The sequence below is a fragment of the Erpetoichthys calabaricus genome, chromosome 6 (genome assembly GCF_900747795.2).
Source record: "Erpetoichthys calabaricus chromosome 6, fErpCal1.3, whole genome shotgun sequence".
In the NCBI taxonomy this organism is placed as follows: Eukaryota; Metazoa; Chordata; class Cladistia; order Polypteriformes; family Polypteridae; genus Erpetoichthys; species Erpetoichthys calabaricus.
Window position 1 is genome coordinate 6,327,402 of NC_041399.2, and position 72,089 is coordinate 6,399,490.

Sequence of the window (72,089 nt, forward strand, 5' to 3'; positions counted from 1 at the left end):
CCGCAGACAGAATGAGACTGGATTCAGGACTTCCACAATCAGGTTGGTTTGCTCTATAACGAATACACGGTACGGTAGAGAAAGTTGCTATAGAAAACAAAGATGATATTGATCGAGGAGCTCTATGATTTTTAAAACTGCACGGGGTGTCTGCATTTCTCGAAATAACAATAAGTGCAAACCCTCAAGTAAGGGCAACCGAGGCGACAATACAAACAGACTTCTTGCTTTCTTTGGCAAATACCAATCGCCGCTTGATACGCGGCTCTGCACCTTGACCTTATCCCGGAGTAACCTGCGTAGCAGCTCAGGCTCTGCAGCAGAAGCCCAAACTTTTCTTTGCGGCAGAGACAGACGCCCAACTCAGCGACGCCGCTTCGCTATGGGCAACCTGACCCGGCGTTTCCCAGCGCCGATGCCGCCCCACGGAGCTCCGGCTCCAGTAACAGCAGCTCTCCCACTAACCGCATAGACACTTCAGCACTGCTGACAAGACAAGCCGGGTGCTAAAAGTTCACTCGTGCGCAGATAAACAAAAGCCCAGCCGTAAGTGACCCCGACCTCCCCCCACCAACCACCGGCGCCCGAACAACTCGCTAGCCGGACACCCGTCCGTACGCTCGAACACAAAGGCATGGGGCTCCCGCCCGAGAGCAATGCGGAAAGCCCAGGAAATTGCCACGACTCCGGTCCCGTGGACTCCGGACTTGTCAGCACGGAGCAGAGTAGAGTAGCGCTAAATAGCCGCCATCTTTACCACATCGAAACTGTGCGTGACACCCCCCCCACTGTCCGGCAGCCTAAACCCCGCTGGCCGCCTGCCTGGCAGCTGCGAGTCGACGACAACGAACGGCAGCACCGGCACGATGCTTTCCCGACTCAGCTTCCTACCGTGCCGTACGGCCGCAGCTCCCAGCCAGTCCTCGCCTGCTTCTCTGCAGTAATCCGCTCGCTCCTACTTAAGATGGGCCTCCAGCTCCCTCTGCCATCTCACTCTCCGCCAGCAGCAGCAGCAGCGGCGGCACAAGCTCTCCTGTGCGGCGGTCGAGGCGCGCCGTCCAGTCCGGGAGACGTCATCACGCACGCAAAACCAGCGAGCGAACCAGCCTGCAGCTCTGAGGCAAAGCGCGCTCAAGTCAGAAGAGATGAGAGGCGCTCGTGCAGAGCATTCTGCGGAGCGGCTCTTCGCAAGGGAAAGACAACTTCAAGCCAATCGAAAAGGTTGGGGACAATGCAGCGGGTTACTTACACGAGCATCGAGGGTCCAGGAGGTCGCGCGTGACTTCAAGGGTGCAAACCGCAGTCAGACTTCTCCATAAGCCTAAGCTTAGTCTTTCTCTGTTGATTGCAGCTAATGCAGTGTGAGCACCCGGGACAAAGCTGGCATCACAGTCACGGTCACGGTCTTTGACTTTTGCATTTTTTTTCAGTGCCTTTAACACTATTCTGCCTCATTGACTGGGGAACAAGATCAAGGCTTTGCATGTTGATCCCCCCCCCCACCGCCCAGATCATGGACTACCTGACCTACTGTTTGTGAGGCCAATGGACTACCAAGCCTCCAAGACATTTACACCTCCCACTCCCTATGTAAAGTCACCAGCATCGTGGCCGACCCCTACCACCAATCCCACAAACTGTTTACCCCCCCCCCCCCAACCCCATCTGGAAGAAGATTGTGCAGCATCAGGAGCAGGTCTGCTAGACTGTGCAATAGCTTCTTCCCCCAAGCAGTCCAGCTCCTGAACACCATGCTACCAGAGCCGTCTTAACGCATGGGCACCCTGGGGGCCCCATACTAATGTAGTGTATGTACAGTGCATCCGGAAAGTATTCGCAGCGCATCACTTTTTCCACATTTTGTTATGTTACAGCCTTATTCCAAAATGGATTAAATTCACAAGCTTGGCACACCTATCCTTGGCCAGTTTCGCCCATTCCTCTTTGCAGCACCTCTCAAGCTCCATCAGGTTGGATGGGAAGCGTCGGTGCACAGCCATTTTAAGATCTCTCCAGAGATGTTCAATCGGATTCAAGTCTGGGCTCTGGCTGGGCCACTCAAGGACATTCACAGAGTTGTCCTCAAGCCACTCCTTTGATATCTTGGCTGTGTGCTTAGGGTCGTTGTCCTGCTGAAAGATGAACCGTTGCCCCAGTCTGAGGTCAAGAGCGCTCTGGAGCAGGTTTTCATCCAGGATGTCTCTGTACATTGCTGCAGTCATCTTTCCCTTCATCCTGACTAGTCTCCCAGTTCCTGCCACTGAAAAACATCCCCACAGCATGATGCTGCCACCACCATGCTTCACTGTAGGGATGGTGCCAGGTTTCCTCCAAACGTGACGCCTGGCATTCACGCCAAAGAGTTCAATCTTTGTCTCATCAGACCAGAGAATTTTCTTTCTCATGGTCTGAGAGTCCTTAAGGTGTTTTTTGGCAAACTCCAGGCGGGCTGCCATGTGCCTTTTACTAAGGAGTGGCTTCCGTCTGGCCACTCTACCATACAGGCCTGATTGGTGGATTGCTGCAGAGATGGTTGTCCTTCTGGAAGGTTCCCCTCTCTCCACAGAGGACCTCTGGAGCTCTGACAGAGTGACCATCGGGTTCTTGGTCACCTCCCTGACTAAGGCCCTTCTCCCCCGATCGCTCAGTTTAGATGGCCAGCCAGCTCTAGGAAGAGTCCTGGTGGTTTCAAACTTCTTCCACTTACGGATGATGGAGGCCACTGTGCTCATTGGGATCTTCAAAGCAGCAGAAATTTTTCTGTAACCTTCCCCAGATTTGTGCCTCGAGACAATCCTGTCTCGGAGGTCTACAGACAATTCCTTTGACTTCATGCTTGGTTTGTGCTCTAAAATGAACGGTCAACTGTGGGACCTTCTATAGACAGGTGTGTGCCTTTCCAAATCATGTCCAGTCAACTGAATTTACCACAGGTGGACTCCAATGAAGCTGCAGAAACATCTCAAGGATGATCAGGGGAAACAGGATGCACCTGAGCTCAATTTTGAGCTTCATGGCAAAGGCTGTGAATACCGTAAATACCCGCATATAGGACGCACTTTTTTCTTAAGAAGTAGGCCTAAAAACCCAGGTCCGTCTTATACATGGATACTTTTATTACAAAAATTATAAATCTATATATATAATTCACAGAGCCCCGCCCAGCAACAATTCACTACGCACGACACGACAGAGCCCTGCCCGCCAAATCTAACCCTCCTCCTGCCACAATCACAAACTGTTTTACACGCTGCACACAGCAATTCTCAAACGTGTTCTTTCGTGTACGTGATCACTTCCTGTTTAAACTTTGCAGTATAGCTCTGTCGCGTTGTCTTCGCCATGTTGACTGAGTAATAATGAACAGCTACCTCTTTAAAACTACATAATGTGATATTGGACTTTATGATCATGTACGCATGTGTCAGTGCCTCTCCTTCGCCTTCAATGGCTGTGTGACGGGGACAGAGAGGAGTGGTTTGAATCCAATTTGAATTGCAAGGTTTGTTTTCAAGCGACAGTCGGTTAGCAGTGCTGCAATTGTAGCTAGCGGGGTATGCCTTAGTCCGCGCGTGATTAGCCGTTGCCCCCGCACTAGCATTTCACACCATTTCAAATTAAAGTATTTTTCAGGTGTAGCGTCGCTAATACTGTATCGATTTTAGAGAATGACACAGCGTTTGAAAGCTCATTTTACTATACATCCACCTGTATGCCTTATTGTAACATTTGGAAATTGTTTTATTTTGAATATTCACGTCACCAATATGTCATTTTCGCCGTCTAGTACCGGTATGTTTCTCGCTCTTTCTTGTTGTTCAGAGATACTCCAGCCTAACACAAACACATGGATACAATCACTGGCGCTAGCGGCAGTAGCTTTTAATTAGTACCCCAGTAACTCAAAATCAGAATGCGTCCTATAAACAGGTACACAGGTTTTTCCATGGTTTTTAGGGTCAAAAATCCACTGCGTCCTATACATGGTATCGTCCTATATGCGGGTATTTACGGTACTTATGTACATGTGCTTTCTCAATTTTTTTTATTTTTAATAAATTTACAAAAACCTCAAGTAAACTTTTTTCACATTGTCATTATGGGGTGTTGTGTGTAGAATTCTGTGGAAAAAAATGAATTTAATCCATTTTGGAATAAGGCTGTAACATAACAAAATCTGGAAAAAGTGATGCGCTGTGAATACCTTCCGGATGCACTGTACATGTAATCGATTGCATTACATGCGATGCTGGAAGTGGTTTCCGTTTTCTGCCACACACATTTCGACGTGGCGCTCCATTTTTCATGAACGTATCGGCAAGCATCTCATGGGGAGTAGTGGCAATTTCGTGTTGGATGTTTTCCTTCAAATCATCCACAGTGAGAAGCTTGTTCTGATAGACTTTTCCTTTGAGCAGACCCTAAAGGAAGAAGTCTGGTGACTGTGGTGGTCAAAGCCCCTTTGAAATGACCCTGTTGCCGAAGAAGAACTCAATTTCTGCCAGGCTCCTTGCCGATCTGTGAAACGTTGCTCCATCATGCTGGAAGTAACCTTCCATTAACACCCGATCATCCAGTTTGATTCTGACATCGCTTAAACGAATTGGTGACTCAGTAGGTTTGCACCATGAAGACACGCAGCTCAATACCGTACACCACCATCCTGACGAGAAGTCGAGTGACTGAGTGAAGTGGTATGGGGGGTACGCACCCAGAAGTTGAAAATGGAGGTTATATGTCACGACAGCTGTCTGGCACCTACCTCATCGCTCTGACGCAAGGGCATCGCGGCTTGTTCGAAGCTCCATATGCTGAGGAGCACATTGCACGTTCTTTCGTTCAGATTGTTTCGTCCTAACGAGAGTTATTACAGAATATCCGGGGCCTCTTTCGAGTGAATCCCCCTGTATTATATTGTTTATTCCTCCCATTCATCCTCGTGTGATCTGTCTGAAGTGCTGTCTGATTGTCCTGTTGTGTTGTACGTTGCACCTTTGTAATACTGGAGCACCTCAAGGAACTGTGCTATTCACCCTCTACACAACAGACTTCCAGCACAATACCAACGCTTGCCACCTACAAAAATGCTCAGATGACTCCTCCATTGTGGGCTGCATTGATAATGGAAAGTAGTCAGAGTAGAGGAAGGTTGTGGAGGACTTTGTTTTGTGGTGCGGGAAGAGCTACTTGCAACTCAACATCAGCAAGTTATAAGGGCTTCAGGTGTGCCAAGGAGACAAGCTAACATTCAGGTGAAGACATGGAAGTGGTGCAGAGCCACAAGTACCAGCCAACTGGACTGACAGTGCCACTGTACAAGAAGGACCAGAGCACACTGGACTTCCTAAGGAGACTCGGGTCTTTTGATGTCCAGTCGTGGCCAAAAGTTTTGAGAATTATGCAAGTGTTGGTTATCACAAAGTCTGCTGCTTCAGTGTTTTTAGATCTTTCTGTCAGATGTTTCTATGGTCTACTGAAGTAGAATTACAAGCATTTCAGAAGTTTCAAAGGCTTTTATTGACAATTCCATGAAGTTTATGCTGTGCTGGTCCTTCTTTCTTTTTAAATTCACCCTGGCAGGCTGTCTGTCCATCAACTTCTGGGCCAAATCCTGACTGATGGCAGCCCATTCTTGCATCATCAATGCTTGGAGTTTGTCCAAATTGGTGGGTTTTTCTTTGCCCACCTGCCTTTTGAGGATTGACCACAAGTTCTCAATGGGGAGTTTCCTGGCCATGGACCCCAAAATTTCGATGTTTTGTTCCCTGAGCCACTTAGTTCTCACTTTTGCCTTATAGCCCGGTGCTCCATCATGTTGGTCACCAAACTGTTGTTGGATGGTAGGGAGAAGTTGCTCTCAGAGGAGGTTTTGGTCCCATTCTTTATTCATGGCTAAGTTCTCAGGCCAAATTGTGAGTGAGCCCACTCCTAAGCTCATTTTGAAATATCTGCACCATGCACATTTATTTATTTACCAATTGATTGATTGGCCCTATCATTTGTCCTCTTGAGTCTGTATCCTTGTTTTTTATGTTTCTATTGCTGTATGCATGTAAATTTGCCCTTTGGATTAATAAAGGTTTATCTGTTCTAATCTAAGCATCATTCTGGGACTGCAAGTACTATATTCAAGGAGACTAGAAAGAAGGTTGAGAACTGCAATGGAGAATAAATTAAAAGAAAAGCAAATGGAACAAGAAGGCAAACACATATTTTCACCATAAGAACAATAACTGAGAAAAGTTTCGATAAAAATAAATAAGCATACCTGGTGTTTCTTGATTTAAAAGCAGCATTTGACAGAATGCCATGAAGATATGCATACGAGAGGCAAAATTTGAAAATATCATTAAAAGTATTACATCAGAAATGGTGTAGGAATGCTACAATTAAATGGAGAAACATCAGAGCAATGGAATATGGAAAAGTGTATTTAAACAGGGAGACAGCCGTAACCTTTTATTATTTGTAAAGTACAGTGTATAGTGGCCTACAGGGGGGCGCACCAGCTTCCCAAACCCGACACAGACAGAGACAAGGCACAAGTCCAGCGACACACAGTCCTTTTATTTTGCTGTGGGAAACGCTTCCCAATACTTTCCCTGACAGTAAACACGGTATGAAGCATAAATAAGCACAATTAAGCACATAACACTCCGTCTCTCCTTCTGCTTCCATTCCTCTTCCTCCAGCAAACATTGTCCTCTTCCTCCTGACTCTGGTTCTAGGAGTACTGGCAGTCATCTCCTTGAAAGTAATCCCTGGAAGTACTTCTGGTGTCCTGAAGGCTTGACCCAGCAGCACTTCCGGGTAAGGCTGGAGCCTCACAAAGCAGGGCTCCCCAGTACCCTCAGCACTCCCTGGCTGCACCTACAGCACCCAACCGTGCCCTGTGGGAAACTGTGACAGCATTGTAACCCAGGGTGGCTGCCATTTGGTATACTGGGGGAGGCTGTGCCCTAAAGAAGCCGCCTTGCCTCATTCTTCCAACTCATGGCCGTCCCTTCCAGTATACTGTGTGATTGATGGCCGGCAGCTCATCCCGGCAGACACATCCAGGACGCTAGATGGTGCCTTCCCTGCAGCCTAGAGGTGCCCCGGATTCGCACAGGGCATCATGGAAGATGGATTTTGGCTTCACAACCCTGGTGGGTACCCTGGGGGCCACCGTGTGATGCTGCAGGGAGATGAGGGGATTGTAGTTTCCCGTACAGCCCGGAAGTACTCCCAAGTCATGGGGATGGAGGAACAGAAGTACTTCCGGGCTGACGAAAAATGTAATTCTCTGACCCGGAAGTGCTGACAAGTCACGTGAACAGAAGAGGAGAAGCACTTCCGGGTCAAGGAATATATAAAGGACTATGGGAGACCCAGCAAGTGAGCCGGAGTTGGGAGGGAGTTTGACGGAGCCGCTGGGAGGAGAGGAGAGGAGAATTATTGTGTTTGATGGAGTGCATTTATTATTAGTGATTACTTGTTTATGGTGGTAGAGGTGCTTTGGGGCACTTTGAAGAAGAAAATAAAAATACTTCTGGGTGCTATTAAACTAGTGTCTGCATCTGTCTGTTGGGTTTCACGGGGCAACAGCACCCTCAAGCATCCACTTATTGACAACATATATATATATATATATATATATATATATACACACACACACATTATGACAGTCGAAGGTGCTATACCAGCGCTTAACCCGACACAGACAGACGCAGGAGGTACACTTATAAAAGCACAAGCTTTTTATTTTCTTCGCCTGTGGGCAAAGCTTTCCCTGTTTCCCACAGGTACAACACAGTCCCAATTAGCACAAGCACAATCCTCTTCTTCTCTTTTATCTCCTCCACTGCTCCTGGCAAGCTTCATCTCCCTCCTTCCAACCCTGGCTCCCGGACTGGTGACTGCTGGCTCCTTTTATAAGACCCTCAAAAGTGCTCCAGGTGCTCGTTGACCTACTTCTGGCAGCACTTCCAGGGTGTGGCAGAAAAACCCGCCAAAGAGGGCTCAGCAGCTGTTACAGTATCCCCTGACTTCACCCACGGGATCCCATCAGGGCTGAAGATAACTCCAACTCCCCTGAAGCCCTGCGGGAATCAGAGGCACCACTGCAGCCCATGGGGGCTGCCATCTAACATCTCACAGGAGATACTGTTCTGCCCAGTCTCCTGGTCCTCTACGTGAAGAGTCACAGCCATCTATGACAAAATATATACTGTATATATATATATATACTATGGGGGTCCCCCTGGCGCCTTCAGTGCCCAACCCCCAATTGCAGCTAGTCTGCCAGTCACGTTGTGAAGAGGGGGGCTGAACGCACCCCAAGGAGGTTGGTCGCTCCACCGAAACCCCCTCTTAAACGGTGATACAATGGGAAACAAATACAGTTTTTTTGTTACCTCCTCTTTGCTCGATCAGCTGCTGGCTTACTGCTGCTGCTGTGCCACATGATCTGCATCTCACGTGGTGCTTTTAACATTTAAAAGCCTGTACAGCAGCTCTCCTACTCTTTGTCTTTTATTTCCGGCCCCGGGCATGCTTAAATCTCTTGGCACTCTAGGTAAAGTCTCCTCTCGCGGGACAAGAGTTCTTGATATTTTTTAGTTTATAATTTAAAAATGGAATAAGAATCTGAAAATCTAACAATATCACATTAAAGTTCGATAAATTCTGAAAAGAATGATACCAAACATATATATGTAGGCTGCGGTGGGCTGGCACCCTGCCCGGGGTTTGTTTCCTGCCTTGCGCCCTGTGTTGGCTGGGATTGGCTCCAGCAGACCCCCATGACCCTGTAGTTAGGATATAGCGGGTTGGAAAATGGATAGATGGATGGATATATATGTAGGTTTTAAAATAAGCCCAATTTAAAGCGTGACAAAAAATGTGACATAAAATTGTTGCATAAAATTGTTATGCTTTTAGGATTTTATATATCTTGTAACAGATAGCCCCGCCACAGACAGACACCACACCACAATGTCCACCACACACGCGTTTATTTACAACTCACTATATATAATATTTACACTTTGCTCAGTCCTTGTTCCTTCGGCCGCCTCCACTACTTTCTCACAAGCTCTATCCTCTTCCACCCGGCTCTGGCTCCCCAAATGGAGTGAGGCGGACCCTTTAATAACGTCTTGGATGTGCTCCAGGTGCACGATGACGAATTTCCAACAGCACTCCCCATATATACATACTAGCCATCCCTTGCTGCTTCACCCGTGAAAAAACAGGACAGTGAGGAGGGCCCTGCCCAGCTCCCTACTCCTGAGGTCCCACCTCCACCCCCATCAGCCTGCAGCCTCCTTCTTGGATTACATACATACATACATACATATACAGTATATACATATCTATTATATTAAAAAATCTTGGGTCGAGAAGTGATCATCTTGGAGAGACACTTCGAAGTAACTTACAAACAATTTCTCATAGACACTTTAATGTCCCACAAGACAAGGAAGAGAGACAAAAGGACAGCTGCTGTACAAGCTTTTAAATGATCATCGCGCAGCGCAACACACAGATCACACGAGCAAGCCAGCTTCTGATCCGTTCGCATCTCCTATGTGTTTAGTGACGTGAAGTGGTGAGCGTGAGGCATGCCCACCAGGGGGGGGTGGCAAGCAAAGCAATTAGGGGGTAAAGCCCCCTAGTACAGTATATACATCCATCCATCCACTATCCAACCCTCTGAATCCGAACTGGGGGTCTGCTGGAGCCAATCCCAGCCAACACACCGCAGGACACACACACCCACACACCAAGTACAAACTAGGGCCAATTTAGAATCACCAATACACCTAACCTGCATGTCTTTGGACTGTGGGAGGAAACCCACGCAGACACGGGGAGAACATGCAAACTCCACGCAGGGAGGACCCGGGAAGCGAACCCAGGTCCCCAGGTCTCCCAACTGCGATGCAGCAGCGCTACCCACTGCGCCACCGTGCCGCCCCTAGTATATACATATATATACATATATATATATCCATCCATCTATTTTCCAACCTGCTGAATCCGAACACAGGGTCACGGGAGTCTGCTGGAGCCAATCCCAGCCAACATAGGGCACAAGGCAGGAAGCAATCCCGGGCAGGGTGCCAACCCACCACAGGACACACACAAACACACCCACACACCAAGCACACACTAGGGCCAATTTAGAATCACCAATGCACCCAACCTGCATGTCTTTGGACTGTGGGAGGAAACTGGAGTGCCCGGAGGAAACCCACACAGACACGGGGAGAACATGCAAACTCCACGCAGGGAGGACCCAGGAAGTGAACCTAGGTCCCCAGGTCTCCCAACTGCGAGGCAGCAGCGCTACCCACTGCGCCACCGTGCCGCCCCTAGTATATACATATATATACATATTATACATATATATATATTTATACATTTGTATTTGATATACTATGCAGACAATATAACATTAACTGCAATAGGTGAGCAACAGTGTCAATGGAAATTACATGGAAAAGCAAGCTAGTTGCTAATGATAATCAATGTAGAGCAAAGTAAAGCAATGAAAAGTAACAGGGGAAGATCAAGAAGAGAAATGACAAATGTGGATACAGTTGGAAATGACTACAAAACATAATAATAATTCATTACATTTATATAGCGCTTTTCTCAATACTCAAAGCGCTATCCACACAGGGAGGAACCGGGAAGCGAACCCACAATCTTCCACAGTCTCCTTACTGCAAAGCAGTAGCACTACCACTGCGCCACCTGTGAGGATAACATGTCCATAGGTGCATACCTGGGAGTAATAATACATGAAGATGGAAGGACAGATGATGAAATTAGAAACAAAATAAACAAGGCAAATGAAAGATATTATCAACACCCTAACATGGAGGAAATAGGTAATGTGGATAACAAATGCAAAGATGTACCTACATGAAACCATATATGTACCACCAATCATATACACTGTAGAATCTTGGAGAAGATGGCATAAACAAAGACCCAAAATCATAGCAGTTGACATGAAATATTTACAAGAAGCGATAGTACTAGGGTGTTGTATCCTGTTAGCCATTATGAATGTAGTGAGAAATCAAGCAAAATGACCCCTTTTATTGGCTAACTGAACTGATTACAATACGCCAGCTTTCGAGGCAACTCAGACCCCTTCTGTATTACATCTTCCCTGAAGAAGGGGCCTGAGTTGCCTCGAAAGCTTGCGTAATGTAATCAGTTCAGTTAGCCAATAAAAGATGTCGTTTTGCTGGACTTCTCACAAAAAGCAATAGGTAAAACAGAAAGAGACTGAATAAAAAAATAAATAAAAGAATCCGTGAAGAACTGGTAATACAACCACTTGTGGGCCACAGTGGCATGGATATATAATGTGGAGGAGTGAAACAAGGTATCTCAGGGAGAATAAAAAAATAACAGAGGAGAAGACCTAGAAGGTGTCACGCATGAGTGCCTGGCGACCACCTTCCTGGCTTTGATCAGGTAAGTCATACCACCCTGGCCACCAATGTCTTCTCTTTTATCAAAATCCAGATGCAAAGTTCAAAGAGGTGAGAAGCATCCTCCTTCAGAGCCACAGCACCATACGTCACTGCTGGTCTAGGCTAGCAGTTGTAGACCAGCAGTTTCAGGAGAGAAGTTATGTCACTGTATTTCTAAGGACACAAAGCAAATTTAATGATGGTTGCCGATATTTGAAAGAGGTCGCCTAGCGCTCCCCATGCTCCGTCCTGTATGACCACCCCCTTCCTGTCTAGCCAGCATAAAGACAGGTGATTCCCGGATATACTGTATATTGTCACTAGTGGACCCAGAGCTCCAGACAAAGCGTTACTTTTGTTTTTTTTAAAACAGTGGGACGTCAAGAGCCTTTTCCTTTTGTGCCCTGGGCTCTGTCCTTACGTTAATTTATGACCTTATAAAAAAAGGGATAACCTGGCTGGTGCCCCAGCATTCCTTATTTTTTCCCTCACTGTGGGTCTCTATTGCAGCCATAAAGGGTATGGGAAGAAAACATCAAAGAAGCAGCAAGAAATAAACTTAAGAAATTTGACAAAGGAGAGGAGATCATTCAGTCTTTCAAGCCCATTTGTTTTGCTAACAGCTAAGCTGTTCCCATATCTCATCCAGAATATTCTAAAAAGTTGTCAAGGGTTCTGCTTCAACTCCATTTCTTTGTTCCAGAGTTCCACAACTCTCTGTGTAAAAAAGTGCTTCCTGGCTTCAGTCTTAAGTCCACTTCCCCTTCATTTCCACTCGTGTCCTCAAGTATGTGATTCACCCTTTAAGCTGAGAGAATATTGCTGGATCTTCTTCATCAATGCCTTTGAGGATTCTGAAGATCTGGATTAGGTCATCACGTAGTCTTTCATGCACAGACTTCTTCTTCTTTTGGCTGCTCCCATGAGGGGTTATCACAGCGGATCATCTTGCTTTGTCACACCCATCACCTGCATGTCTTCTCTCACCACATTCATAAACCTTCTCTTAGGCCTTCCTCTTCTCCTCTTGCCTAGTACCCTAGTACCCTTTTCCCAATATACTCAGCATCTCTCTTCTGCATATGTCCAATGTCGCCAATCTCGCCTCTCTGACTTTGGCTCCCAACCGTCCAATCTGAGCCGACCCTGTAATGTCCTCATTTCTAATCCTGTCCATCCTCGTCACACCCAATGCGAATCTTAACATCTTTAACTCTATCTCCTCAAGCTCTGCCTCCTGTACCACCATCTCCAGCCCATATGACTACCGTCCTGTAGACCTTCCCTTTCACTCTTGCTGATACCCGTCTGTCTCAAATCACTCCTGAAACTCTTCTCCACCCACTCCACCCTGCTTGCACTCTCTTCTTCACTTCTCTTCCACAATCCCCATTACTCTGTACTGTTGATCCCAAGTATTTAATCTCATCCACCTTCGCCAACTCTACTCCCTGCATCCTCACCATTCCACTGACCTCCCTGTCATTCACACACATGTATTCTGTCTTGGTGGTCCTACTGACCTTCATTCCTCTCCTCCTCATATCTCCACCTCTCCAGAGTCTCCTCAACCTGCTCCCTACTCTTGCTACAGATCACAATGTGATCAGCAAACATCACAGTCCATGGGGACTCCTGTCTAATCTCATCTGTTAATTCTCAGAGTCTGTCATGTCCTCAAGTGCCATGATGCACATGTTTGCTATCCTCTGCACAACCTCAAGTGTTGTGGTGATCAAAACTGCACACAACACTCCAGATGTTGTCTCGCTAGTGCTATATAGTCTGAGCATAACGTCCCTTGACTTAACTTCAACAGTTTTTATGATATAACCAAACATTTCATTTGTCATTTTAATTTAGATGATAAAAATGTGTCAACATAAACTCCTAAATCCTTTTCAGAGGTCTCTTCCTGTACCTCAGTGTCTCCCATCTTCATTTATAATCAGTGTTCCTGTTGCCCACATGTAGCATTTTTTTGCATTCTCCAAATCCTGAAGCTTGTCCAAGTCTTTCTGAATTCTTTTTGCTACCTCCTCAGTGTCTGCAATCCCTCCAATTTTAGTGTCATCTGCAAATTTACAGTACCAGAATCAACATCATTAATATAAATCAGAAAACATAACAGTCCAAGAACAGACCCCAGAGGAGCTCCACTAATGACAAAGCCGACTCAAACAGGAGAAAACAGAAGGACCCACAGCGATCCCTCGAGTACAATACATTTATTAGTATCGGTTTATGATTTATGGCTTTAACAGACTGAATGTGCTCTCTTGAAATGAGCAACAAACAACATTATAATATGATTAATGGCTACCTTCACCAGACACAGTTACAGTTTAAAACATTTCTAAAAATCGGGCAGGTGTGCTCAGGTAATCAAACAAAGACAAACACAAAATGTTAGGCAATGATCTCTAATCCTCACTTTACAAAATTGGAATGTAATTGTCTATCTTCGTTCTGTGCCTTTGGGAGATGCACTCTGCAATCCACACAATGTTCCGACATTCCTGCTCCTTCAGCTTAATGTAGGCGTAGAAGACTCCATAATGAAACTGGTTAAGAAAAGCCAGGACGTTCATCTTCACCTAGAGAGAAAGAGCCGAAAGTGAGGAAAGTTTACACAATTTGCATGTCGTTACCGAAGCTTTTGTTTGATTTGTGTTAACAAGACAAATATAAGAGCACGACAGACGTTTTGAGAAGAAGTGACTATTTTGACCGACCAGGCCCATCAGCAACACGCTGAAATCCTTCAAAAACTTTCAAGTTGAGACTGGAAGGTCTCCAAAGTACTCCTATACAATACAATACAATACAATACAATACAATACAATACAATACAATACAATTTATTGTTGTATAGCCCAAAATCACACAAGAAGTGCCGCAAATGGGCTTTAACAGGCCCTCCCTCTTGACAGCCACCCAGCCTTGACTCTCTAAGAAGACAAAAAAAAACCTTGTAGGGAAAAAAATTGGAAAAACCTTGGGAAAGGTAGTTCAAAGAGAAAACCCTTTCCAGGTAGGTTGGGCGTGTAGTGGGTGTCAAAAAGAAGGGGGTCCAATACAATACAATACACAGAACAGAACACGTCATCCTCAATACAGTATAAAAATAGAAATATTACAAGTATGGAGCAGAATTTAACAGTAGATGATATCACATAATAGGATTTGGATTTGTTTAGAGCCCTGGAGACCTCAGCCATCAAGGTGCCTCCCCCAATTGGCTATTCCACAGCTGAGGCAGCCAATCCCAGCCTATCTATTACGCTGTTTGGTAATCTAATACACTGTACTGTCCAAGACACGTGAGTAAGGGGCAACTACAAAGGTTTCAGTATCACTCCAGAGCATGTGAGGACGCTCTCGGTAATGCCTTCTCCTCTTCTACATTCATGACAGACCACCCAACTGACTACTGACACCATAACCTCTTCTATCAGACCAGAAGACCTTCCACCTAATGAAGTTTGACACCAGAGGTCGATGTTCATTTCTGGAACCCGTGGGTGAGTGTACAGCTCATCACACCAGCACCTCCATTTTCTTTGATCAATAATGACCTATATCTTCTTCCTCCTCTTCATCTTTTCCCACTTCTATGTTGGGTCAATGAGCTTGATCAACCTTCTCAATATATCACCCTGACTAGAGCTGCTGATTAACTGTACAGACTGCATTTCTATTGTTGGTCATTAGCACTAAAACATAAGTAATATGATAGTTAGAATTTCTTACTAACCCTCACCTGTTCTGTTTCTCTTTTCGGTAGTCAAATGTGGCACTTGGTGCCACTGCCCACCTGCCAAGATGTTCTGCCTGCCTAAGGTTAAGTCATCTCTGATGGAGGATCCCAGAATTTGTCGGGTAGAGGATTGGCTGGCCCAGCACTGACTCAGCTGTGAAATGACCAATAGGGTAGGCAGCTTGATGGCCGAGGCCTCCAGGATTCTGAACAAATCCAAATCATATTATGGGATATCATCTACTGTTGAATTCTGCTCTGTACTTGTAATATTTCTATTGTACTATTGTATTGTATTGAGGATTACTTGTGTTCTGTTCTGTGTATTGTATTGTATTGGCCCCCTTCTCTTTGGCACCCACTACACACCCAACCTACCTGGAAAGGGGTCTCTCTTTGAACTGCCTTTCCCAAGGTTTCTTCCATTTTTTTCCCCTACTAGGGTTTTTTTTTGGGGGGAGTTTTCCTCGTCTTCTTAGAGAGTCAAGGCTGGGGGGCTGTCAAGAGGGAGGGCCTGTTAAAGCCCATTGCGGCACTCCTTGTGTGATTTTGGGCAATACAAAAATAAATTGTGTTGAATTGTATAGTATAGCTTGGTCCTGCACCTCCTCCCCAGTCAGACCCTATCCCTTCAGATCTTCTTTTACCCCATCCATCCACCTCCGCTTTGGCCTCCCTCAGTTTCTCTCCCATTGCACTTCCATTCCCATTCACTCTTCAGCCCACATTGTCTCTCATCACATATCCATGCTACTTCAACCTACTGTCCTGTACTTTCTTGTAGGCATCTTTTGCTGGACGATCATGTAAATAATTCACTTCCTCTGCTTTGAAATTGTTAGCTATGCAGCATTGTCCAAACACTGCCACCTTCTGACTAGGAGAGTATCAATGTGGTGATCAAACAGGCCATAAAGGCTTTTGGGTCACTGACCAGATTAATGTGGTTAAGTATAAAAAGGGCCTAGTGTGGTAAGTGTGAGTAGAGCTTTATTCCCCTCATAGCTTTGAACATTTGAGTCACGTAACCTCTTCATCTCCATTTACTCACACTGACAAGGTTCATTCAGCTCTTTCATTCTTCTGCCAAAGCTCGTATTTCGCAGCCAAGCCGCTCTTTCTCTGGACTTTCTCCAGCTCTGCTATGTCTTTTTCTGTAATACGCAGCCCAAAACTGAACACAGTTCTCCAGATGAGTCCTGACGTGTGTGTTTGTTACACAGCTTTGCTGTGACCTTCTTTGACTTGGTACTTCACCTTCCTCTTTGCCCAATTACGTTCGTGTCACATTACACGACCTTTCAAGCGATTTTCACTGGCACACCCCATTTCCATCATCTTAGCAAATTGTAAGTTTTATGCTAAACCAAGTCAAGATTGTTTTTGAAACGTATCCATTCAGTGTGATGCTCTGAGTCACTTCAGTGCCGTCCATCGTCTCGGACATTTCTCTTTGCTCTGGACCTTTCTCCTGCACCCCAAGGTGGCCAATAACCTCTACGCTTGCAGGACTGGCCGGTCAGCAATGGATATAAATATTGAAAGTTGGATGAGTGAATTGGGTAAGGAGACATGAACGATGTGCAGGGTATTATTTTGATGTTTGTACAGGGATATTCAATCGTAAGAGGCCCCAGATATTATGTAATAACTCTCGCTAGGACAAAGCAATCTGAACGAAACAACGTGCAATGTGCTCCTCGGTATATGGAGCTTTGAACAAGCCATGATGCCCTTGCGTAGAAGCGATGAGGTAGACGAGACAGCAGTCGTGACGTTTTACCTCCGTTTACAACTTCTGGGTGTGTACCACCCGTACCCCTTCACTCAGTCACTCGACTTCTCGTCAGGATGGTGGTGTACAATATTGAGCTGCGTGTCTTCATGGTGCAAACCTATTGGATCACCAATTTGTTTAAGCGATGTCAGAATCAACTGGATGATTGTGAGTTAACGGAAGGTTACTTCCAGCATGATGGAGCAATGTGTCACACATCGGCAAGGAGCCTGGCAGAAATGGAATCCTTCTTCGGCAACAGATTCATTTCAAAGGGGCTTTGGCCACCACGGTCGCCATATTTGACACCACCAGACTTCTTCCTTTGGAGTTTGCTCAACAGAAAAGTCTATCAGAACAAACCTTGCACTGAGGAAGATTTGAAGGAAATTATCCAACGTGAAATTGCTGCTCTTCCCCCCGAGACGTTTACCGATACATTCAGGAACATGGAGCGCCGCGTCGAAATGTGTCTGGCAGAAAACGGAAACCACCTCCAGCATCGCATGTAATGCAATTGATTACACAAACGTCAGGGTATAAAGTGGATTTTATTTGGTTCAGATTGCATCATCCTAACACAGTGGTTCTCAACCTGAGGGGCGGGCCCCCTAGGGGGGGTGCGAAGTAACAAAAAGGGGGGCGTGAAGATGTGAAAAAAAGAAAACAAGAATTGAAAATATGAAAAATACATCTATTGAAACCAAAACAAATTAACTTAAAGTACATTCTGATACTAGAAAAATAAATATAGAGTTAGATAAATGTCGATAAAAGTTAAGTAGGTATAATAAAATATGCATCTATGATATATCATTAATTACAAAACAACAAATTGGTATTAGTGGGCTCCTTTCCAAAAAACGTTAAGGGGGGGGGGGGGGGAGGCGCGATAAAACTGTTATGAAAACTCGGGTTGCAAATACTTAAAGGCTGAGAAACGCTGGCCTAACAGGAGTTACAATTCGTGTGAATCTCCCTGTATCTTTTGTATACATTCTGTCATATTCTAATAATCCATCCATCCATCCATTTTCCAACCCGCTGAATCCGAACACAGGGTCACGGGGGTCTGCTGGAGCCAATCCCAGCCAACACAGGGCACAAGGCAGGAAACAATCCTGGGCAGGGTGCCAACCCACCGCAGGACACACACAAACACACCCACACACCAAGCACACACTAGGGCCAATTTAGAATCGCCAATCCACCTAACCTGCATGTCTTTGGACTGTGGGAGGAAACCGGAGCGCCTGGAGGAAACCCACGCAGGACCCGGGAATCGAACCCAGGTCCCCAGATCACCCAACTGCGAGGCAGCAGCGCTACCCACTGCGCCACCGTGCCGCCCTATTCTAATAATAATAATAATAATAATAAAATACCAAAAGGGACACTTCTGAGATCAAAGTCAACACTCAAAACTTAAAAAAAGAAATAAACAGCAGCTTACCTCATGTTCAAAAAATTTGTCCTCTAGCGTCTTATCAGAACCCTGACCAGAACTTTCAAACAGATATTTGTACTCCTGAGATAAAGAAAAAAAAAGAAAAAGAAACAGCAATAAAGCAAATCAGCAAATCCTTAAGAGTGTAGAAACATGTAGCTTACTGAGCGACTCAGTTTGACTCTCATTTTTAACTTTGCTTCCATGTACATTTACTTTTTTGCGCTCTCCCATTAAATCCTCTCGTCGTTTCTTTTGCTTTCATGGGATTTTTTTTTTGGTGAGCGGCTTTGCCATTGTCAGGTAAAGTCAAACAGAAGTGTAGAGCAAAGGGTTCTCAACGTCGGCACTGGGGGCACACTGTGCCGCAGTTTTTTGTTCCAACCAGCTTCTGTTTTTAATTGGAATCCTGGGCTAATTAAGTGAACAATTATTGCCCAGATTCTGTGCTTTGGGAGCAATATAGAAATTAGAAAACTAGGTTTATATATATATATTTATATTAAAATGCAGTTATATGGGAATCATGTATTATTTTCTTCTTTTTAACATACTTTCATCTTGATGTTCATTCTATTTTTCCGGGTGTTTAATTGTTTAATTAATCCATTATTTATTAATTAGTGGGTCTGACGCTAAAGTAGCTGCAGCCTTTGATTATTCCGTGTTGTTTGCCAGCCTGTCTGCTCTGCTCGTTTTTAATTGTCATTAATAAGATACAACAAAGGGGAAAAACTGCACAGAGAAAGGACAAAATATAATGAAAGCAACAAAAGTGAGTTAAGCATTTAAATCTATAGCAAAAGCAGAAATTTTTCTAAATGTCTTATACATGTAAAAATCATGCTGCTGTGCTTTTTTAATGTAGAATAAGAGAAGAGAAAAAATATGCCAGCTAATTAATTGAGATCAGTGCTAGCAGTTGTCACTGATTATTAGAACATTAGAACACTCGAGACGAAAACAGGCCATTCAGCCCAACAAAGCTCGCCAGTCCTGTCCACTTATTTCTTCTAAAAAAACATCAAGTCGAGTTTTGAAAGTCCCCAATGTCTTACTGTCTACCACACGACTTGGTCGCTTATTCCAAATGTCTATTGTTCTTTGTGTAAAGAAAAACTTCCTAATGTTTGTGCGAAATTTACCCTTCACAAGTTTCCAACTGTGCCCCCGTGTTCCTGATGAACACATTTTAAAGTCACCGTCTCGATCCACTGGACTAATTCACTTCAGAATTTTAAACACTTCAGTCAGGTCTCCTCTTAATCTTCTTTTGCTTAAACTGTAAAGGCTCAGCTCTTTTTATCTTTCCTCATAACTCATCCCCTGTAGCCCTTAATCAGCATAGTCGCTCTTCTCTGGACCTTCTCTAGTGCTATTATGTCCTTTTTGTAGCCTGGAGACCAAAACTGCAGCCAGTACTCCAGATGAGGCCTCACCAGTGTGTTATAAAGCTTGAGCAGAACCTCCTGTGACTTGTACTCCACACATCAAGGCACTATATAACCTGACATTCTGTTAGCCTTCTTGATGGCTGCTAAACACTGACTGGAAGTCGATAGCTTAGAGTCCACTATGACTCCTAAATCCTTCTCATCTGGTGTGCTCTCGATTTTCAGACCTCCATTGTGTATTCAAACCACACATTTTTACTTCCTATGTGTAATACTTTACATTTACTGACATTAAATTTCATCGTCCACAAATCTGCCCAAGCCTGTATGCTATCCAAGTCCTTCTGTGATGATACAACGTATTCCAAATAATCTGCTAATCCACTTATCTTGGTATCATCTGCAAACTTAACCAGTTGTTACTTATATCCATCCATCCATCCATCCATCCATCCATCCATCCATTATCCAACCCGCTATATCCTAACACAGGGTCACGAGGTTCTGCTGGAGCCAATCCCAACCAACACAGGGTGCAAGGCAGGAACAAACCATGGGCAGTGCGCCTGCCCACCACAGGGCATACACACACACACCAAGCACACACTAGGGACAATTTAGGATCTCCAATGCACCTAACCCACGCAGACACTTGGAGAACATGCAAACTCCACGCAGAGAGGATCCAGGAAGCAAACCCAGACGGGTCTCCTAACTGCGAAGCAGCTGCGCTACCACTGCATCACCGTGCTGCCCTTGTTACTTATATTCCAATCTAAATCATTTATATCTATTAAAAACAGTAGCGGCCCCTGCACTGACCCCTGCTGGTCACCACTCTTAACATCGGCCAGTTCTGATGAGATTCCTCACACCCTCATCACCCTCTGCTTCCTGTGTCTGAGCCAATTCTGCACCCATCTAAAAACATCACCCTGAACTGCCACTTGTTTTAATTTGATGCCCACCCTCTCATGTGGCACCTTATCAAATGCTTTCTGAAAGTCCACATCAATGATATCATCTGTTTCACTTTGATCGTATCCTTTTGTTGCCTCCTCATAAAATTCCAGCATGTTAATAAAACACGACCTCCCTCTTTTGAGCCCATGCTGACTGTTCCTAATATCTCCTGTCCTTGCCAGGTGTTGCTCAATCTTATCCTTAATAATTCCTTCCATTAATTTTCCTGAGATGTTTCACATTAAGCTTACTGGCCTATAGTTGCTAGGATCTGCCCTGTCACCCTTTTTATTTAATGGGATGATATTTGCCATTTTCCAGTCCTTCAGAATCTCCCCAGTTCACAGTAACTTCCTAAAAATATGAGTCAAGGGTTTATATCTGTACTCGCTAGCCTCCTTAAGAACTTGAGGGTAAACATTATCTGGTCCTGGTGATTTGTTTGATTTCAGCCTATTTAATCCACACAGCTCTTCTCCCTGAATCTGGTTGAAGCAAAAACCTAAAGCCACAGTGGGCCTCCAGGACCAACTTTGAGAACCGCTGGTGTAGAGCATGACATCCCTATGTTTAAAGGTAAATCCCCATAGATTTCCTCCATTTCTTTGAAGATCTTCACGCTTTTTAATGTCACATTTCAAGTGCTTTGCCAGGTGTTTTTGAAACTCCTCTTCGCCGGCGCTGGAGCGCATTCCCGTAAAGCCTACTTCTCAGTCTCTCTCATTGTTTTCAAGGCTCCTTATGGCCTGCTGTCCAGTTTTACACTCTCAGTCTTTGAAGGTGACGCTCTCAGAGTGCTTTTAGCAGTTGTAAAAAAAAAAAAAAAAAAACAATAAAACAATAAAACGTTAACCGGCTTTGTGTGTGCGACCTGAAAGCCATGTGTGGCTTTGAGAAAAGACAGAGTGGTTTGGAGTCCATTGTTTCAGTTTGCCGGACCAGTCGGATGTTTGTGAATACATTGTGGAGATTTGGTTTTGTGTTTCGAGTTTTGAGAGAAGGGTGACATGTTTTAGGAAATTGAGAAATGAGGTGATTTTAGGGCCAAACATCTCAAGTAAACATAAAGCTCTTTATTTGCTGTCTGTATGGAAAAAACTAAGCAAGACTTGAATAGATGGTCAACCCATCATCTCACTTTAGCTGGAAGAATCAGCACTGTCAAGATGAATATCCTTCCTAAGCTTCTCTTTGTCTTTCAAAGCATTCCAATATACAGTCATATGAAAAAGTTTGGGACCCCCTCTCAGCCTGCATAATAATTGACTCTCCTTTCAACAACAAAGAAAACAGTGGTCTGTCTTTCATTTCCTAGGAGTACTGCGGTGTTTTCCGAACAGATTTTTAGTGATGCAGTATTTAGTTGTGTGAAATTAAAACAAATATGAAAAACTGGCTGTGCACAAATGTGGGTCCCCCTGTCATTGCGCTGATTTGAATGCCTGTCACTGCTCAATGCTGATTGGTTGATGAGCTCGTTACGCCTTGAACTTCATAGACCGGTGTGTCCAATCATGAGATATAAAGGTATTTAAGGTGGTCAATTACAAGTTGTGCTTCCTTCCCTTTGACTCTCCTCTGAAGAGTGACAGCATGGGATCCTCAAAGCAGCTCTCCAAAGATCTGAAAACAAAGATTGTTGAGTCTCCTGGTTTAGGGGAAGGCTACAAAAAGCCGTCTCAGAGGTTTAAACTGTCAGTTTCTGTAACTGTAAGGAATGGAATCAGCAAATGGAAGGCCACAGGCACAGTTGCTGTTAAACCAGCAGGTCTGGCAGGCCAAGAAAAATACAGGAGCGGCATATGAACAGGATTGTGAGAATGGTGACAGACAACCCACAGATCACCTCCAAAGACCTGCAAGAACATTTCGCTGCAGATGGTGTATCTGTACATCGTTCTACAATTCAGCGCAATTTGCACAAAGAACATCTGTATGGCAGGGTGATGAGAAAAAAGCCCTTTCTGCACTCACGCCACAAACAGAGTCGCTTGTTGTATGCCAATGCTCATTTAAACAAGCCAGATTAATTTGGGAACAAAGTGTTTTGGACTGATGACAAAAATGGAGTTATTTGGTCAGAACAAAAAGCGCTTTGCATGGCGGAAGAAGAACATCCGCAGTCCAAGTAAAACACCTGCTACCTACTGTCAAATTTGGTGGAGGTTCCATCATGCTGTGGGGCTGTGTGGCCAGTTCAGGGACTGGGGCCCTTGTTAAAGTCGAGGGTCCGATGAATTCAACCCAATATCAACAAATTCTTCAGGATAATGTTCAAGCATCAGTCACAAAGTTGAAGTTACGCAGACATTGGATATTCCAACAAGACAATGACCCAAAACACAGTTGGAAATCTACAAAGGCATTCATGCAGAGGGAGAAGTACAATGTTCTAGAATGGCCGTCACAGTCCCCTGACTTGAATATCATTGAAAATCTATGGGATGATTTGAAGCAGGCTGTCCATCAAATTGAACTGAACTGGAGAGATTTTGTATGAAGAATGGTGAACAATACCTCCATCCTGAATCAGACACTCATCAGAGGCTATAGGAGGACAGCGTCTAGAGGCCAAAAGGAGGCTCAGCTAAGTATTGATGTCATATCTCTGTTGTGGTGCCCACATTTATGCACCTGTCTAATTTTTTTATGATGCATATTGCATATTTTCTGTTAATCCAATAAACTTAATGTCACTGCTGAAATCCTACTGTGTCCATAAGGCATGTCAGATATTAAAAGGAAGGTGCTACTTTGAAAGCTCAGCCAATGTGAAACAAAACTCCAAAGAATTAAAATCCAAATCCAAACTTTTAATCCAAACTTTTTCATATGACTGTAAAATCAATAGATCATCTTTTTAAGAAATTAGATTCAATCATAACCTCATTTATTTTGAATTCAAAACATCCACATATCCAAAGGGCAACCCTACAAAAATCTAAAGCAGAAGGTGGCATGGCTGTACCTAACTTTCAGTTTTATTACTGGGCAGCAAGCATACAAGCTATAAAAACCTGGACATGGACACAAACAGATGAACATACACAGGTTTGGTCCACAATAGATATAAAATCCTGTAGCACTTCTTTATATTCCTTGCTCTGTACCCCAATAAGTAGAAGTCACCGCCAATATACTAACAATCCAATTGTGCTTCACTCACTCAGAATATGGAGCCAATGTAGGAAGTATTTTAAGATAGGGAAGCTTTTATGTGCTTTTATAAGCTTTTATCCTCACAGGTGGCGCAGTGGTAGTGCTACTGCTTTGCAGTAAGGAGACTGTGGAAGATTGTGGGTTCACTTCCCGGTTCCTCCCTGTGTGGATAGCGCTTTGAGTACTGAGAAAAGCGCTATATAAATGTAATGAATTATTATTATTATTTATGTGTGGCACCTTTGCACGAGAACACCTTTTTCCAAACTCTCAAACATATGCAGTTTTTAATGTCAGTAAAACAGTTGGGATTAAATCACTTAGAGATCTGTACATAGACAACATCTTTGCATCCTATTAACAATTACACTCCAAATGTAACTTTCCAGCAACACATTTCTTTCACTATCTTCAAATTAGAAACTTTGATAAACAGTACCTGCCCAATTTCCCTTACCTCTCACCTACCTCAATCCCAGGAAAAATATCGCTCAGTTTCGAGGACTCAGACAGCACTTCTCTAACATATAAAACCATTTTACAGTCCTTCCCGTTCAAAGATCCCAGAGTACAGTGGGAAAAGGATCTCTCACTCAACATCTCAGAAAAGGAGTGGAAAGTAGCAATGCAAAGAATTCACTTGAGCTCCATATGTGCAAAACATACAATTATTCAACTCAAAATTATATATTGAACATATCTGTCTCGTTTAAAATTATCCAAAATGTTTCTAGGGCGAGAGCCAACCTGTGAACGTTGCAATCAAGTCCCAGCCTCAGTGGACCACATGTTTTGGGCCTGCTCCAAATTAACATCATTCTGGACCAAAATCTTTAAATGCCTTTCAGACAGCCTTGAGGTCCCAATCCCTCCTAACCCACTAACAGTGTGTTTGGTGGGCTCACAGGTGGGCTTAAAGTGGAGAAAGACAAACAAACAGTAATGGCCTTTACTACACTATTGGCACATAGACTTATTTCACTGAACTGGAATAATCCTAACTCTCCTGTTCTAAGTCAGTGGGTAACTGATGTTATATATGATTTGAAACTGGAGAAAATCAAATTCGCACTTACAGGGTCTGTGCAGAACTTTTTCGAAACCTGGCAGGATCTGATCAATAACATTTTAGAATAAGCTTTTAAACTGAAGAAGCGGATTCTCTCCCCTCTTTTTTATTCTGTTTATTTTTATTCATTTATTAATTTATCTATTTACTTATTTTTACTATTGTTAAAGTTTTAGGCTGGAGTTATACTTCACGTGACGCAACGCATGCTGCAGCGGACGCTCCTGCTACGCAAGTGTTGAAGTGTTTATACTTGCGCGCGTACTTCACGTAAATCTGGAGGAATCCGCCAGGTGGCAGTGTGAGATATCATCACGGTAAGAACAGGTTCGGCTTCTCTGTGTTGTGAATTGCCTAGAACACCCATTAAATTCCGATGACACCTTACCGCAATATCTCTGAAAAGGACGTTTATTGATTAAATCCAGGGATGTGTCCATTCCAGCAAGCACTGGGTGAGTGAGAACCAATCCCTGGACGATGCCTCGGCTCATCGCAAGGTGAATACAAGTACACAAATACACTGGCGTCATTTTAGCGGCACCAAATCCCCAAATCTGCATATCTTTGGAAGGAAACTGGAGCACACTGAGGAAACCCAGCAGGAAAACGTGTAAACTCCAGGCAGGGAATATCAGCGACATGACTCCCTGCAAGACAGCAGCGTTAACGCTCCGCCACTGTGTCACCCCATGTGTGTAATTATTAACAGTATTCATTATTTAAACGACATTACCGATTTATCTGTAAAATGTAATATACATACTTTAATGCTTTTCATCATGAAAGTGATATCAAGTATAAATCTAAGGATTCTAAATGTGCAGAGAGTTGGAATATCATACATTTAATGTGCTCAGTGTGGCGATCTATTGCTGGCGATTTGCTGCTGTCAGGAGCAGAGGAATCCCTAGAAAAAAAGACGGCACAGAAGACGGTATGTAAGAATGTTAAAACGTATCATGTCATTACGATCGGGAATATGCGACACTTGAATATAAAAGCACCACGAATACATCTGTATGTCGGCATTTTGCTTCACCACATCGAACCATTTATCAAATATCGAAGTGCGCACACTGATCTCATAGGATCCGCAAAGCGGCTTTCTGTCACATGTAGATAGTAAACAGAGACTCTGATGTCACATTCCGACTTTTAGCACACTGTGCCTCCTGACTTTTTGCTGGTACTGCAACTCGCGCATGCGTTGCGTTAATTTCTGAGGATCTGCTCAGGGGACGCGTCAAATGAACGCTCAGAACGTGTGGCGGCCATAATGCGGGCGGGTACACGTTCTGAGCGTGAAGTATAAATGAGCCCTTACTCTGTTGGCCTAGCTCTCTTTCTCGTGGGCTGGGGATTGATTTGTTTCAAACCTAGTTTTGTGAATGTTCTTTGATTTTAATAAAATCAATAAAATGCTTAAGAAATGCTTTCATTTTGACAAGGACATTTATGGTTTGCACAAATCAGTGTGTGGTTTGGAAATTATGCCGATAGTTTTGAGGGACTTGCTTGACGAGTAGCATATTAGCTACTCAAAAACAAGTTTGACGATGTCGGCATGGCAGGACATTCAGGTGCGTTTGGCAACTCTGACATGAAAGTTGGAGTATTTCACCTTTTTTATTTACTTCATCCAAGATTCATTTGTTACAATTTGCTTTATTAAATAGTTTTGTAAAAATTACTCATGTTCACACTATTATAATGCAATTCCATGTGTTAAAAGACAAAATTAAATCCGCACTTTTTATCCGCACTTTACAATGGAGTTCAAAACGAGGCACCAACAGCCTTGTGGTGGCTCAGTGGCTTTCACGCAACAGCAGATGGCACTTCAAGTGATGTGACAATGACATTGGCCGATGTGTGTTCAATGGTGGAGAGTCTGTGACTAACTGTCATCCGATTTTTGCAAACGTGAAATTTTTGAAAGTAGAACCAATAGAGTCATATCCAATAAGCAGCAATTGAAAAATATCAATTAATACAAAATGACCAATAAAGGCATAAAATTAGCATCAATATTACACTCTGCGGCATGGTGGCACAGTGGGTAGCGCTGCTGCCTCACACTTAGGAGACCTGGGTTCGCTTCCCGGCGTGGAGTTTGCATGTTCTCCCCGTATCTGCCTGGGTTTCCTCCCACAGTCCAAAGACATGCAGGTTAGGTGCACTGGTGATTCTAAATTGTCCCTAGTGTGTGCTTGGTGTGTGTGCCTTGCGGTGGGCTGGCGCCCTGCCCAGGGTTTGTTTCCTGCCTTGCGCCCTGTGTTAGGTGGGTTGGATAATGGATGGATAAATAAGTTAGAACTTGGAAAGAAAGTAATGTGTCATATAATGGGAATATGAACGTATGAAAATGTGCTATATAAATAAATGTTATTGTTGTTGAATGGCACATGAAAGGCAAGAAGATTGGGGACTTCCTGCAATTGTTTGTGTATATCTGGAACTATAAGATCAAGGGCTTGGTGCCATAGATCAGGGTCTTAAGCCACTGAAGACCTTCCCTGCCTCCTGATGCCACTGTTCATTTTTAAACATGTCATGCGTTTCTATCAGTTACGGAGGCTGCACCCCTCCCGTGTTATTAATGAGTTCTAATAGCATTTAGCTGTGGGTTGATAATGTCGGTTCTTTACAATAATAATCTGCAGATATTTATGGTCAATCAATTCACTCTGATATGTGTTAACATAATAATTATTTTCCCCTTTCATTTCTTTCCAGAGAAAGTGCTCTAGTAGTTAACTTACCTAAAGCTCCATTAGAGGGCGCTGCTGTGTGAGCTCTTTGTGCCCACACACTCCGCCCAGCAGTTGAGTGACTTGCATTGGGCATTCAGGCTGCAATCGGACAAGTAAAAGAAAAAAATCTACAAAATACACAAGTTCAAGCAACTGCTCTCAAGGTACAACTGAAATGGGAAACTAACCTATAGTTGAAGTTGCACCAAATGCTTCCCTCTTTTAAAATGGACGCCACTGCTTTTCAATATAAATTTTGAAATTTTAAAACTAGCACGACCTGTTCACAATATCTGAATGAAAACTGTCAGCAAATAGCTTTGAAAAATAATTGTGTCACATCTCAACAAAGTTGGTCTACTGGGGGGGTTAAGTTGTTTCATCCAGACGGACATACAGACTTGCGATTTTGCAATAGATGCTTCACGCATTAAAATAACTCTAATAATGGCAATAAACTGAACTGAAATTAACACTGAAGAATAAAATGTAAATGCCATGGAGGAGGGACTGGTATCCTGACTGGGACTGAGAATGATCTCTTGCCTGGCTGGGAGGCCGTAATGAAAACACCACATGAATGGAGGCACAACCTGGCTGGGATGGTTCTCAATTCCTGTCCAGGCTAGGATGAAAGAATAATGGATGGACTGAGAGTGGCCGGGTATCGTTAAACATTCATCCTCCAGTATGAGCGGTGGCAGTGCTCCTTGGGATTGGTTCCAGTTTGGACACCTGCAGGGGTTGCCTGGGACTTGCAGTTCAGAAGGGCGGCCATTTAGGGGTCCTTGAGTGCCACCGGGGAGCACTGTTAAGAACAGACCTCCGTGTTTTGGGAAGTCTCCGTATGACCTGGAAGTGCTTCTGTCGTGCAACGGCATGGCACCAGAAGCTCTCCCTGGTCCACCATTAAATGAAGCTATCTCACCTCGGAGGAGTGTCAGTGTTGGGAGGAAGAGGATAACGCTTGCTAAAGAGAATTAAATTCTATCTATCTATCTATCTATCTATCTATCTATCTATCTATCTATCTATCTATCTATCTATCTATCTATCTATCTATCTATCTATTATGTAGTGTCATTAATATCTATCTATCTATCTATCTATCTATCTATCTATCTATCTATCTATCTATCTATCTATCTATCTATCTATCTATCTATCTATCTATCTAGTGTTGTTCTCATCTATCTATCTATCTATCTATCTATCTATCTATCTATCTATCTATCTATCTATCTATCTATCTATCTATCTATCTATCTATCTATCGTGAGGGGTGGCCAGCCAAATATTCCGGTCCACACCTCCACGCCGCCAGATGGAGCCCTCCCAGCAGCATGGAAGGTCCCCAACTTCCAGCAGGGCATTATGGACATTGTAGTTTTTATAAACAACCCTGCTGGATACCATGGGGACCGTCAGGAGCCGCTGTAGGGAGGCTTACAGAGTGCTACGTGCCCTATAACCTGGAAGTGTGTCCTGATCACATGACCGGAAGGAACGACATGCTTCCGGGTTGAACAAAAGGACTTTTAATCTGACCCGGAAGTGATGAGGACTTATGGATTGTTGGGATGGAACCACTTCCGGGTCAGGGACTATAAAAGACTATGGGAAACCCCAGTCTAGTGAGCTGAGCTGGGAGGAAGGGTGGCTAAGTGTCTGGGAGAGGAGGAGTGAGAATTGTATTGTTAATTGATTATTGAGTATTGTATAGTGTTTTTGAGTAGTGTGGAGTGGAGGGTGCTTAGTGCACATTATTGTAATAAAAAGAATAATAATTGTACATTTACCTGGTGTTTGGCGTGGTACCTGAGGGTTCAAGGGAGCTCTAGCGCTCCCTACTGTTACACTATCTATCTATCTATCTATCTATCTATCTATCTATCTATCTATCTATCTATCTATCTATCTATCTATCTATCTATCTATCCATCCATCCATTTTCCAACCCACTGAATCCGAACACAGGGTCACGGGGTCTGCTGGAGCCAATCCCAGCCAACACAGGGCACAAGGCAGGAACCAATCCCGGGCAGGGTGCCAACCCACCGCAGGACACACAGAAACACACCCACACACCAAGCACACACTAGGGCCAATTTAGAATCGCCAATCCACCTGTGGGAGGAAACCCACGCAGACACGGGGAGAACATGCAAACTCCACACAGGGAGGACCCGGGAAGCGAACCCAAGTCCCCAGGTCTCCCAACTGCGATGTAGCAGCTCTACCCACTGCGCCACCGTGCTGCCCATCTATCTATCTATACTAATATTAAATTCTATCTATCTATCTATCTATCTATCTATCTATCTATCTATCTATCTATCTATCTATCTATCTATTGTGGGATATGGCCGGCCATTCAGTCCAGCCAATACCCCCAGGCCGCCAGATGGAGCCCTTCCTGTAGCGTGGAAGTGCCCCAAATGCCAGCAGGGAATCATGGACAATGGAGTGTTTATTCACAGCCCTGCTGGATACCATGGGGGTCACCAGAGGATGCTGAAGGGAGGATTAAGAACTATTTTCCCTACACCCCGGAAGTACGTCCCAGTCACATGGACAGAAGAAATGATGTACTTCCGGGATGAAAAAGAAGAATTTTGATCTGACTTGGAAGTGCTAGGAAGTCACATGGACTGAGGGTTCAGAAGCACTTCCAGGTCAAGGACTATAAAGGACTCTGGGAAATCCCAGACGGGCGAGCTGAGTTGGGAGGAAGGGTGACTGAGCTGCTGGGAGGTGTGGAGGATTGTGATTGGTTATTGTGATTTGAGTATTGATTTATTATTGAAGTACTGTGGAGTGAAAGGTGCTTTGTGCACATTGTTATTATAATAAAAATAACATTTGGACTTTTATCTGGTGTCTTGTGTCTGGTCTGAGGGTTCAAGGGGACGACACCGCCCCCTATCTGTCACACTATCTATACTAATATTAAATTCTACCTATCTATCATATAGTACCTTTCTTATTTATATTGGGATTAATAAAGTATCTATCTATCTATCTATCTATCTATCTATCTATCTATCTATCTATCTATCTATCTATCTATCTATCTATCTATCTATCTATCTATCTATCTATCTATCTATCTATCTATCTATCTATCTATCTATCATATAGTGTCTTTCTTATATAGCTATCTATCGAAAGGATAACAATTTGAACCTAGGACTGTGTCTGTTGTTTGGGGCTCTGGGATGCCACCTAATGGTCACAAAGTATATATATATATATATATATATATATATATATATATTTATATATATATATATATTTTTTTTCTTTCAATCACTTACAGCATAATATTCAGCTGTGGCTTTCACAGCTTCATAATCCTCCGCATTGGCCAGCCTGTGGAGACCTTCAGGGTGTAGCTTTCCACATGTTGGGTACAATTTCTCCCGATCCGTCTTGTCAAGTTCCGTTCCAAAAGAGTTGACGGTGATTATAAATGCACGGCGGTCAGCTTCAAACTACAGCACAAAAAGGAACAAAAAAGAGCTGATGAAGCCATTTCTACGCGTGCATTTGGACTCACCTTGCATATGTCCAGTGTCTCGAATAGCGAGATTTACTGTAAATTCCAGTTCAAATTTATTATGAAGAGTACATGTCACTTGGGTGTCTCCCACAAGTGAGTGATTTGAATGTAACCCCTACACCCCCTTTAAGCTGTATTAGGGCCGGGCCCCGAGTTCTTTAGTCTGGTGTCCCCACCTCTGTTGTTCACAAAGATGTTTGTTGCTTCTCATCCTCACATATTTGATGATATCTGAACCTTTTTTACCCAACACAATAACGATTTACTCCAAGTTTACAAACAAAAACTTTTATCTTCACTTAATCACTGCATTAGATTTCTAGATGTTACAAAAGCTGGGTTATAAACAGAATTTAAGAAAACCCATGAGCAACAAAAATATTTAAAATAATAAACAACCCCCCCCCTCCATCGAATATGACTTGTGAGCTCACCCCCAAGGATTATAAACTTTCTTTAAAACAGTATGTTAAAGCAACAATGTGGCTTGGGCGCCTGTCTATATTTAGTACTTTGTAATAACCGGGATACAATTGAGGGGGTTGAGGTGATTGAGCCATAATAATGTTCTCTGTGTTTCTGAAGAGTGAGGATGAAAAGACTTAAACTGCTAAGTTTAACTTTAAATTTTGAGCTGATGGACTGCGATGAGCTTTCAAGTGTTGAGACAGTCGAGAAGCACTAGAACAGGTTTAAAAACATTTTACATGTAATGCAGGACAGGTACATCCCACAAGTAGGAACTAATAGGACATTAAACGAAAACTCTGCAGTGGCGTATAATAAAGAGTTAAATAAGAATCTGCAAAGGAAAAAAGCAAAACAGGCACATAAGACTAATAACTCCAAAGTGAATCACAGGGTGTATGAGAACATGAGGGCAACCATTAAGAAGAGTTTTAGGGAAGTTAAAAGGCCATTAGAGAGGAATATAGTGGAGAAAGCGAAAAATGACCCAAAGAGATTCTTTCAGTATTTTAGTAGAAAGAGAACAGCAAGGAAGAGGTGAAGTGCATCAGGAATAGTAAAGGGGGACTAAAAGATACAGACAGTGCAATAGAGGATGCTCTAAACTTGCATTTCTCTGAGGTCTTCAGGCGTGAAGAAATGAAAAACCTTCCAGCAGTAACAGGGACTACTAAGGAGGTACTGAGGGATATAAAAATTGCAGAGAGAGAGAAGAGATGTATAGATTAAATAGGCTGAAATCAAACAAATCACCAGGACCAAATGATATCTGTCACAGAGTTGTTCATGAGGTGAGGGGGGGCATATATGAACCCTTTAAAAATACTTTTAGGAAGTCACTACGCACTGGAGAGATCCTGTAGGAGTGACAAATGGCTAATACTGTATATAAAAAAGGTGACCGGCAGATCCAGGCAACTATAGGCTAGTAAGCTTAATGTGAATCACAGGAAAATTAATGGAAGGAATTCTCTCTATGTACAGTATATAAAATCCAACATTCTATCTGTTTTTCATGAGAGAACTACTTAACGGATTTAGATCGGGTTTTTTTTCCAGAATTTGCTTGAACATTCCGGTTGATTTTGCGACTTCTCTCATCACGCTAAAAATCAGAGTTCGTTTGCAGGAGCGATATATTCGCCCTAATCCGAGACAGAGGTTGCAGGCCGAGGGGAGGTGGAAGCGTGATGTCATGACTGGGTAGCCCGGCAGGGTCCTCCTCACTCACGCGTCAGCCTCGAGGCGTATCTTACATCCGCTTAGCTAGCGAACGAGAGAACTACTTAATGGTTTTAGATCAGGTTTTTTCTATAATTTGCTTGAACATTCCAGTTGATTTTGCGACTCCTCTCAATGCACTAAGTATCATAGTTTGCTTGCAGTAACAATTTATTGGCGCGAATCCGAGAGACACGTAGCAGGCTGAGGGGAAGGGGGGACCCCCTCACTCACACACCAGCCTCGGGGGGTAGCACACATCTGCTTAGCTAGTGAACGAGAGAACTACTTAACGGATTTAGATTGAGCTTTTTTCTAGAATTTGCTTGAACATTCCAGTTGATTTTGCGACTTCTCTCATAGCGCTAAGTGTCATAGCTCATTTGAAGGAGTGATATATTCATGCTAATCTGAGACAGAGGCTGACATCAGGAGTGGGGAGCCCGGCAGGGCCCTCCTCACTGTCCTGTTTCACTTCTATGCGGGTGAAGCCGTAGGGGATGGCTAGTACTGTATTTAAAAATGGTGACCGGGCAGATCCAGGCAACTACAGGCCAGTAAGCTTAAGTTGCATCACAGGAAAATTAATGGAAGGAGCAGCACATGGCAGGAACAGGAGTTCTACTGAGCAGAGAGCATGGGTTCAGAAGAGGGAAGTCGTGTTTTATTTTATATCATTTGTCTTGACTTTTACAAAGCATTTAATAAGGTGCCACATGAGAGGTTGGGCACCAAACCTAAAGAAGTAGAAGTTCAGGGTGATGTATGTAGATGGGTTCAGAATTGGCCAAAACACAGGCAACACGGGGTGAGGGTGAGAGGAACCTCATCAGAATAGGTGATGTTAAGAAGGATGTTCAGCAGGGGTCAATGCCGAGGCCACCGCTCTTCTTAATACATATATCAATGATTTACTGTAGATATGAGTAACAAGCTGGTGAAGTGTGCAGATGATACCAAGACAGGTGGACTGGCAGATATTCTCAAATCTGTTGAATCGTCTCAGAGGGACTTGGACAGCAGACAGGCTTGGGCATATTTATGGCAGATGGTAAGTAATGTCAGTAAATGTAAAGTATTACATGTTGGAAATAAAAATGTGAAATAGACAATGGGAGGTCTGAAAATGGAAAGTACACCTTATGAGAAGGACTTAGGAGTCGCAGTGGACTCTTAATGGCTTCTGAACACTGTGTGGTAGTTGAAAGTGTCGAGTCCACTACGACTCCTAAACACTTCCCATGTTGTGTACTTTCAGTGTCTCGTGGTGACTGTTTAAACCATTGATACACAAACTATACATGATATTTATGGATTACTTACCGAGTTGTTTTGCAGACCCCTTTGCCATTTATGACAGATCCTCAGGGGTCCGTGAACCCCACTGTTAGAAACACTGCACTAGTTACATGGTGAGAATAGAGAGCTTCTTATTAATAAGTACTGTTAAGTCCCCAGTGTGACACTGACCTCCAGAATGGGACACATGATCTCTTCTGTCGTGCCTCCTTCTTCTTTGCAAAATTTATGAAAACCTTCAATGTAAGCCTGGAAAGATACACAGTTGGAAATTTGTTCAGGTAAATTTCACACAAACCTTAGGATGTTTTTCTTCACAGAGAGAACTACAGACAGATGGAATAAGTGACCAAATAGTGTGGTAGATATTAGGATTTTAGAGACATTCAAAACTGGAAGAATTTAGTGAACAGGACTGGTGAGCTTTGTTGGGCTGAATGGCCTGTGTTCATCTAGACTGTTCTAATATCCTTAATAAAATCCTACTGAGAATACTTAAGGCTCACTTTCCAATAGAACCACGACTTTAAGCGCAAAGCAAAGACAACACAAACGTGACTTAGAGACACCTCTGGGAATGACCCTGAATTGGCAAGCCAGAAGACATATCTGAACACAGTTGCTGTCCACCGACAGTCTCCATCCAGCCTGACAGAGCTTGAGAGAATCCGCGGAGAAGAACGGCAGACTAACCCCCAAAATCCAGGTGTGTGAAGCTTGTGATGCCAGACCCAAGAAAACTGCTGGCTGGAAAGGCTGTCAAAGGGGCTTCAACACAGTACTGAGTAAAGGGTCTGAATACTGAATAGTCAAATGGATAGTTCAGTTTTTAACATTTTTAATAGACAGATAAATAGATAGATCGGAAAGGCACTATATAATAGATAGATAGATAGATAGATAGATAGATAGATAGATAGATAGATAGATAGATAGATAGATAGATAGATAGGAAAGGCACTATATAATACAGCGTTTCTCGACCTATAAGTATTTGTGACCCGAGTTTTCATAACAGTTTTAATCGCTCCCCCTAACGTTTTTTTGAAACCCTAAAAATTTATTCCTATATTTTTTGGTGCAGATACACCGCTGCAAGTTTAAAATTTCCCTACAAACAGCGAAATTACGCCACATATGGCAACATTCGTGCCCCCTTTTTTGTTACTTCGAGCGTGCCCCACAGGTTGAGAACCGCTGATAGATAGATAGATAGATAGATAGATAGATAGATAGATAGATAGATAGATAGATAGATAGATAGATAGATAGATAGATAGATAGATAGATAGATAGATAGATAGATAGATAGATAGATACTTTATTAATCCCAATGGGAAACATTTTCCAGCAGCAGCATACTGATACAATAAATAATATTAAATTAAAGATTGATAATAATGCAGGTGAAAAAAAGACAATAACTTTGTATAATGTTAACTATTAACGTTTACCCCCCCCCCCCCCGGGTGGAATTAAAGAGTCGCATAGTTTGGGGGAGGAACGATCTCCTCAGTCTGTCAGTGGAGCAGGATAGTGACAGCAATCTGTCGCTGAAGCTGCTCCTCTGTCTGGAGATGATCCTGTTCAGTGGATTCTCCATGATTGACAGGAGTCTGCTGAGCGCCCGTCGCTCTGCCACAGATGTCAAACTGTCCAGCTCCATGCCAACAATAGAGCCTGCCTTCCTCACCAGTTTGTCCAGACGTGAGGCGTCCTTCTTCTTTATGCTGCCTCCCAGCACACCACCGCGTAGAAGAGGGCGCTCGCCACAACTGTCTGATAGAACATCTGCAGCATCTTATTGCAGATGTTGAAGGACGCCAGCCTTCTAAGGAAGTATAGTCGGCTCTGTCCTTTCTTGCACAGCGCATCAGTATTGGCAGTCCAGTCTAATTTATCATCCAGCTGCACTCCCAGATATTTATAGGTCTGCACCATCTGCACACAGTCACCTCTGATGAACACGGGGTCCATGAGGGGTCTGGGCCTCCTAAAATCCACCAGCAGCTCCTTGGTTTTGCTGGTGTTCAGTTGTAGGTGGTTTGAGACGCACCATTTAACAAAGTCCTTGATGAGGTTCCTATACTCCTCCTCCTCCCTACTCCTGATGCAGCCCACGATAGCAGTGTCATCAGCGAACTTTTGCACGTGGCAGGACTCCGAGTTGTATTGGAAGTCCGATGTATATAGGCTGAACAGGACAGGAGAAAGTACAGTCCCCTGCGTCGCTCCTGTGTTGCTGACCACAATGTCAGAAGTGCAGTTCCCAAGACGCACATACTGAGGTCTGTCTTTAAGATAGTCCACGATCCATGCCACTAGGTATGAATCTACTCCCATCTCTGTCAGCTTGTCCCTAAGGAGCAGAGGTTGGATTGTGTTGAAGGTGCTAGAGAAGTCTAGAAACATTATTCTTACAGCACCACTGCCTCTGTCCAAGTGAGAGAGGGATCGGTGTAGCATATAGATGATGGCATCCTCCGCTCCCACCTTCTCCTGGTATGCGAACTGCAGAGGGTCGAGGGCGTGTTGGACCTGTGTCCTAAGGTGGTGAAGCAGCAGCCGCTCCATGGTCTTCATCACATGTGACGTCAGAGCAACAGGCCGAAAGTCATTCAGCTCACTAGGACATGATACCTTTGGGACTGGGGTGATACAAGATGTTTTCCAAAGCCTCGGGACTTTCCCCTGTTCCAGGCTCAGGTTGAAGATGCGCTGTAGAGGACCCCCCAGCTCCGATGCACAGACCTTCAGCAGTCGTGGCGATACTCCATCTGGACCTGCTGCTTTGCTGGCACGAAGTCTCCTCAGCTCTCTGCTCACTTGCGCTGTTGTAATTGTGGGTGATGATGTTTTTCCTATGCTGGTATCAGCAGAAGGATGTGTGGAGGGTGCAGTACTCCGAGGTGAGAGTGAGAGTGGGTTAGGGTGGTCAAACCTGTTAAAGAAGTTGTTCATTTGGTTTGCTCTCTTCACGTCTCTCTCGATGGTGGTACCCCACTTTGAGCTGCAGCCAGTGATGATCTTCATCCCATCCCATACTTCCTTCATGCTGTTATTCTGCAACTTCAGCTCCAGCTTTCTCCTGTACTGCTCCTTCACCGCCCTGAGCTGGACTCGGAGTTCCTTCTGCACGCACTTGAGCTCATGCTGATCACCGTCTTTAAAAGCCCTTTTCTTCTGGTTCAAAAGGCCCTTGATGTCACTTGTAATCCATGGCTTGTTGTTAGCATAGCAGCGTACTGTTCTTACTGGAACTACAATGTCCATACAGAAGTTGATGTAGTCAGTAGTGCAGTCAACAACTTCCTCAATGTTCTCACTATGAGATCCCTGCAGGATATCCCAGTCTGTAGTTCCAAAATATTCTCTCAGAGTATTCTCAGCCTCCGGGGTCCACTTCCTGAATGATCGTGTGGTTACAGGTAGGACCCTCACTCTTGGTTTGTAGTGAGGCTGAAGCAGAACCAGGTTATGATCTGCTTTCCCAAGCGCAGGCAGCGGGGTTTCCCCTGTATATTGACAAGGTCTTACTGCCCCCTAGTGGCCCTTGTTCATGTACTCTGGCTATTCAGGGGCTCTTCTGGTCAGCCCTGTTTCTACTTCTGCTCCCTATCTTCAAGTCTCACCCTATCATACTTCAGCCTATCATCAAGTCTCTTTCTAGAGGGTGGCACGTGTAATCAGAACATATGACCACCAAATGCCTCGCCAGTTGCTCTATGATGAACTGTAGACTGTGAAGAGACCTCAAGGTCATCCAGGCCAGTGCTTTAAAGATGCTGTGAAGTCAATCGTACGCTTCTGTGACATCCAGCAAGGAGAATTTGAAGTTGCAGCTGCTGAAAGAACTTGCTGGCAAGCCTTGTGTTGTGAAGCTTCTGCCAGCTTTTAAGGAGGATTTAAAACTTATATTAATGTAATCGCCACCCATATTAAAATGGAACATGTTGTACTGGCTAGCCCCAGCTTGTGAAAGAGTTAAACCATTAAAGGCTCATTCGTGTATTTTTTGACTTTTTTTAATAAATGGAGAAGTCCCCCTCATCTAGGACAGGAATGTGAGAAGTGATTTAGGGGACACAGAGGGAAGGTCATTCTTAGGGGTGGGTGATAAGTATGTTAATGGTGGCAGAGTAAGGGGGCAGAAAAGCAGTTATTTCTGATAAAGCATGAGAGAATATTGGTGGCATCGATACATTTTAGGAATGAGGGATTTGTGTTTTTGGAATCAGCTAATGATGTTCAAGTGCAAATGTGATTACTGATAAGAACTGGAATAAATCTAAGATTTGCCCAACAAAAGGCACTCACTTCATTGAACTGAGACGGCTTTGCACTAAAGTCTATTCCATGTGCTCATCCCGGGACTCCTCATACTTACTTTGAAGTCAGAGTGAGTCCATTCTCCACAACACTTTCACGATAAGCTCCTCCAAAAACAGATGGAAAAGTGGGAATAAACACCCAGAGCTATAATAACAAAGACTTCTAGTGCCCCCACTATTTTAGACTCTGAGCTTCCAGATTGGGTCTGTAGAGGCACCACGGTGTCCACAGATGAACTGCACAACAGCGCGTCTTCTTCACGTATCGTGATGTCTCGTTTGGACTAAATTTGTAGACAATCAGAAAAACTACGAGTGAAATTACGTAAGCTGAATTTCCTCCTTTACCCGACATATAAGACAATTGTGAAAGACGCAGTGGACGGATTGGCATCCCGACTGCGATGGACAGTGGTTTCTTATCTGGCTGGGAGGCTATTATGGATGGACAACGTTGACTGGTCCATATCCAGGCTGGGATTTTTCCTGTTCCTTTACCCAATCGGGGATAAAAAGATAATGAACTGGACTGAGAGATGTTGCCTGCCGTGCAGAGTTCATCGCCCAGTGTGACAGATGAGAGATGGCAGTGCCCCTCTGGCATGGTTCCAATTTGGACACCTTAAGGGTTGCATGGGACTTGTAGTTTGGGGTGGCAGCCCAGTTGAGGTCCCCTGGGTATCACCATATGGTACCAACAGACCTCCCAGTTTAAAGGAGTGCTTCCCGGGTGCAGTGTTGTGCCAACAGAAATATACTCGGGACCACCGTAATAGGGGCCACCTCATCTATTATATTATTACACTGAATTGAAAGAAAAAGCACATTGACGGAAGCTTTGTTAAATAAATTAAGCACATTTGAACCTGCGACTGTGTCTGTGCACTTGTGTCTGGAATCGGGGGCACCGACTGTGACATTCCCTACTGGTCAAACAGTCTTAAAAGAAAATGGTTAGAAAAGTCCCACATCATTTATACCCAAAATGGTCAAATCGCTTACCTTATACAGTTTATTTCTCATAATCTCGACGTTCATCTCGTCCATGTCGTTTTCAGACAAACAGTCCTGGAAAAATGGAGCTGAAATGGAAAAATGTGACATGCGTTTATTGTGAAATCGATATTTGTTTTCGTTGCAACAGAGAAATGAATTCATTCACAAAAATTTTATGGTTGGAGACAAAGGAAAGTCGTTTGCGGAAAGCCCCAAAGCTCCTTCTGTTGCTCTTTTCTGAAATCCTAACATTTGACATCTTTAAAGGAGGGAACAGGGAAAGTAGCTGCAAGGCAATGACGCTGTGCAGCTCACGGAGGACGACAAAAAACAACATCGATAAAAATGAACGAGTTATACCTAGCGGCGTGTCAACTATGATGGCGTTGTAGAGCTCTGCTGGCGTCTGGGCGATACTGACAGCCTCCATCTGGTCAAAGCTGCCCAGCGGGTGACATTTTGGAACGAGCTCAGCAACTGGCCTTTGACGTAGAGTGCCGGTGATCAGCAAAATGATGTTGTCAATCATGTAACTGAAACTAAAAAGAGCAAAACATCACCTTATAAGCACATTGTTGTACCATCTAATGTCTCTGAATGGCATAACAGTTCATGCCAACTCAAAAGAGTCTAACGTGGAAAATCAATCAATCAAATAAATCGATTAACCAAATCAATCATTTATTAAATTAAGCAAGTACCTAAAGAATTAATTTATTGACTGAATACATTTTTAATTAATTTGACTCATCCACCTTAATAAAGTTATGTCTGCTTATGTCCATTTGCTATTTCTCTGTTATTCCAACAGATGGTGCATCACAAACATTAACACTGCTTTTACGAATTCCCAAACCAAATGGCATATAACAGAGACCTATGCATTGTATTTCTTATTCCAGCAGATGGCGCATCACAAACAATTGCAGTAATGCATTTAATTACTACAAAGGTTTGCGATGTGCCATTTGTTAGAAATGTATTGCATTTTATTACTACGCGCATTATAAAATATATTCCAATAAATGGTACACTGCAAATATTAACACTGAGGTCTATGTTGATTATTTAGATTTGAACCCATCTCAGATGGGGGGGCACAGCTAACTGGTAACAAAATTGATTGCATTTGTCATTTCAACAGTTGGCACATCACAAACATTAACATTGCTTTTAAGAATCCTATACTGAATGGCATATAACAGAGACATTTGCATTGCATTTTCCATTCCAACAGATGATGCATCAACACACATTTGTAGTAATCAAACATAATGCATTTGCTATTCCTGGGGATGGCACATCATAAACATCAACATTGCTTTTATGAATGTTATGCTAATTGTCATATAACAGAGACATCTGCATTACATTTGTTATTCCAGGAGATGGCATATCACAAATATTTGTAGCAATGTAATAATAATAATAATTCGTTACATTTATATAGCACTTTTCTCAGTACTCAAAGTGCTATCCACACAGGGAGGAACTGGGAAGTGAACCCACAATCTTCCACAGTCTCCTTACTGCAAAGCAGCAGCACTACCACTGTGCCACCTGTGAGGACATGTATTCTATTTCTACAAATTTTTGTGATGTGCCATCTGTTGGAAATGGAATGCATTTTATTTTTACATGCATTACAAAATAAATAAAAATTAGATTAGATTAGATGAGACAGATACTTTATTAATCCCAAGGGGAAATTCACAAACAGACGGTGGACTACAAACATTGACATCGAGGTCAACGTTGATCACTTAGATTCTGAGGATGGAACTGCCAGACAAGAGGAAAAAAGAGAAGGTTTATGGATGAGGTGATGGAGGACACAAAGACAGTCAGTTTGGCAGAAAATGATGTAAAAGCCAGGGATAGATGGAGAAGGTGGATCCACTGTGGCGAATGCTAAAAGGGTGCAGCTGAAAGAGAAAGATTTGGATTCTTGTATTGGGCCTTTGTTCACCTTGGATTGCATTTTCCCGCAGCTCCTTTATGCCTTTTGGAACTAAACAGTACAACAGAGCATTTCATGAGAATATAACTTTTATTTTGTAATGATCCTGTGTATGCCTTTATTCTAGCTGAGGTTTGGTGTTATACTGCCCTCTAGTGAGCATTTGCGGAAGTGCGTTTGCAGCTTGCATTATTTGGGACTCCTAGATCATGACAGTTTTGTTATTTTTTTGGGTTTCCGGTTGTTTTGTGAATTTTCTGAATTTGCCTTTTTGGCCTTGTTTGCTTCCGAGTGCCTTTCAGGCAAATCCTTTTTGGCTCCTTTCAGCATTTTTGTTACAGACTTTTTTCATTTCTGTAATAAATATTGCCAATTATTGTTATTGTTATAGCAGTTAGGAGACCTGGGTTTGCATGTTCTCCCCATGTCTGCGTGGGTTTCCTCCCACATTCCAAAGACATTCAGGTTAGGTGCATTGGCGATTCTAAATTGTCCCTAGTGTGTGCTGGGTGTGTGCTGGGTGTGTGTGTGTGTCTTGCGGTGGGCTGGCGCCCTGCCTGGGATTTGTTTCCTGCCTTGCGCCCTGTGTTGGCTGGGATTGGCTCCAGCAGATCCCCGTGACCCTGTAGTTAGGATATAGTGGGTTTGATACTGGATGGATGGATGGATTGATGGATGTTATTGTTATTATATTACTGTATATACTCACATATAAGTCAGGTCCAGAAACCCGAAAAATCGATCATAAAATCAGACCCCAACTTATACACCTGTTCAAAAATGTGACACTTAATTTTTTTTTAACATCTTCTTGCCTTCTCCAATCTCGCATTAGTTTCTCAGATGCATCAAATGTTGTTGCAGCAGTGCAGTTATCAATTTCTTTCGCCACTTCAATGACTTTTAATTTAAAACCAGCTTCATATCTTCTTCTGATCAAATGCTCCATCGTAGATAAAGGATGCTCTTACGATAAAGGTGTATGAGGGTGTGAGATACAAAAAACACAAATCAGTGCAAACGTCGCTTCGGAATAGTTTGGGTATCACCATGTGGTCACTTAGGCACAATACATAGAAATAAAAAGGCCATGTGCTCCATGGTTACTCTCTCAGGTGGTTGTTGGCACATCATAATCTCTTGGACCAATAGCGTGAGTTTTTCATGTTCGACTTATACAACCGACATTATAAAATAGTGGAAATTATACAGTCAAATCAAGACTGCGGGAGAACTTAAGTGTGAGTATATACGGTAAATTCAGTTATCTACAGTGCATCTGGAAAGTATTCACAGCACATCACTTTTTCCACATTTTGTTATGTTACAGCCTTATTCCAAAATGGATTAAATTAATTTTTTTCCTCAGAATTCCGCACACAACACCCCATAATGACAACGTGAAAAAAGTTTACTTGAGATTTTTGCAAATTTATTAAAAATAAAAAAACTGAGAAATCTCATGTACATAAATATTCACAGCCTTTGCCATGAAGCTCAAAATTGAGCTCAGGTGCCTCCTGTTTCCCCTGATCATCCTTGAGATGTTTCTGCAGCTTCATTGGAGTCCACCTGTGGTAAATTCAGTTGACTGGACATGATTTGGAAAGGCACACACCTGTCTATATAAGGTCCCACAGTTGACAGCTCATGTCAGAGCACAAACCAAGCTTTGAAGGTCCCAATGAGCACAGTGGCCTCCATCATCCGTAAGCGGAAGAAGTTCAAAACCACCAGGACTCTTCCTAGAGCTGGCTGGCCATCTAAACTGAGCGATCGGGGGAGAAGGGCCTTAGTCAGGGAGGTGACCAATAACCCGATGGTCACTCTGTCAGAGCTCCAGAGGTCCTCTGTGGAGAGAGGAGAACCTTCCAGAAGGACAACCATCTCTGCAGCAATCCACCAATCAGGCCTGTATGGTAGAGTGGCCAGACGGAAGCCACTCCTTAGTAAAAGGCACATGGCAGCCCACCTGGAGTTTGCCAAAAGGCACCTGAAGGACTCTCAGACCATGAGAAAGAAAATTCTCTGGTCTGATGAGACAAAGATTGAACTCTTTGGTGTGAATGCCAGGCGTCACGTTTGGAGGAAACCAGGCAGCGCTCATCACCAGGCCAATACCATTCCTACAGTGAAGCATGGTGGTGGCAGCATCATGCTGTGGGGATGGGAGACTAGTCAGGATAAAGGGAAAGATGACTGCAGCAATGTACAGAGACATCCTGGATGAAAACCTGCTCCAGAGCGCTCTTGACCTCAGACTGGGGCGACGGTTCATCTTTCAGCAGGACAACGACCCTAAGCACACAGCCAAGATATCAAAGGAGTGGCTTCAGGACAACTCTGTGAATGTCCTTGAGTGGCCCAGCCAGAGCCCAGACTTGAATCTGATTGAACATCTCTGGAGAGATTTTAAAATGGCTGTGCACCGACGCTTCCCATCCAACCTGATGGAGCTTGAGAGGTGCTGCAAAGAGGAATGGGCGAAACTGGCCAAGGATAGGTGTGCCAAGCTTGTGGCATCATATTCAACAAGACTTGAGGCTGGAATTGCTGCCAAAGGGGCATCGACAAAGTATTGAGCAAAGGCTGTGAATACTTATGGACATGGGATTTCTCAGTTTTTTTATTTTTAATAAATTTGCAAAAACCTCAAGTAAACTTTTTTCACGTTGTCATTATGGGGTGTTGTGTGCAGAATTCTGAAGAAAAAAATGAATTTAATCCATTTTGGAATAAGGCTGTAACATAACAAAATGTGGAAAAAGTGATGCACTGGGAATACTTTCTGGATGCACTGTATAAATCTGAACTCTGTCTTTGTTACTTTGATCATTCCATAACAGACTACAGTGATCAATGCTCCGAAATAAAGACCGCAATGGACAAGTTTCCTCCCATCTGATTCCTGTCTCAAAGAGGTTTTAGTGAAGACAAGATTTCTTTCTTTAATATATTTCCAAATTTAATTTCTTCTGTGATGGTCAAATTATTAAATGAGGAAGTTTTTAATGAATCTGATGGCTGAGAGTTATCACTTTTAACATTCTGTATACTACATTTCTAATTCTCCACACTTTTACTTGAAGACTTCCTTAAATACCTGAGTGATATTGATTGCTATATAATGATGAAGGACATTTTCCATACACACACACATTCCCTTGTGAATGCTGAGGATCAGAAAATCTGATTGATGCGCAAGAAGATCGACTTACGTGATGTAATTCAGGAAGGTGCTGAGAGGTTCAAACGAGTGGTTCCTAAAGTAATGAAACTCAGTCAGCAGCTTTTCCTTGAGCTTGTCGTCGATGATGGAGACCGTCAGGGAGCCCGTTTCATTGGATAAGAAGTTTCCATAGTCGGTGCTCTGAAGATGGAGTTTCATATCTGAAAACAGGAATGACACCAAAGGTGAGTGGATGGATCAGGCAGTACTTGTACATTTAATCTGGAAGTTTCTTTCACTTCCACACAGGTTCTCCAGAGCTCTTCCTTTTCTTAACAGACCCATATAGAGCCAGTTGATCCATTTGGTGGCAGGGTGCTGTCACCTGAGGGGCACCAATTATTAAAGTTAAGGGTTGTGTGCTCCAGACACTCAGGGGGACTGACGGAAGTATAACAATAATGTTGGTGGCTTGTACACAAAGTGGCACCTCTTGTGTTTCAGAAGACTTTGGACACAGAGTGGGGCCTCACCCCACGGTATGAACACAAAGGGGGACCATTTGTGTTTTGAAGGCCTTTGCCCTCCAAATATGAAAGTGGTGCACACACCTTAAAGTCTGAGGTATAAGCACAAAAAAGGGTGCCATTTATGCTACAGAAGGTGTGCATGCTCCAGACACTGAAGAGGAACCACCCTAACCAAAACAGGTCATCAAAGCCTAATAACACTGAGCACTCACTATGGACAATGTGAGATGACATCCGTCAACCCTGCCTAGAGCTCTAAATGGCCTTCAACTGGTACTGACTCCATGCCAAGGTAGTTCAGGGTAAAGACCCGTATTCGCACATTGTGAGGAACTGAAGGTCTCACTCTGTGATCCAGAATGATTAAACTTCTTGATGGCAACTGTTACCTTATGATGTTAGTAGCTGAAGTACCTGGCATTGCCCTGTGTCATTATTTATGTGATGGGTTAAGGTAAGGACCATCAATGTTGACCCTTCTGTCTCAGCTCTCAGAATTATTAGTAAACCTTCAAAATAATTTGCAGTTAAAGTCTCAACAGCATTTCTGGAACTTAGCAGAGCCTGATAACTAGAAGAATCTTCACCAAGCAGCTCTGAAAATGTCTGCCTTGTTTGGGTCTCCATACCTCCGTGAGTCTGACGTGAATGTCATGAAATCAAAGTTCAGAACAAGACTGACAGACGAACATTTAAATGACTCCATAAGAGTGAACCTCAGTGGCTCCACTCTACCACACACCTCAGTGCCAGTCATCTGACGAACTAAAAAACACATCACACATGCGACTGGACCTGTGAATAAAGTGACACAGTGACATGTGACAAAATGACAAATGAAGTCGTCAGATCGGTGTATTTGGAATTGCATTGTTTAGTTTTGACAGCATTCATGTTTTAATTCAATAGTGTGAGGTACACTAGAAAATGCATACAGACGTACAAAATGCACTTGCAGGTGAACTCAATAGTTTTTTGTGACGTTTTAATGCAAAATGTGAGTTGTGGACACCAACATTTTGTAAATGTTCAGTCAAAACAAGCGTATTCAGTTTGTTTGGGTTGAAATAAGCGATGAGAATAAACGTTAGAAAACATGAGGAGCTCTCGGCCATTTTCATTTTGTAAAAGTAGCTCTCAGGGGCAAAAAGATTGGAGACCCCTGGGATACCCCCTACGCTTTATGAAGGGTGCCCAGGGATCTTTTTTACGACCACAGAGAGTCAGGACCTTGGTTTTATGTGTCATCTGAAGGACGGCGCCATTTTTACAGCACGGTGTCCCCCGTCACTGCACTGGGGCATTGGGATTCACATTCAGACCACAGGGTAAGCGCCCCCTGCTGGCCTCACCAACACCAGTTCCAGCATTTGCCAGGGAACATTCCAGATTTTAGGGCTGTGGTGGACACAGGACATCGGGATACCCCCTACTCTTTATGAAGGGTGCCCTGGGATCTTTTTTACGACCACAGAGAGTCAGGACCTCAGTTTTATGTGTCATCTGAAGGACGGCGCCATTTTTACAGCACTGCGGATGTCGGTATCCACACTTAGAGCACAAGGTAAGCGCCCCCTGCTGGCCTCACCAGCACCTCTTCCAAGCTTCTCATAAAAGGATACCCAGGGATCTTTAATGACCACAGGCAGTCAGTTTTATATCTCATCTGAAGGATGGCACCACTTATACAGCACAGTGTCCCCATCACTGCACTGGGGGGCATTAGGATCCAGACGCACACCACAGGGTAAGCGCCCCCTGCTGGGCTCACCAACACACCTTCCAGTGGTCTCTCATCCAAGTACATCCATCCATCCATTTTCCAACCCGCTGAATCCGAACACAGGGTCACGGGGGTCTGCTGGAGCCAATCCCAGCCAACACAGGGCACAAGGCAGGAACCAATCCTGGGCAGGGTGCCAACCCACCGCAGGACATCCAAGTACAGGCTGGGCCCAAACATACTTTGCTTCAGGTGGCATGGCTGCTGGCTATGGTGGGACATTACGCGACTGACCTCATTAGTATGGTGGTCCGCAGTTACACTCTGTTGGATGACGTTCCTCACACCCTCATCACCCTCTGCTTCCTGTGTCTGAGCCAATTCTGCACCCATCTGCACACCACACACCCTGAACTGCCACTTCTTTTAGTTTGATGCCCACCCTCTCATGTGGCACCACATCAAATGCTTTCTGAAAGTCACGGTAAATAAAACCGTGTGCACCACTTGGATTGAATAAGAAAATACAGAAAAAGGCAAAGGGGTCCTGATACTTTCTGAAGGCACTTTATGATTAGGTGGGTGGATGCATGGCAGTCTGTTCCAATTTGGGAAGCTTTTAGCATTTAATGAGAGCGGCCGGCTCAGCTTCTCCATGGAGACATTTGAGATTTCTGTCTTCCAAGTCAAAACTCTGAAGGTAGAAGACGCCACAAGCCACTTTTTTCTGGTTTTGCTTTATGGTTTGTGTGTATCGGTAAACACCGAGACTCTGAGTGAGAACCGACACAAATCCTGTCCCCCGCTGGCTGTGCGTCACCAGGTTTACGTATAAACAGCAGCAGGTTTACTGTCCACGGGCATCAAACAAGTCGGCCTCATCTTGTGGTGACTAAACAAACAATGAAGGTCATCAACAGGGGAGAGACGCTCAACGCAAGGGCTCTCGGACTGTGCTGCAGAGCTTCTGACTGTGACAAGCATGTGACAACAGTGTGGCCCTGTCACTGGCGTTCTATACTGTAAGTGCTTCTCAGATATAGGGTTTGATGGATTACTGAGGCTAGGGATCTGCACTGGCAATCAGAAGGTTGCCGGTTCGAATCCCGTAAATACTAAAAAAGGACTCTGCTCTTAGGCCCTTAACCTGCAATTGCTGAGCTCTTTGAGTAGTGAGAAAAGCGCTATATAAATACAAAGAATTATTACTGTGTTTCATTTTACCACACAGTGGATTCAGAACGGCTTCAGATCCCACACACCTTATTGTGTTACTAGTTTAATTTTAAACTGATACGTTTTCTGGATTTGGCCATCAATTCACACTGAATAACCCAGAAACACAAAGTGACAACACGTTTTCAGAAAGGCTATAGCACATGTCTGGGTGGCACTTGCATGTTCTCCTTGTGTCTTGGTGGATGGTCCTCCTTAGGCTCAATAGTGACTCAAGACAAGCCCAGGGTGAGTGTGTGTATGTGAGAAGACCCTGTGATGGACTGGTGTCCTCACTGTGATGCTCAGGTCCTCACTCCCTAAGACCCCGAACCGAATTACTGTTAAGATTTGCAAATAAATGCATGCAAGCATTTTATTTTATATGACAGCACAGTGGTTAGTGCTGCTCTGTCATGGACCCAGCATTCTACCTGTAGGAGTTGTTGGCACAACACTTGCATGTTCTCTCTGTGTCACTGTGGGTTCTCCTCTAGGTCTTCCATTCCTTCTCACACATCCGTAGGTTCATTGGTAACTCTAGACAGGCCCTGTGTATGAGACTGTGAAGGACTGGCAGCCTATACAGGGCCGGATGCCACATTGTGCCCAGTGATGGCCCTTGGCTCCCTAAGAACCCGATTTGAATGCATTAGGTTTGAGAATGTGTGTGGATTTGTGTTTTTCTATATGTTGGAACTGTGGTTAGTGGCACTGCCACGTGGATTCAGTGTTCTGGGTGGAAGTTCTGCATGCAGGAGTTGTGGGTACAATACTTGTATGTTCTCCCTCTGTCACTGTGGGTTCTCCTCCAGGTCTTCCATTCCTTCTCACACCACTTTAAGTTCATTGGTAACTCAATATAGGACTGGTGTGCATCTCTACATGTGAGTAGCCTCTGTGATTAACTGATGTCCTGTCCAGGGTTGGATTCTGCCTTGCACCTATCCATTCCGAGATATGGGCTGGCTCCTAAAAGACCCCAGATTGAATTAAGTAGATTTAAGAATGTGTGTGGATTTGTGTTTTTCTATATGTTGGCACTGCGGTTAGTGGCAGTGCTACATGGATTCAGTGACCTGGGTTCAAATTCTGCATGTAGGAGTTGGCACAACACTTGCATATTCTCTCTGTGTCACTGTGGGTTCTCCTCCAGGTCTTCCATTCCTTCTTACACATCCGTAGATTCATTGGTAACTCCAGACAGACCCTGCGTGAGTCTGTGTATGAGACTGTGAAGGACTGGCAGCGTATACAGGACCAGATGCCACATTGTGCCCAGTGATGGCCCTTGGCTCCCTAAGAACCCAATTTGAATGCATTAGGTTTGAGAATGTGTGTGGATTTGTGTTTTTCTGTATGTTGGCACTGTGGTTAGTGACACTGCCACGTGGATTCAGTGTTCTGGGTGGAAGTTCTGCATGCAGGAGTTGTGGGTACAATACTTGTATGTTCTCCCTCTGTCACTGTGGGTTCTCCTCCAGGTCTTCCATTCCTTCTCACACCACTTTAAGTTCATTGGTAACTCAACACACAGACTGAATTAAGTAGATTTAAGAATGTGTGTGGATTTGTGTTTTTCTATATGTTGGCACTGTGGTTAGTGGCAGTGCCACATGGATTCAGTGACCTGGATTCAAATTCTGCATGTAGGAATTTACACAACATTTGCATGTTCTCCGTGTGTTGCTGTGGGTTCTCCTCCAGATCTTCCATTTCTTCTCACACATCCTTAGGTTCACTGGTAACTCTGTGGTTGTCCGAGTACGTGAGTGGATACCGTGAAGAACTAGCAGCCTATTTATGGCTAATTGTTGACTTGCACCTGTGATTCTGGGACATGCGCTTACGCCCCAAGGACCCCCAAAGTGAATTAAGTAAGTATGGGAATGTATGACTGTGTACATTTTTCCAGATGGTGGCACCAGTGGTTAGTGTTCTGGAGTGCAAATTCCGCCTGTGGAAGGTGTCCGTGTGGAACTTGTATGTTCTCCTTGTGTCTCTGTGGGTTCTTCTCCATGTATTCCATTCTTCTCCCATAACCTTACGTGCAAGGGCAAGATTGGGTGTGTGAGCATAGGATAGGGTGGCCCAGTGGTTAGTGCGGGTTCAAAGTGTGCCCAGAAGTTGGCTGTGGTACACCTGCATGTTTTTCCTGTCTCTGCTTTTAATAAACTGGCACACATTTCTAAAAATCATGTTGTCACTTTGTCATTCTGGGGTAGAGAAAATGAAAACGATTTAAAAAAGATTTTGGCATAAGGCGGCAACCTAACGCAATGGGGTCTTCAAGACTTTGTGAAGGCCATGCACAAAATGAAAGGAAATCACAGCGCAATAAAACGATACACGATAGGAAAATGTAAAGGCGATCGCTGCGATCAGCAGATCAAAACCTGCAAGATTCCTCCAAAAGTGTTCAGGAAGCAAAATCTTTGTTGTCCCGAATTATTTGCCTATTTGGATGGATGATTACTTTAATTTGTTTTTATGTAGAAAGAAACATATAAAAGAGCAGCACGGCGGCTCAGCAGTTAGTGCTACTGCCACACAACTCCAGAGTCCTGCATTTGAACCCTAGCCAGGTCACATCTGTGTGGAGGTGGCATGTTCTCCCTGTGCTTTCTCTGGGTACTCTCGATGTTCTTATGACATCCTGGAAATATGTGTGTCTTAGGTTAGGTGACCATGTCTTGCAATGGATGGATGGGTTTCCTACCCAGCTGTCTGTGACCCTGAATTGAATGGGTGGAAATGAAATCAATGAAGCATGCCTGACTAAGTGTCACATTGGCAGTCTGGTTATTTTTAAACCTCATCTCGCCTCTCGGCTGAGGATGTTCCTCATTTTTTCCAGTACTGGCCAGCCCAAAAGCTGCATGCAAACCACTCCTCGGCTGCTTCTTTTGGCTCAAAGTCACCTTCAGAGGTTTCTCATTTCCTGGTTTTTGAGGGTTTCATTTGCCATTCATTTCATTTTGTTCCATCCCCACACACTGTGCAGGCCCACTCCTGGGTCACAGGGAGCTGGAAGCCATCCTACCTGCAGTTGACACAAGGCTGGATCCAACCCAGAGTGACAAAGCAGGCATCACAGAACTAAATGTGACCTCATCTTAAGACCTTTTCTGTGCTATTAAATGGTATCACACTCAGACTAGGGGGTGTCTTTGATCAGCCCGTCTCCCCAGTGTCTCTGGTCTGACAAACACCGGCGCCATGTAGTGTCTCTAGCGGGTCTGAATTGCTGGGTATGCGGGTAACTGCTTTCCTTGCCTGTCACACAGGTACCCACCTGAACACTTTTTAAAGGAAGCCATGGCAGGATGTTAGTAAGGTTTCATGACTGAAGAAGAATTGGTGGGTGTCCCGACTGGCAACGCTGAGCAGAAAACGAGAGCCAGTGTGGCACAGGTCTTTGGATGAATCTGTTAAGGGCCATCAAGAAAGTGAGAGAGAAAGAAGGAGACAACTGGCAGACAAAGGGGGGCCTGTCAGCTTTTCCCTTTATTCAACTGGCTTAAATATTCTGACTTTAAATTCACCTCATACCGACTCCATGAATACTTCGGTCAGGTCAGAAACTAAGAGGTCAACCTCTCACCTTTCTATCCTCACCATCTTGCACCTAGCCCTAGCTTAAAGCCACCAAACAGCCACCTTTAATTTAGATTTTGGAAATGAGTGGTCCGTATCCAGCCGATAAAGTGGCACCCGACATCCCCACCAACTCCATTCCTCTTCCCTTTCTGCCCAGCCCCGTTTCACACTCACCTTCTAGAGTTTCACACTGCACCAAGTTTTGGTAATCCGCCTGCTTCAGAATTCCACCCTTGAATCCTCGGACGAGCCCCTCCAAGTAGCCGCTGTTCACATTGAAGTAAAACTCAGAGCCCCCGCTCATTGTGACTCGGTCGAGGCAGACGGACGACTGCTGTGGCTTCTGCTCTGCTGCTCTGCTGCCTCTGGCTTTTAGGACACTCCCCCTGCAGCCTTCTGGCCCCCTGACTCCGCCCTCACTGGCTGTTCCAGTGAACTCCCACTGGTGTAGGGGGATCGGCAGTCGCGAAAGACAAAAATAAAAAACAAAAATGTCAAGACAGACGGCCAGCTGGAAGTGACATTGATGGAGGTGGGGTAAAAGAACAGGACCTCATAATTGTACCTGCTGGTGAAGATACTGATGAATGCACACTGGTGGGAAATCTGATGCATATCACTGATTGGCAAAGTAACGACTATCCAGGGTGCCACACTCACGAGACAGCTGGGCCACACCGGTGCAGGGCAATCATCATAACCCCAGGCACTGAAGAAACTTGGGAAGAACTTGGGACCTGCAAAGAGATTCTCCAACAGAGATGAGGAGCTTGTAGGAATTACAGACAAAAAAGAGATCAGGAATGGAGGGACATTTTAGGGAAACTGAAAGGAAAACAGGCACGGTGGCACAGTGGGTAGCGCTGCTGCCTCACAGTTGGGAGACCTGGGGACCTGGGTTCGCTTTCCAGGTCCTCCCTGCGTGGAGTTTGCATGTTCTCCCCGTGTCTGCGTGGGTTTCCTCCTACAGTCTAAAGACATGCAGGTTAGGTGGAGTGGCGATTCTAAATTGACCCTAGTGTGTGCTTGGTGTGTTTGTGTGTGTCCTGCGGTGGGTTGGCACCCTGCTCGGGATTGGTTCCTGCCTTGTGCCCTGTGTTGGCTGGGATTGGCTCCAGCAGACCCCCGTGACCCTGTGTTCGGATTCAGCGGGCTGGAAAATGGATGGATGGATGAAAGGAAAACAGAGCAGCCCCTTCTTTATAACAAGGGGTCACCACTGAGTTTCCATTGTGGATCTATGATATAGTGCCTTTCATATCTATCTCAGATAATTCTGCACTTACAGTCATATGGAAAAGTTTGGGACCCCCTCTCAGCCTGCATAATAATTGACTCTTCTTTCAACAATAAAGATATCAGTGGTCTGTCTTTCATTTCCTAGGAGGACTGCGGTGTTTATCGAACAAAGATTTTTAGTGACGCAGTATTTAGTTGTATGAAATTAAATCAAATGTGAAAAACTGGCTGTGCACAAATGTGGGTCCCCTTGTCATTGTGCTGATTTGAAGGCCTGTCACTGCTCAATGCTGATTGGTTGATGAGCTCGTTAAGCCTTGACCTTCATAGACCGGTGTGTCCAATCATGAGATATAAAGGTATTTAAGGTGGTCAATTACAAGTTGGGCTTCCTTCCCTTTGACTCTCCTCTGAAGAGGGACAGCATGGGATCCTCAAAGCAACTCTCCAAAGATCTGAAAACAAAGATTGTTGAGTCTCCTGGTTTAGGGGAAGGCTACAAAAAGCCATCTCAGAGGTTTAAACTGTCAGTTTCTGTAACTGGAAGGGATGGAATCAGGAAATGGAAGGCCACAGGCACAGTTGCCGTTAAACCCAGAAGGTCTGGCAGGATAAGACAAATACAGGAGCGGCATATGAGCAGGATTGTGAGAATGGTGACAGACAACCCACAGATCACCTCCAAAGACCTGCAAGAACATCTTGCTGCAGATGGTGTGTCTGGACATCATTCTACAATTCAGCACAATTTGCACAAAGAACATCTGTATGGCAGGGTGATGAGAAAGAAGCCCTTTCTGCACTCACGCCACAAACAGAGTCGCTTGTTGTATGCCAATGCTCATTTAGACAAGCCAGATTCATTTGGGAACAAAGTGCTTTGGACTGATGAGACACAAATTGAGTTATTTGGTCAGAACAAAAAGCTCTTTGCATGGCAGAAGAAGAACACCACATTCCAAGAAAAACACCTGCTACCTACTGTCAAATGTGGTGGAGGTTCCATCATGCTGTGGGGCTGTGTGGCTAGTTCAGGGACTGGGGCCCTTGTTAAAGTCGAGGGTCAGATGAATTCAACCCAATATCAACAAATTCTTCAGGATAATGTTCAAGCATCAGTCACAAAGTTGAAGTTGAGCAGGGGTTGGATATTCCAACAAGACAATGACCCAAAACACAGTTGGAAATCTACAAAGGCATTCATGCAGAGGGAGAAGTACAATGTTCTGGAATGGCCGTCACAGTCCCCTGACTTGAATATCATCGAAAATCTATGGGATGATTTGAAGCAGGCTGTCCATCAAATTGAACTGAACTGGAGAGATTTTGTATGAAGAATGGTGAACAATACCTCCATCCAGAATCAGACACTCATCAGAGGCTATAGGAGGACAGCGTCTAGAGGACAAAAGGAGGCTCAACTAAGTATTGATGTCATAGATAGATAGATAGATAGATAGATAGATAGATAGATAGATAGATAGATAGATAGATATTATTAATCCCATCTCTGTTGGGGGGCCCACATTTATGCACCTGTCTAATTTTGTGATGATGCATGTTGCATATTTTCTTTTAATCCAATAAACTTAATGTCACTGCTAAAATTCTACTGTTTGCATAAGGCATGTCGTATATTAAAAGGAAGTTGCTACTTTGAAAAGTCAGCCAATGAGAAACAAAAATCCAAAGAATTAAGAGGGGATCCCAAACTTTTTCATATGACGGTATAATAATGCATTTTATTTATTTTGTGCCTTTCCTTTACTCAAGGTAAGCTGTTTTTAAACTGCTCTTTTTCGGGTAACCAATGACTTGCTTATGGCGGCAGACTCTGGACAAACCAACATATTAATTCTGTTAGACCTCAGTGCAGCATTTGACACTCCGGTCAGACATGACATCCTACTGTCCAGAATGGAGAACATGCTGGGTATCTCTGGCACTGCCCTCCGGTGGTTCAAGTCCTATCTGACTGATAGACAAAAGTTTGTTAGTCTTGGTAACAGCAGATCCAGCTCAGCGCCAGTCACACAAGCAGTTCCTCAGGGCTCTGTCCTTGGCCCTCTTCTCTTCTGTATTTACATGCTTCCCCTTGGCCATATTATTCATAGCTATGGACTGGGTTATCATTTTTATGCAGACGATACTCAACTCTATTTCAATGTCAAAAGTGCAACTTCATCTGAGTTTTCTCAGCTCACAACCTGCCTCAGTGAAATTAAAACCTGGATGGAGCAGAACTCTTTAAAATTAAACTGCAACAAAACTGAACTCCTCTAAATTGGGACTAAAGTCCAACTTAATAAAATGAGCTCCTTCCCAGTCCCTCTTGGCAGTGATCTCATCAGACCTTCCTCTACTGTAAAAAATCTTAGTGTCACTTTTGATTCCTCCGCCCACATAAATCACATTAAGAAACTTTCTTCCTTTCACCTCCGTCATGTATCCCGTGTTCCCTCCTTCCTCTCCTTTTCTAACGCTGAGTAACTTGTCCCTGCTTTTATCACATCCCTCATCGATTATTGTAACTCGCTGCTGGCAGGTGCCCCTTTTAATCTTATATCACAGCTCCAGTTGATTCAAAACTCTGCTACCAGAGTCCTGACACAGACCAGCAGCAGCGAGCACATCACACCCATCCTGCTTCGCCTTCACTGGCTCGCTGTGTCCTACAGGATTGAATATCAAATTCTATTAAAAACCTCCAATCTCCATCACTCTGCTCCTGTCCGCCTACTAAGGTCCTCTGATTCTGGTAATCTTGTTGTGCCTCACACTAACCTGCACTCTATGGGTGACAGCAGGGCCTTCAGCTCCATAGCACCCAGACTCTGGAATGATATCCCAAAATTAATGAGATCAGCCGACTCCATTCATTCTTTTAAAAAACAACTTAAAATTCATCTGTTTAGGAAGGCTTTTAACTTAACTTAACATTCTGCCCTTTCTTTCAGTTTACCTCTCTGCCCAGGTGCTCAGGATGATTTGTGTGTCTGTTATATCACAAATTAGATCATTTGTTAGGCTTTTCTTTTAGTATTGAATTTAGTATTTTACTCTGGTTTATTGTCCTTTATTCTATTTAATGCTTTGTTATCTGTTTCATTGTTCTATTCAGGACAACATTTGTATCCAATATTACATATATCCTGCTGGTTTTTTTCTAAGACTCTGTGAAGCACCTTGAGCATGGGAAAGGCGCTATATAAATAAAATGTATTATTATTATTATTATTATTATTATTATTATTATTATCATTATTATTAAGGTGTGGTGTACTGAAAGAGAGAAGAGAGAGGCAGGTGGAGAATGATGTTCCTTACTGCAAAGAGAATGAACTGCATGGTAATGTCAGTAATAAACCAAGAGACTGGTTACTGTCTTCCACCTCTATTCAAGGAGTGGATGTAGAGGTGGTGCACTCCTACAGATACTTGCGGGTCCACATTAATGACAGGGTGGACTGGTCTCCAAACACAGAGCAACTACAGAAGACGGGGCAGAGCGGACGCTTCTTCCTTTGCAGACTGTGTTCCTTTAAAGTGGGACGTGGCATCCTTCACATCTTCTACCACCCTGTGATGGCCAATGTGGTGGGCTGGGTTGGTTCACATCACTTCAAGGGAGACCCACTGAATCTACAAACTAAGTAAAAGGGGTAGGCTCAGTTATGGGACACACTCTCCGGATCCCCTGGAGGAGAGAACTGAAACAAAACTGAGTGCCATTATGAACAACGCTGCACATCTTCTCTCTCTGCCACACCAACACTGAGGACTTTCAGTCAATGAATTCGGCAGAAGTGTGTGAAGAAAAAACGACTGTCCTTTATACCAACAGCAATACGCCTGCCTGGGACTGCCATGTCAGAAGTTTTCCTTCTTTATAATGTTCTTGTGTTATAATCATTCTGATGTGTGTTCAGCTTAAATCATGTGTGTATTGTGAGTCGGAAAACATTGAGGTAAACACCAATTTAAAATTAAAAGCAATTTCTTTATTCTTTATTCGTGTTGAGTTAGAGAGATTATAAGAATGCCCCCCATGCCTCGAAAGAGATTCTGTGCATAAACATAATTCCTTTCCTACCTAAATGCAGATCAGATCATATAGAAGTATAAAATCATATAGTTCTCTGCAGCATGATTAATACAAAATACAGTCATTGGTATTTTGTGAGTTAAATACTTACAGGTGCTAGTCATAAAATTAGAATATCATGACAAAGTTGATTTATTTCAGTAATTCCATTCAAAAAGTGAAACTTGTATATTCGATTCATTCATTACACACAGACTGATGTATTTCAAATGTTTATTTCTTTGAATGTTGATGATTATAACTGACAACTAATGAAAGTCCCAAATTCAGTATCTCGGAAAATTAGAATATCAATTAAGACCAATGCAAAAAAAGGATTTTTAGAAATGCTGGCCAACTGAAAGGTATGAACATGAAACGTATGAGCATGTACAGCACTCAAAATTTAGTTGGGGCTCCTTTGGCCTGGATTACTGCAGCAATGCGGCGTGGCATGGAGTCGATCAGTCTGTGGCACTGCTCAGAAGTTATGAGAGCCCATGTTGCTCTGATAGTGGCCTTCAGCTCTTCTGAATTGTTGGGTCTGGCGTATTGCATCTTCCTCTTCACAATACCCCATAGATTTTCTATGGGGTTAAGGTCAGGCGAGTTTGCTGGCCAATCAAGAACAGGAATACCATGGTCCTTAAACCAGGTACTGGTAGCTTTGGCACTATGTGCAGGTGCCAGGTCCTGTTGGAAAATGAAATCTGCATCTCCATAAAGTTCGTCAGCAGCAGGAAGCATGAAGTGCTCTAAAACTTCCTGGTAGACGGCTGCGTTGACCTTGGACCTCAGAAAACACAATGGACCAACACCAGCAGATGACATGGCACCCCAAACCATCACTGACTGTGGAAACTTTACACTGGACCTCACGCAACGTGGATTCTGTGCCTCTTCTCTCTTCTTCCAGACTCTGGGACCTTGATTTCCAAAGGAAATGCAAAATTTACTTTCATCAGAGAACATAACTTTGGACCACTTAGCAGCAGTCCAAAGGCGAGACGCTTCTGATGCTGTCTCTTGTTCAAAAGTGACTTGACACAAGGAATGCGACAGCTGAAACCCATGTCTTGTATACGTCTGTGCGCGGTGGTTATTGAAGCACTGACTCCAGCTGCAGTCCACTCTTTGTGAATCCCCCCCACATTTTTGAATGGGTTTTGTTTCCCAATCCTCTCCAGGGTGCGGTTATCCCTATTGCTTGTCCACTTTTTTCTACCACATCTTGTCCTTCCCTTCGCCTCTCTATTAATGTGCTTGGACACAGAGCTCTGTGAACAGCCAGCCTCTTTAGCAATGACCTTTTGTGTCTTGCCTTCCTTGTGCAAGGTGTCAATGGTCGTCTTTTGGACAACTGTCAAGTCAGCAGTCTTCCCCATGATTGTGTAGCCTACAGAAGTAGACTGAGAGACAATTTCAAGGCTTTTGCAGGTGTTTGGAGTTAATTAGCTGATTAGAGTGTGGCACCAGGTGTCTTCAATATTGAACCTTTTCACAATATTATAATTTTCCGAGATACTGAATTTGGGACTTTCATTAGTTGTCAGTTATAATCATCAACATTAAAAGAAATAAACATTTGAAATACATCAGTCTGTGTGTAATGAATGAATCTAATATACAAGTTTCACTTTTTGAATGGAATTACTGAAATAAATCAACTTTCTAATTTTATGACCAGCACCTGTATACTCATCTGCGGAGGGCTAGCCCCTGCCCGGGGTCATCTTCCTGCCTTGTGCCCTGTGTTGGCTGGGATTGGCTCCAGCAGACCCCTGCAACCCTGAAGTTAGGATATAGCAGGTTGGATAACAGTTGGATAGATGGATACTTATAATCATTACAGTTAATAATGTTTTTTCTGCTTTCTCAGTATATACTGTATGTATTTATTTAAAGAGCTCCTGTAAAAAGCCATAATTTATAAACTGCTGTAGCAGACAGCCGGGACTCCTTCACGCTGGGAGGACTGGGGGAGCCAGCCTATCCAGAGCATTACTTCCCCTGTAGCACTAGATGGCAGCCCCCCCTGGGTTGCAGCAGTGCCCGAGACTCCCGCAGGGCTTCATGGGAGTTGGAGTTTGGTGAAGCCCTGTTGGGATCCGTGGGTGCCACCAGGGGGTGCTGTAGCTGCTAATGAGCCATACATTGCAGTTCTTCTGCCACACCTGGAAATAGGCCATCAAGCACCTGGAGCACCGATGGGGGCGTTATAAGACACCACTCCGGGAGGAGGAGGAGGAGGAAGGAGGAGGAGGACAAGGACAATGCTTGCCGGAGGAGAGTGAAGGAGAAAAAAGAAAAGGAGAAAGAAAAGAAGTGTATTGTGCTTTGTAACGATGTTTTAGAAAAGAAAAAATAAATCACATGTGCTCTTATAACTGTGCCTCTATCGTCTGTCTGCATCAGGGTTGGACTCTACACTGCTCAAAAAATAAATAAAAAATGAACACTTAATCATTCCACTCTAACACCAAGTCAATAAAACCTCCGGTGGGTAGTATTGTATCAAATCCTTATTTCTCTCAATGACATGCAAATCACTGTTCTAACTTTGATATAATGTATTTTTCCTGGTGTTTTGGTTGACATTCTGTCTCTCTTCATTAAAATGAAACTACCATAAAATGAGAGACTGTTCATTTCTTTGTAAGTGAGCAAACTTACAAATTCAGCAGGGGATCAAATACTTGTTTGTACGGTGGGGTGAAATAAGATTGTCAAAATAGTTAGCCATGTTGTCAACATAACCCCATAACCTGCAAGTATTTCCTGATGTGAACGATGGCTGAGGTTTTGATAACAATGACTGAAAATGGACAAGGCTGCACTCTTTTATATAGTAAACTAGCAAAATACCCGCGCTTTGCAGAGGAGAAGTAGTGTGTTAAAGAGGTTATGTAAACATATATATACATATACATATATACATATATATATACATATCTACATATACACATATCTACATATACATATATATATACATATACACATCCACATATATATACACATATCAACATATATACACATACATATACACACATACATACATACACATACACACATATATATATATATATATATATATATACACATACAGACACATATATATACATAGCTACATATATATATATAGACATACATATATACATACATACATTCACATATATATATATATATATACATACATATCTACATATATATATATATATATATATATATATATATATATATATATATATATATATATATATATATATAAATAGCCAAATCCCCGTGCTTCGTGGCGGCGAAGTACTGCTTTTAAATTTTTATTAAGAAGAAAAGAAAACCTTTATAAATTGAGGGAAAATATACCAATAACAATTTGTTAAGGATCTTTTTTTTTGTGAAGCTGCATTCAGTCAGTTCACGTGAGCCGCTCTCTTGTGTGATGCTGCGATGTCCACGGCTTTATTTAATGTTAGCTAAGACCCGGCACTTAAAAGTTTCTCACTACAGCAATTTTAAGTCCGTTACAAAGTGATCCAAAGTCTCGTTTATACCTCGTGTCTTCTCATTAAACTTGTATGTCGCGAATATGGTATTGCAAACGGCAGCGGGAGCGTATCTATAAAGTTAATTTAAACTTACGGTTTACACCGTGCTTTGTTTCCACAGTATCGAAGTGACCACTCGTGCTGCATTCAGTTCACGTGATTACGTAGGAGGCGTGATGACGCAATACGCGACTCCGCCTCGTCCATTAGAGTATATGGACAAAAAAGAGGTTCCAGTTATGACCATTACGCGTAGAATTTCAAAATGAAACCTGCCTAACTTTTGTAAGTAAGCTGTAAGGAATGAGCCTGCCAAATTTCAGCCTTCCACCTACACATGAAGTTGGAGAATTAGTGATGAGTGAGTGAGTGAGTGAGTGAGTGAGTGAGTGAGTGAGGGCTTTGCCTTTTATTAGTATAGATATCAGTTTCAACAGTACAAAGTTCCACTTGTCTGTATGAGGGAGATGGATTGCAAGAGACTGGACAGGATTCTCATGTACACATTTACTGTTTGTACTCTAAATTTGTTAACAGACCAAAGTGTTGTGATAAAGAAAAAGACGAGGCTGTACTGGAGGAGGGCAGAGAGCGCACACTGTCACACCCACCACACGACAAAACAGCTTGCGATCCTGGTTGGCCACCCCTGAAGCAGATATGTGCGGTCCAGTCCCACATTCTGGACCCTCTACCTGCTGCAGCCAAGTGTGACGCGAGTGTCCCCTTGGCCTGGTCCAGCCACTTGAGTCCTCAACAATTAGCCGGATCATCCTCGGGTAATCGTCACATGGCTGTACTACCGTAACTGACGCTACCTCACAATGCAGGTCATGTGCCTCATTCGGGACTCCATGAGCAACACAAAGTCAAACCAGCAGTACCATTCAGAGAGACACACATGAAGGAGTCGAGTCTTCATCTCAGGTCACGGGATAGCATCCATGTCTCGCAATCAGGAAGCAGCAGCACTCTCAAGAAGAGGACCTTCATCTTTTTGCAGATATCGGGAGTGCCACATCCCTCTTTCCAGACCCAATGCTCTCCTAATCCATCTACTGACTTCATAAGTTCCTCACTGGGCTGGAAGACAATTTTTGAGGGAACTGGAAGAAGCAGGCAAAAAGGCAAAACAAAAAAATAAATCATAGCAACTGCAATCCAGACACGAGGAAGAAAATCAAAGTCTCCCAAAAAAAAAATAAATCTGGAACAAAGTTGGACAAAAGTAGATGAAAACGCACACAATGAATAAAAAGGAACCAAGAATTTATCTGCAGATGGGATAAGGTTCACAGACAAGGCTGATCTTTTATGGTGGTTGCCACTGAAGTCAACATCTCAACCCCTGAGACTCTCCCTCTATAAACGAGGGCTGTGACGCTGCCAAAAGTATACAATATGGCTTCTCCTAAAGGCAAAGCATCAATTTCCAGCCTAAATTATGACAGATAGGAAGAGTCAGAGACATGAATGTCACCACCGAGGTCAGTAAACCTCTCAATGAACAGGGCGACACTCTCTCCAGACAGACACACTGCTGATGGCCGTGCCCAAGAGGTCATTAAAGGCTTGGCTCTTGGACTCCATGAGCAACACAAAGTCAAACCAGCGGTACCTGAGGACCCTCCGAAGAGACACACATGAAGGAGTCGAGTCTTCATCTCAGGTCACTGGATAGCGTCCATGTCTCACAAACAGGGAGCACCAGGACTGTAAAGACTTGGACCTTCATCCCTTTTACAGATATCAGAAGTGCCACACACCCCTTTAAAGTGACCTCATGACCCCCCATGCTCTCTCAGTCCGTCTACTGACTTTATAAGAAGAGTAACCAGAGTCACATGAATGTCACCGCTCGATGACGAGGTCGACACTCTCTCCAGACAGACACACTGCTGATGGCCGTGCCCAAGAGGTCATTAAAGGCCTGGCTGTTAGTTTTTTATCAGGACCCTCATAAGCCCAGACACCTCACTCAGTCTCTCGAGCGCCCCGATCAGAGTCTTCCATCGACTGGAGGGAGCATGGAGCAGAGCCCGCACTCTTCTGGGAGCCTCTTGAACCCGACACAGTTGGTAATGTAATTGGATGAGCTGGACAATGAGGACACCAAAACAAAGTGAGGGGAAATGGTGTAAAAGTGCTTTTATTAAAAACAATACCAGTCAAAACTCAAAGGAGTGCATCAAAATGTCAAATAATCCATAAAACTGTTGTAAAAAGTGCAGGTTAAAACTGAAATTCCTTTAAAAAGGAGGTTTTAAAAAAAGGGGGGAAAGCAGTCTCTTTAAATACCCGTTGCCTTCTTCCTTCTAACAGGCGGCTCCCCCCTGCTTCTCCCATATGGGCCATGCAACAGGGGAGTCGCTCAGTCTGCAGGTGCAGCCGACTTTCCTTCTGCTGGTCTGGTAGCCTTCCTTCACCTGACTATGTACAGCCATCACTCCAGACCAACACTTGGGTTCCCCAGTGACCAGGGCGCTCACACTGGGGCTCACTCTCCCAAGCCTTCCTGACTCCCACAACTTTATGCGGCGAGCCAACCTCCTTCTGGGTCACTTCAGCTCTTAAGATGGCTAAGGTGGGGAGTGACCACTTAACTGCTGCCCCTACTGAGGGTCAGTCCCATCACTTATCCTCCTCCGGGGCTCTCTTCTCAGCTGCCGGTCATTAACTCTTTTAGGGCTATTTTTTTTTTTGTTACTTTTCTCCCAGGGCTAAATATTTTTCTAAAAACTAACTTTTTTTAAAAAAAGAACACAAAGCAATTGAAATCAACAAAAAATATTTCCTTTTGACAAATGTTACTGTCTTGCATGTTGTATGAGCCTGCATACTCTATGATATCACATACATTTTACACAGCAAAGTCCTGCACAGCCTGATCTCGCTCAAAGTAGCCAATTTCAGTCATTGCCATATCGCACTCCTTACAATACGTGTTGCTTTGGTGCCTACTATTCAATTGTCTGTTGCTGCACTTTCTCACATATATTCTTAGTGCGTACTGTAGAGAGACAAGTCACCCCTTTTGCCATCGTGCCATGCCACTGCCACCAAGTTTTCTGCCCGCATGAAAACCGTATTGTCACCTCTTTTCCTCTTCAGCCTGTGAAGGCCTGTGTCTCCTGTTCACCCTCACTGTGCCACAAGCTCCAATTCCTCTGCTCTGTAGCTCCATGAACAATTCTGGGCATATATAAAAATTGTCCAAATGTACACAACATGACTCAAATGTTCATAGCAATGAAGCAGCTCCAGCACAACCTGACTTGTCAAGGGACAGTTCTCTCTTTGAAAGAAATACTTTCCTGTATATGTGATTACTTTCAGGCAGAAACCAGTGTTTGCTTCTGCCAGTACAAAATCCTTTAAGCCATACTTTGTGGGCTTGTCCGGCTTATATTTGCAGAAAAAAAGGTGTCCCTTTTATTTTATCATAGATTCATGCACAGACAAATCACAGCCAGGCTGATAAAATTGTTCCTATGTTGGATCCACAATGTCAACCAGGGGCTGAACTTTATGCATGGTGTTATAGCCTGGCTCACCTCATGGGATTTGCTTCTGTTTATTACAGAAGTGAATAAAACTTTGCAGCATCACGTACCTATCACCACGCTGCATAACCTGTCCAAAGCCACCAGGGGACGAAGCACGTTTGGACCAATGCTCCCTGAAGTTATATCACCAGTTCTGTCCCATCTCTATTTGTAATGCCACAGCGCACTTCATCTCGTCTTTTGTTGTGGGTTTCCACTTTGAAAAATGAGAATGCGACGCAAGTGCAGCCCGCGATTCAAAAAATTTCTCTGCCTACCTGTTTGTCTCATCTGACAGTAACTGAAAAGCAGCATCAGGAGAGAGCAGCCTAAAGTACAGCAGCTGGTGATCTGTCGTGTCCAACAGCAAGGCATGCCGTCTTGTGAAGTTCGGTAGCCAGTTAGGCTCCCACGGATCAATGTCTGTGTATTCCTCCCACGCGAACCTTGCCGTAGATGCATCGGCTGCGCGAATGTGCTCAGCTGGCAGCCGATCAGCTGGCGTGGCATCGGCTGGTGTCCAATCAGCTGATGCTGGCTTCTCACTCTCTTGTTCGATCTCCTGATCACTGTCAATAAAATCCGATTCTGAAAAATCAGAGTCCGACTCCGCGATAATGCACAGAACATCGTCTGCCGAGTGTTTTCTTTTCTGCACTCGCTTCGCTTCCTTGTGACATGTCGATGCCATCTTGCCATTGTTTACGTTTCGCAACTCACGCACACGCAAGGATTAGTTGCTGAGTCAACGAGTCTAGCATTCCTCCAAGCACAGAAGGAATGCCTGCGACGTGACAGTGAGTTTTGTCGCCATTAACAGCTGATTGTCGCCCTCTATCCCTGGATGTCGACTTTTGTCGACATTCGCCCTCAACCCCTCCTGTCGACAAAAGTCGACATCCGCCCTAAAAGAGTTAATACAGTGAGCCTGCTCACTTGCGCTCTCCACTGGGGTCCTCCGCCTCCAGTCTTCTCCCTTAACCTCAGTTCTTTCCTTTCCGTACTTGCGCTTCTCCTATTTATAATGGGGACATGGGACAGGTCAGCAATTAGCAGCATCAATTACAGATACTGACAATTCGTCACCTGTGCAATTAAGCAAGGAAACGCCCACACCATGTCACAATCGAGAACCACTCCGGCGACACCACCCTCTTTAAGCTGCGAGTATGGCAATTTTTCAAACTGGCCTTTTATTCCGAGCCACAGACCCACTAGATCACAATACCAGACCCATGGAGACCAACAATCCTCAGAGCCAGTGGTCACATTGAAGTCACTCAAGATGAGCATCACCTCAAGGGCACCCGTTAACCACCAAACAAAGTTATGAATAGAATGTCTCCCTCTCACACACCGTGGTCAGAGGATACACCGAGAAAGAGAATGCCTTAATCAGAGTCCCATAATACACCTGTTGAAAGGAGTGATGGACACCATTGGAAGGAGCCGATCCATCACAGCAACAGCTACTGCACAAGTAGGACAGCCATCATAGCAACGAGAACAATAAGATTTACCAGGCCAGTCCCAGGTCCGCACACCTCAGAGAGTGCCTCCCCTAAAATGCAGTGATTACGAAACCCCCAAGACAGCAGAGGAAGATGATCATCATGTCCGAGACAAGACATTCCATGCACCCACCACAATGGGCCACCTCAAATTGGGACCCGAGTGCAGCGGGCGATACCTCAGCACCATACCAGTTCTGATCCCATTGGCCCTCGGATGGTTTCGACTCTTCCAGGGATGAAGCTCGTGAGCACTTTCTCCCATCCCCTCCATAGAGCTACTCCCGTGAAGAGCAGAAATGAATCCTGTGTTCATTTTGGAGCTGTGTGAAGTTTTAAAAATCCTGCCACCAACACCCAGAATTCCCTTGCAGTTCAAGGACCAGGATATCACACAAAAGAAATAAATAGAATATTTGCAATGTAAATACAGCAAACTCCCCTTAAGTAGAACTACAGATACAGCACCGTATACAGAATTATGGTGCAGTCTTCCCACACCTCCTGTCGGTCCGGCCACAGATTCTCATCCACATCACTGTGGACATTTTCCTTTGGAATGCAGCACAGAAAGAATCTTCTGGAATGTCTAATCCAACCTATGCTGGGATGTCCTCATGTGCTGCATCCCTGGCATCCAGGAGGGTCAGCTGCTTATGGAGGCTAGCTCTCAAACCTTCCACCTCCATCAGCACCCGACTAGAACTACTTGAGTGAAAGAATGGGGAAGAAGGTGGGAAACAAACAATCAGCATACTGTAGGTGGTTTCCAGCCACCGCCTGATGGTGCTTGAGTGATGGAAACTTGCATTATCCCAAATAAATACATTTTATGTATACAGGGCGCCTTCCTGAGAACTCAAAGACACCGAACAAAACAAATAAAAAGACATTATAAAACAACTTAAAACATCAGAAAATATAAAAATGAAAAGTAAACAAAGCCACTGTAATCATGAAGAAAAGGCCATTGTAAACCGATGTGTTGTAAAAAGTTTACATTTGAAGGTTGAAAATGATTTAATATTTCTAAGCTCGGTAGGTAATGAATTCCAGAGCTTGGGAGCAGAACAGCTGAATGCTCCACTCCCAATGGTGGTTAGACGGGCGAGAGGGACGGTCAGATGGATGGAGGAAGAGGACCTAAGGTTACAGGAGGGAATGGCAACATGGAGAAGGTTGGACAGATATGGAGAGGCGAGGTTATGAATGGCCTTAAATGTTAATAGGAGAATTTTAAAATCGGGAGCCAATGAAGCTGCTGCAAGATCAGGGTAACATGATGAATATTAATAACGATGCGAGCTGCAGAATTCTGGACTAGCTGAAGCTTAAGGAGAGATTTATTAGAGAGACCAAGTGAAGTCAAGTTGGGGAGCATGCACTGGTACAGTGTGTTGCTGCACCCACTACACAATGAAACAACTCAAGATCCCGGTTTGCAACCCCCCCCCAGGCAGACACACGGTTCAGTCCCACCCTCCGGAAATTACCCTCTACCTGCCACAGTCAGGTGTTACGTGGGCGACCCCTTGGTCTGGTCCAGCCACTTGGGTCCCCAACAATGAGGATCTTATGAGCTGGATGACCCTCTGGGAAACGCACCACATGGCTGTAGTGTCGTAACGGACGCTTCCTCACAATGCAGGTAATGTGCCTCATTTGGGTCTCCATGAGCAACACGAAGTTAAACCAACGGTACCCAAGGATTTTCCGGAGAGACAGTACCAAAGGAGTCCAGTCTTCATCTCAGGTCCGTCTCGCAACCATATAGCAAGACAGGAAGCATCAGGACTCTAAAGACTTGGACCCTCATCCTTTTGCAGATATCGGGAGCGCCACACACCCCTTTCCAGTGACCTCATGACCCCCCATGCTCTCCCAATCCGTTTACTGACTTCATAGGAAGAGTCACCAGAGACATGAATGTCACTGCCAAGGTAAGTAAACCTCTCAACGAGGTCGACACACTCTTCGCAGATAGACACACTGCTGATGGCCGTGCCCAAGATGTCATTAAAGGCCTGGCTCTTGGTTTTTACCCAGGACACTCACAAGCCCAGACACTCAGACTCTCAAGAGCCCCAATCAGAGCCTCCATTGACTCTGTGAAGATCACAGCATCTTTAGCAAAGTCAAGATCAGCGAATCTCTCTTCACCAACAGATGCCCCACAGCTGCTGGACCCCACGACCTAGCCCAACACCCAGTCCATACAAGCACTGAACAGAGTAGGAGCAAGAAGAGAGACCAAAGAGGAATGAATTGCAATAGTCCAGATGAGAAGTAACAAGACTGTGAACAAGAATGGCAGTGGTATGGGGAGTGAGGGAGGAGCGGATGTGATTAATATTACGTAGGTGGAAGTAAGAAGATCAGGGGCCTCATGTATAACGCCGTGCGTAGAACTCACACTATAACATGGCGTAAGCACAAAAGCAGGATTGTGCGTACGCACAGAAAAATCCAGATGCAGGAATCTGTGCGCACGCATACTTTCATGTTCTTCCACTACATAAATCCCGATTTGCGTGAAAAGTAACGCACGTGCACGCGCCTTCTGTCCCGCCCCAACTCCTCCCAGAATTACGCCTCTTTGAATATGCAAATCAATATAAACAGCCTTCTGTGAAAAGACAATGGGAAAAGTACGGGAGAAAATATAAGAATTTCAGCGAATACCAAGTGGAGGCAAAGGAAAAACGTACTATTTGTTGGTTTAAACAGTGGTATAATCAACAAAAGGAAGCTGATTGAGTGACAGAGTGTCGGAGAAACTCGAAGGCTCAACTTCACAAAGTCGCACAGTGCCCGAAATAAAAAAGAAATCACATATCAAAGTCGCCGTGAAAAAGCGAGTCGTAGCCCACCGTCTGAGTGTCATATGAAAGCTTATTAGGGTACAGACAAAAAAAAGGCACACAGTGGGGAAAAAAGCACGAAATGTCAACTTTAATCTCGAAATTTCCACTTTAATCACGTAGTTTATTTTGCCATTAAAGTAGAACATCATAAACTTCATCTTAAAATCGTTTAATTTACTAGTTTCTCAAATCCCATTGTAACTAAAGTGGCATGTTAAATGCTTTGTTCTGTATTTGATCTTCTATGTGCTCTATGTGTATGAATCACTACCTGCTTTTTAAACGGGCTTTCTCTTTCTCCGACAGGACACATAATCCATTACATTCGTGATATTACAGCTCTCTGAATAATTAAAATACTGAGATGTATACGTGATATCTTTTTCATGATGATAGGAATGAAAGCATGTTATTAAACATGGGAACACGGTGACGCAGTGCTTGTTCATGTCTCACGCAAGAGGCTTGCTGCGCCATGCGCAACCTTCAATTAAATAATTTATCACAGCAGTACTGTCTCTTTCAAACGTACTAACCCTCCAATTCCTGTCCTTACTTTTCTTTCTCCAAAAACTCAATCGCCACACAATAAGCTATGTAATAGACGTGAAGCCATCTGTAAGCTTAGAACTTCGATTCTTCAAAACTTTTAAGGAACATTGAAATATCTTAGTAGTATGTGTTTAATTATTATATCCGTCTATCTTTCCAGTGTCGCGTCAGCACCAGCAAGAATACAGAGCAAGGCAGGAACAATTACTGAACTAGCTAGCGCTGCGGCACCGTGTCCTCACATGTTTAATTATAAACAATACAGATTATTTAAATGAAGTTAAAGTTTTATCTGTATAATATAATCAACATGTTTTGCTGCATTTCGTCTTAGAAATGAATACCGTCATCACATGTAAATACGTGCTTTATAAAGTGGTGCAGGTTGTGTAATATTATAACTGTAGTGCAAGTTTACAGTGGGGTAATTGTACTTATAAGTCCAAATATTTCTACAAGGAGCACTTGATGGACTGATTTAGTGTGTTTAGAGTTCTTGGGATGAAACTTTTTCTAAACCGCGAAGTCCGTACAGGGACTAAAGCGTTTGCTGTGGCTCAGGCAGCATCTGCTTCATGCTGTGTACTGATAATTCTCTTTCCAATCAGCTGCTGCTGTGATTTCCCACTCAGATACAGTGATATAAATACTCCGAGTGGTGCAGTGAGAGTAATGTGGAAAAAGATGATCTGCTGTGGCAACCCTTAACGGGATCAGCTGAAAGAAGATGCAGTGAGAGTTACAACGCTAAAGCAGTTCTGGTATTTGGAATACTATGGCTATTCCCTGGCCCATTATATTGCAGCAGGTTAATTACAATCAGATGCATTACACTAATAAACAATATGCAGTTAAATTCAGTGTATTTATAAAGCCGCGCCAGGAATGTGGTTTTAAGAAAGAAAGGGTGATCACACAGGAACAGTAGCACTGCTTTGACACTGGGTGCCACCAGTCTGCAAAACCGGGCGGATAAATTGCGTACGCTAAGGAATGAGTTACCGTGGAAATGTGCGTGGCTTTACGCCAAGTTTAGGTTTTATACATCGCGATTTGAGCGTGGAAAGGTTCGTACGCAACATTTCTGTGCGTACGCACCGTTTATACATGAGGCCCCTGGTGATGTTATTAATGTGAGACTGGAAAGAGAGTACTGTCGAGGATGACACCCAGACTCTTGACCTGAGGAGAAGGGAAACAACGGAGTTATCAATAACAAAAGATTATCGGCTTTGGATAATGATGATTTTGAGCCAATGAGGAGAACCTCAGTTTTGTCGCTGTTTAATTTAAGAAAATTCGAAGAAAACCAGGATTAAATTTCAGCAATGCAGTCGGCAAGCGAAGACGGTAGAAAGGAAGAGGTGGGTTTACCAGCAAGGTAGAGCTGGGTGTCAGTTATATTTACGAAAATTATTACCAAGGGGAAGAAGGTAAATAAAAAGAAGAGGCCCCAGGACAGAGCCCACCTGAAGTAACAGCAGTGGGTTGGGTTGTGAAAGTTTTAAGCTGAATGAACTGAGTGCGGCCTGAAAGGTAGGATCTGAACCAGACAAGTGGAGTGTGAGTAATGCCAATCAAAGATAATCTATTAAGGAGAGTGGTATGACAAATAGTGTCAAAGGCCGCACTCAGATCATTGAGGATGAGAATAGGAATTACACCGGAGTGAGCGGCCATGAGAAGGTCATTGGTAATTTTTAGCAAGTGCCGTTCCTGTACTGTGAAGGGGGTGAAAACCAGACTGGAACGTTTGATATAGATTATTATGAGATAAGTGGGAGTGAAGTTGGATAGCTACTATTTTTTCAAGAATTTTGGAGATAAAGGGCAAATTAGAAATAGGATGAAAATTACTGAAGTTAGTCGGATCGGCACCAGGTTTTTTCAGTATTGGGGTTATTGCAGTTTTAAAAGATGAAGGAACAGTACCAGTAGTGAGAGAAGAGAGGATTATAGCAGAGATAAGGGGGAGCAGAGAGGGGTGGCAGACAGGGGGGGTGAGGGTCCAGTTGACAGGTGGATGGCTTAGACTTACAGACGAGATCTCAGATTTCTGAGAAAGTGGGAAGCTGGAAAGAAGAAAGTGACGAGGCGAGTAGTTCAAAAGAAAGAGAGAATCTGGACCGAGGTGCTGATGTATCCTCTGGATTTTCTCATTAAAAAAAGGACAGAAGAGAATTAAAGAAAGCAGTTGAGTAAAGGTGAGCTGGTAAAGAGTCTGGAGGTTGTGTAACGTTATTAAGTAGTGAAAACAAAGACTTGGTGTTATCTGTATTACAAGTAATTAACAGAGTGTAATAGTTAGATTTGGGCTATACAATCCTTGTAATAGAGTACATGATTTTTATGCATCTCTTTGTGGACAAAGAGTCCAGCTTTTTTATATAACCTTTCAAGTTGCCTGCCCTTAGCTTTCAGAAGACAAAGTCCAGGCGTAAACCAGGGGCAGAAAAAGAAAAAGAAACCAATCTGGATTTTAACGGAGCATGAGAATTAAGAATACCATTGAGACAAGTGTTATAATATGAGACCAGTTCTATGGGAGTGGATAAATTCTAAAAGTCCATTTGGGAATCAAATAGAAGACAGAAAATTCAAGCTAATATTCTTAATATTACGAAAAGATATGAGACGGGGGAGCTTAGTAATAGAAAAAGTAAGTTTAGCATTGAATGAAAGGAGAAAATGATCAGTTCTAGTGAGTTCATCTGCTGTAAGATCGAGAGGAACAACACCAGAGCAGCAGATCAGGTCCAAAATATGTCCGTTACAATGGGTGGGAACATCAGTGTGCTGCTGGTATCCAAAACTCTCCAAGCAAGATAGAGATAGAGATTAAAACGTCCCTAGTGAGAGGGATATTGATATTG

General features: G+C 43.8%; 2 protein-coding genes across 2 annotated transcripts in view; both read right to left on the reverse strand.

Annotated features, from left to right (window-relative positions):
* The window catches only part of LOC114653195 (NEDD4-like E3 ubiquitin-protein ligase WWP1), a 283,227-nt gene extending 282,169 nt beyond the window's left edge, over window positions 1-1,058 (reverse strand). The window contains exon 1 of the mRNA XM_028803376.2: window positions 892-1,058. The gene's annotated coding sequence lies outside the window, so the exon portion shown is untranslated. The remainder of the gene's footprint in view (window positions 1-891) is intronic.
* A 12,632-nt stretch (window positions 1,059-13,690) lies between these two features.
* LOC114653196 (V-type proton ATPase subunit d 2-like) lies at window positions 13,691-52,235 on the reverse strand. The gene is made up of 8 exons (XM_028803378.2): window positions 52,051-52,235; window positions 44,858-45,029; window positions 40,040-40,218; window positions 39,686-39,765; window positions 34,524-34,601; window positions 31,120-31,296; window positions 18,468-18,542; window positions 13,691-14,074 (listed from the first exon to the last, which is right to left on the reverse strand). Exons 1-8 carry the CDS (start codon window positions 52,178-52,180, stop codon window positions 13,913-13,915), a joined length of 1,053 nt encoding a protein of 350 aa, XP_028659211.1. The 5' UTR covers window positions 52,181-52,235; the 3' UTR covers window positions 13,691-13,912.
* Between the last annotated feature and the right edge of the window lie 19,854 nt (window positions 52,236-72,089).

Excerpts from the sequence above, each read along its gene's own strand:
- LOC114653196 (XM_028803378.2), bottom strand. The coding sequence starts at position 52,180 with ATGAGCGGGGGCTCTGAGTTTTACTTCAATGTGAACAGCGGCTACTTG. Across the intron at positions 39,766-40,039 it reads CATAGTTGACACGCCGCTAG|CTCCATTTTTCCAGGACTGT; the intron begins GTATAACTCGTT and ends TTTCCATTTCAG. Across the intron at positions 14,075-18,467 it reads ACAAATTTTTTGAACATGAG|GTGAAGATGAACGTCCTGGC; the intron begins GTAAGCTGCTGT and ends CTTTCTCTCTAG.